We start from the raw sequence: 71,930 nt of genomic DNA, 5'->3' as shown, positions 1-71,930 counted from the left end.
GCAATCATAATTTCTGGTTGGGAGAGAGCCAACCTGAAAAGGACAAAGAATGGGGGGAAACCAGTAAAACAAGTGAAAACATCCCAAGTTTATCTATGCCACAGGCGAATATTTAAGAGAGTAGGCAGAAGTATTGCATACCTTCAAAACCATGCACCAATATCAACAACTTAATCCAGTAGATGCCCTAGGGAGTGCGAAGGAGTCACACTGTCTATTTTTAAAAGGAGTGATACACTACTCAGGAAAAATTAAGAATCCTAACTGTATTTATTTTCTACATCCCTAAAGCGCAACCTACCCCTGGGAAGCTTGGTGCTCTACAATTTCTTTTACTTGTCTCCTGATAATGAATTATGCTCATTTGATGAGACAGCAAACAATTCTTTGCTGTCAGCCATAACAAAACTGGCCATAGCTTATATACTGAGTATTGAACTCACATGGCAAACCTTTCTGTTCACAAGTAATCTACAGGATAAACAAGCACACAGAACAAACTGTAAATTAAAAAAAAAAAGTCAAATTCTCACTGCTTGAAGTCATTCCCAAAGCAGAAAAAGTATGAAATATGCAATAAAGTCACTGCAAAATGGATCACATGCTCATATATTTACTTATGTTTTGCTGCATTTATGAAATGATATATTAATCTAGTTTTTAGAAGTCAAATAGGTAAATGGTGAGGAACTGCAATATGGTACGTACAATAAATCATTAGAAAATGAGCCAGCCCTCAACAATTTCTGCTTACTCTGTATCTCAAAACCTAAACTTCTTCTGCCATTGCAAATAAATGTACTTCATAAACGTAACATAGACATGTCATTGTTTCATGTCCCAGAAGATGGCAGCATTCCCACAGTATCTCATGGCTTTGGAGAAGCTGTTTCCTCTTAARAAAGGTTTTTTTGTTTCGATTTTTTTAAAGCTAACTTTCTATATTTTACCATTAAAGAAAATTTCATTACCATTACTTTGCTCTAACATACAGTTTGTACCTGGAAATTATTAATGCCTACTCACACTTTTTTATTATTTTAAATGAAATTAAAATGAAATGAAAAAAATTGTTATTAAAATTCCTTATTAATGGCCTTCTAAAAGGACATGTTTGTTGCTATAGATTTACTACCTGACACTAGTGAGATATTAAAATCTGTTCTGTCTCAGACTGGAGACCAGAAATTTGTGCTGCCAGTTCAAGCTTAAGCTAAGACAGTTTTAAGACAATGATAGTTAAAGCTAGTTTAATTGCAGCCCAGAGCAATGAAGCTACTAAACCCTTTGAGCAAATGCATTTGTGTCTTCAGCCATGTAATATGGAGGAAAACTTTTCTATTTTCTTGTTTGTGTTGCTAATTCTCCATTTTATTAGAAATTTTATATTCGACATTTTCTTAGTTCTCAGAAAATAAAATCATAACACAGTAAAGACTTTAGTTTCTCTTTTTGAAAAAAAATCATACCACAGTTGCAGAGAAAATTGAAGATATGAATCTTTAGGACTCAAAAACTGGGTGACAACTGAAAGATCATATCTGTAGGCAGCAGCATGATATTTTGGAGTGAGCCGATTTGGCTAGAGGTTTAGCATGATCATAAGTCCTGCACAAGAGAGAACACCAACACGGATGAACTCTTTCCAGCAGACCCTGCCTGCTATACTTACATTTTTTAGTTTACTTTAGAAGTTTCTCATTTGCATATATATTACTAAGTTCAAAATATCATATCTGATCTGTCAAAACCTCAACTACAGCTCTCTGGATGTGTTTTACTCAGAACATGCTCTGTCTTTTTGTGTGCATCTTCTCAGTACTTTACTCAAGAAGGGCCTGAGTTTGATTGGGACTTTTGACTTCCACTTGATTAAAAGTAATACATTATTTTAATAACATCCTAACTATTTCTGAAGGTCAGATTCTCCCTGAGTGTCCTTCAGAGTCTATGGGTCCTCCTTTTTTAATCTATGAGCCAGCAATTCATTGCATTGTAATTAACCTATTTTTTCCCCTACTAGCTATGTGAATTGTATAGTACATTAGACATATTTTGAGGACAAGAGATGAACTGTAAAGCAGCATTTGTGAAATTGCCATGTTGAAATCCTAACAAATTCTTCCTTGACTGCTTCTCCTCCTCCTTCTCTATTCTCTGAACTCAGTCTATCTTCTGTCATGATGACTTAAGACTACTTTAAGGATAAGTAAAGAACAATTTAAAAAACAATAATTTCTCTTGACCTTATTTCAGACAGGTGAAAGAAAAATATATTCTGAATAATTCCAAATCCTTCTTCTGCACTTCAGCTTCCAGGAGTTGAATACATTTTCATTACCTTTGGAAAAATGACTGAAAGGCCCAGTTTCCCCCCCAGATCCCCTTGAATGTCTACAACAACACTGAACCACAGTGAGGAGGGTACAGAGCATTAGGGACTTGTGCAAAATCATTAGAGGCCTGGTATGCACCCCTTTCGAGAACCCAGTTTCATTGATTTAAAAGCTTCATGCCCATTAACAATGGGGAGAGAATGGCCTGGTAGAAGAGGAGTTTGTGCCCTGCGCCTATAACAATCTGCAAGTAGCTACACTGTTCACCAGTTTTAAAGTAAGCCCAAGCTTAAGCAGCTCAGGGTCTGAAGATGACTGATTTAACTGGGAGTTGAAACCACCTAAAATGCAACTGAATTTGGCCCTGTATCTCTAGCATGAAAGCAGCTGCTGCATGTATAAGATGGCAGGTTAGATCGCAGTAAGATCAGTTCCTCCTATTACAAAACTGCTTAAGAAATGAAGAAGCATAGCATGATTGCAGCATGGGAAAAGAAATTAAGTGTTCAACAACATATAGAGAAGGATTAACAAGGGCTCCATAGTAACACAACACGAATGATATACTCATTTTCTTATAGTGCTGTCCTACAGCAGAAGAGAGCGCTGAAGTTCAGATTCACACCTATGAGGCCATTTTAAGGCAGAGCAAAGTTAAGTTMCAACAGAGCTGAAAGCAGGTAGGAACAAATGGAGTCAACTGCAATATCCACAAATGCAGAGTTAGAGCGTTAAGCCCTCGTTCCCAGAGGGGAACACACATACACAGCCATACTTTGGTCACAGTCTGGAAGCAAATAAGTGAACACTAACACTTTTATACAAAGACCCACTGGCAGCCAGTTACTAGTGGCATCCCTCAGGGGTTAATACCACCACCAGTACTGCAAACACCTTTATTAAGAACCTGAACAACAGGATGGAGTGCACTCTCAGCACAGTTACGGACACCAAATTACAGGCAGCAGTTGATATGCAGGAGAGCAAGACTGCCATATACAGGGACCTAGGCAGGCTGGAGAACTGGGTTAACAGAAGCCTCATGAGAAACCTCAAAAACTAACACAATATCCTGCACCTGGGATGGAATAATCCCATGCAGCATTACAGGCTGGGGGCAGCTAGCTGGAAAGCAATTTCACAGAAAAGGTCCTGGCTGACAGCAAGTTGAATATGAGCCAGCAGCGTGCCCTTGCAGCAAAGACCAACTGCTCCCTGGGCTGCATTGGCAAGAGTGCAGCCAGCATTTTGAGCAAAGTGATTCTTTCCCTCTGTTTGGCATTTGAGACCACATCTGGGGCCCTGCATCCAGTTCAGGCTCCTCTGGCCAAGACAGACGTTGACATACTGGAATGAGTCCAGTAGGTAGGTGCATCTAATTTAAGACTTTAAAAGACTTCAGAAGACTTTAAGACTTTAGAAAGACTTCAGTTTTATCTGTGTAGCAGATAAACGAAGCAAGTGTAAATGAAGCAAGGAAGTGTAGCAGAGCTCACTCAAATCCTGTGGGATTTAACAGTCAATACCTACCTTTGAATCAAGTTCTCTAACAAGGGAAGAATTCTGTTACAGCTATTTTTAACCATCCTGTAACACTGTAACACAAGCAGCTGCTTGCAACCCATAGTCAAAGCCTGTATCACTGTTTGAAGAGTAATTCAATGGCACAATCATAACTAAAAGTGTTTGCAGTACACACTTGGGAAGAAATTACAGATATTTACAGTGATGGATATTTTAAAATACTTCAGTACATATCAAATCAAATTTCCCAAGTTTGCCTACAACAAGCCAGTGTTGTGTTTTGTAAATGTGGCAGTTTTGTTAAATGATTCCGCCTGTACTGCCTTGACACATGAAGCTGATGGAGTGCCATAGACTTTCTGAAACTCCCATGGGTGAAATAATCTTTTCAGTCATATCTTAATGCTGTTTGGTCTCTTAAGCAATACGCTTAAGTATTCCTTTTCTCCAGCTCTTCCATGGAGGTTAACAAAAGCCTAAGAGAACCATGAATATCTAGTAAAGAAAACATTTTCTCAGATTTGGAGTGAAAGATCATGCACCTTGTTTAAACCAATTTTTTCTTCTTGAAAGAGGAATAGTTCAGATTAATACTCAATATATAGAGAAGAAATTACGCTTTTTTTTATCATGAAAACAAGAAGAGAATTTTCATACTATATGCAACCTGTAACTAATTATGACAACCAGAGCCCTAATATTTCATCAGTGCTTTCGTCAAGGAAAGTACAAGCTCTGSCTATAAAATCTGGTATGTCATGAAATGCTTAGGTAATACACATAACTCATAGCATTCTGATATTCAGTCCAGACTGACAACAGAAACTGATGAAGCCCAAGACGGTATATGAATTTAGTGTTAGACTGGAGCTACAACTCCTAATTTTATATTCTTACATTAATTCTAGGATCACATCTAGGATCTCTTCTAAAAATCTGTTCCTTCATTTCATTAGGAGCTTTGAACACATCTTGAAATGCTCTGGATACAAACTCTAGACTGARGACTCCCAGTGCATTGCAAAAATTACCTGTAAGAAGCGGAAAAAAACTAAAAAAGTGAAGACAAAGGTGGAAATAGACAACATACGTACTCAAAAATTCAGTCCTTACTGACAACAAGCTATGGAGAAGGCAGATAGCAATGGTTGCCATTCTTAGCGTGTAAAAACTCATTCTCACAGTGTTGTATTCTTGTAAGCCAAATATTTTGGAGGAATGGACTTAGAATTTGACTTGTTAAGGATTTTTTGTTTATTTAAGGAAGGTTTTGGTCAAGATAAGTGCAAAGAAAGGTTTGAAAAATGTGTGCCAAATAAAGGTTAAAAAAACACACACACACACGGCGCAACCTCTGCCATCTTCTGACACCTCAGAATTTTTAGGCAACTTGTTATATTGGGGGTCTGATTAGCAATTCTGAAAGCTTGAACTTAACAACACTGAATGAAGCAATCTGAATTCATGTCTTSGACTGAAACCAGGACTTTGGATTTCAATCTGATGACATTTATTTTAGTTTTATTTGAACCTGTTTCATTTACAGAACTTGAAATGAGTTAGAACAACTGATCAAAATCTAACAAGTTTTAATGTACTTGTTTTCAGCTTCTTCCTTCATTTCACAACTTGCCAAAATACCCCCTATTGATCCTTTCAGAGCATGACTCTTATAATCTATACTAGATATGAGGCATGCTAAAAATCAGTGTTACTTCCTCCCTAGCACTCTATTCTTTCCCTTAAAAAAACTGGTATCAGTGATAAATGACAAAATTTATTGCCCTTAAAATACATTTATACATACAATAATGCTACAGACAAAAAGTTGCCTTTCCCCTTTCACTTTTAACAATCTGTATTTAATTTAGAGGTGAAAAAGCCCAATTATAAAAAGAATCCCATCTTGCCTTGAATGCTCTCTTTGACCTTGCACAGTAGCCTTCATAAAGCAGTTAATTATCATAACGTGCTAATAAGAGTTGAACTCACACTTATTTTCAGGTATAAGCATGTGTAGCTTTTTTTTTTTTTTTTTTACAATTCATATATACTGGAGTTAACAAATAGAATATGTGTTTTTCATAAACAAGAAATTGTCAAGGGAATGATTCTTTCATACTTCACCTCACATCCCATATGAAATACATATTTACAGCAATGAAAGAAAAATTACGTTGGAAACTATGTCAGATGTAGAAATCAGATTGAATTAAGTAAGTGACAAATCTAAACTGATTGAAGGTTTGTGCTTGACAGCTACACTAAACCACACATTTGCCCACTTGATGCCTAGGTGTTTGTACTGGAAGAAATTTTTTATTATGGAAAATATATGGAAGTGGATCTGAAACTCATTGACACGTCCTTCAAAACCATTCCCATTTTCCTTTTCTGAAATCAGTTTTCACAGTACATGCTAAATTGCTGCAAATAGATATTTCTCTCAGCCACTTCACTTTTGGCTTTGCTTTTATTCTGTTCAAGAAAATAAGGCAAGGCTGACTCATATCATCTATACTCTCCCAAGCAAAGAATTTGTTCTCCATATTTGGCTACCTAATTAAAGCAACAAAACAGGTTTAAAGGCGAGGAAAAAGGACAGTTATCTGGGGCTTCAGAGGAGGAGAGTTATCAAATAGCAGCTAGGTCACAGGAAAGGATATTTAATAACTTTGATTCAGCCTTTCTTCTTTTGCCAGCTTAATACCACCTGTGGCTTTAGATTTTCTTAGTACTGCGGATGTGATGCAAGGCAAGCACAGTATAGGACTGGATCTGATAATCATAACCTTGCAAGTTAATTATTTTGTGACACTGATATCAAGGAAGATTGATGTCTTCACAAATTCAAGAGGTTATACTAGCTGTATAATATATGCCCAAAGCAAAAGATGCAAGTATTAAGAGTCAGCTGATAGTTGGAATTTGTCAAAGCAAGAAACAAAATCCTCCTAAATAATACATTATATGCTCCTAAATAGTACATCATAAAGTGCCCCAAAATGCAAATCTTTTGCCATAAGGTGTAGTTGTGAAAGTAATGCAAGCAAGTTCACTGCACAGGATCTCAGACTTGAATTGTCATCTCATTCTAATTCTAATCTGACAGTATGACTTTTCATAAACCATTTCACAGTGTTTGACTCATCATAAATTACTTCATTTCTGTATCTCCCACTTTGTCTACATTATCCACATAGGTTGTAATTTTCTTTTTTCCTTTTTTTTTAAGTGAAAGAACCAATTAGAAAGATGTGCTTTTTCTGTAAATATTTATAGAGAGACAGGTAGCTGATGAAGCGTTCACCACTGACAGGAATTAACTACTTGATGATGATGGACAACAGGTAGGATGGAATGAGAGCAGATCCTAGAGAAGACCTGAAAGGGATGATAAGCAGCTTATTTGATGTGATGCCTTTGATTTGATGAGACTGCTTACAAGCTTCTAAATCACCATACACTTGTGTGAATTATGGAAATGACACTCCACTCATGTGAAATCAGTTATTGAGCAGTGTTGATCAATAGGTAAGTGATGGTAGCTAGATTCTCTAGGAGTCTTGCATCCATTAAGGCTAACAGCAGTCCTTTTTGCTCATCATCAGCTCCACTCCTTCTGAGTATTTTTTTAGCTTGTAAATTATGCAAATGAGAATTCTCAGCATGTAACTTGAATTCTTAGAAATATTCATTTTTATTACCTCTCTCATTTTCATTAATTTTTTTCATTATTTTCTATTAAGCAATAAATCCTCTCATTTTACCTGCATTTACAACTATGGAAACAGATTTTTCAGTAATTTCTCTGGATTTGGGGTTTTCAACTGTAGAATGCTAATATTCTCCCATGAACTGATCCAAATTAAGTCTTTAAAGAGACTGCTTTTAAAGTATAAAATACTGCAAGCTCTTGGTGCAACAGATTTAAAACAAGTCTGACAAATAAACAGTTTTTTGTTTAAATGAATGTACCCCTATGAACATAGGTTTGTTGATGAAGCTGGGACAAAGAAGGACCTTCTAATGCCTTATTCCACAGCCCACAAACTTTGGCAGAAGTAAACCAAGGCAATCCCACAGTCCAGAGTGCTGGTCAGCAGGCTGACTAAACCTGTATGGGATATTTCCTTGCTGCTGATGCCATAGGTGCACGCTAAAGTAACTGAAACCTGACTCCTTTCAAGTAAGATTGAAATACTATAGAATATGATGGGTACACTAATGGTTATAGGCACATTCTCCCAAGGGAATGCAAAGATGTGTTAAAGAGGGGACCCCAGATTTCCGTCCTGTGTCTCGTATTCTTCAGCATCTTCACCGATGACTTGGATAACAAAACAGAGGTCACTAATACAGTTGGAAAGAAAAACCAACCTCAAAAAAAAAAAAAAAAAAAAAAAAAAAAAGAGAATTGGAATTGAAAGCAATCCTGACTAACTTGAGCTGAAATAAAATTAAATGCAGTCAACAAAATTACAAAGAACTATCCTTAGATAGGATAAATAAATTAAAATGTGTGTAAACTGTGTGTTGTATGTAAAAAAAACCATACTAAGGTTGCAACCTTAAGTTACAAGCCTAAAGTATGAAGAATTACCATTAAGTCTGATGATTTTGTATTTCCATCTATTTCATTTCTATCTGTCTAGTCACTTGCATTCTTTCATACACTGCAACAGCAATAAGGTGGTAATACTTTATTAAGGATCCGGACATATTAACTTAGCTTTCAGGATGTAAAGCTAATCACTGTCTTCCGAGACATTTAGGGTGCAGGTTCTTAAGGCAGCTCTGCCTGGGGCCTGACTTGGTTGTCTCCTCAGTACAACAGTGCCAGCTTTTTGAGGAACAGCATTTACAGGCACATCCAGGTGCATGACAGATGCAGGTATCTACATGTAAACATACATAGTACACTACCATTGTTTATTTAAAGTAGCTTTTAGTCAAAAGTAAATAGGACGTATTCCAAATAAGTGAAAAAGACATCAAGTGATTATAATTGCTATGACAACTGAGCAACCCTTTGTATGTTAGCTACTGTTGCAGGAATATTCTAAAGCTTCAAAAACAATCTGTTAAACCCTACTTTTAGTCCTATTGACTTTGAAGCTTGAGAATTCCTGGAGCTGTACCTGGAAGTGTACTCAGTTGTCATATCGAGTGTTACTCAGTTGTCACTGTCTGGATATCCACAGATGTCTTTCCTTAGACATACATCTTGCAACCGATACTCAGGGAGGCATCTCAATATTGGGAACAGTGAACTTTGATAGTCGTCGGTGCATACCAAGAGCCAAATTGGTGTGAGAACAAAAGCTCTAGATGCCAGTCAAGAYTGAGAGTTATCAAGGGCTATCAGTAGGGATTTGTGTAGAGAGTTACCCATCACTGTCAATACTCATTGATATCAATCCCTATGAATAGGTATGGAAATGGATAGGAATCACTGCTTGTTGAGATCAAGAGGTATCAGTCTTTATCGACAGGGCTGGATATCTATCAATGTCATTCCCTATACAGAGGTCTGGAATATGACCCTCATCAAGGCCTCTCGATAGTAAGAATGGTCAATGTTGACAGCTGTTGGTGCCTACAGAGGGCAAAACTTGTCCAAGAGGAAAAGCTATAGATGCCAGTCGAGATCAAGAGCTATCAATCACTATGGACAGGTAAGAAAATAGAGAGGCATCGATCGGGATTGATGTCAATAGTGGTCAATGCCTACTGAGAGCAAACTCGGCCCGCAAGCAAAAGCTGAGGTGCTTGTGGAGATCAAGATTGATGCCTATCGATAGGGCTGGATATCTATTGATGTTGTTGCTAGCAATACAGCTGGTAATTGATTCTCAGCCAGGCCTCTCCATATTGTGACTGGTCAACTTTGATAGGTGTCAGTGCGTACTGAGAGCAGAATCAGGGTGAGAATGAATGCTTTTAGATGCCAATAGAGATCAAGAGTTCTTGATGGTCTGAGAGGAAAAGCTATAGCTTTCTGTGCAGATCGAGAGGTATAGATGCCTATCAATAGGTATAGAAGCCTATCAATAGGTATAGAAATGGAGAGGCATCGACAGAGATGCCAAGGTGGCAATAAGGACATTCAAGCAAGGAAAGAGTAGGGTGTGACATAAGGAGAATTGATAAACCACGATGTTATAGCCCCTATCAATAGGTATAGAAATGGAGAGGCATCGACAGAGATGCCAAGGTGGCAATAAGGACATTCAAGCAAGGAAAGAGTAGGGTGTGACATAAGGAGAATTGATAAACCACGATGTTATAGCCACATCAGGTATAATAAAGCCAGAGGTTCAACCCCGACGTCCTTTTTCGGTTCTCATGTTTCTGGCAAAAGGAGAGTACTTATGTAACGAGGAAATTTTTCCAAAACTGAGCAGGATTCTTAGCATATGTTTCAAGACTTGCAAGGACTATAGAAGAATGACCCAGATGTACACCCTCTATCCTGTAACTACAGCAGTTATAACCATAACTACTATTGTTTCTATCAATAGAAATGGTAACACAGCCTCATGTTTGGGATGGAAGTATATATTCCAAGACTCTTATTTTGATTCTGTTTCTGATTTTAAGCTTTAAGAGATCGCAGCTGAATACCTAAATCATACAAAACAACAAACTGGCATTAGAGAAGTGCATACCAGGGGCCCAACTTTTGCATGAAGCTTTCCTGCTCTGGGTCAGTGATATCTTTTCAGGTGCAAAATAGATGTGTAAATGAAAGGCAAATGACACATATAACTACAGAGTCCCATTTGGATGCACTGTGCATGACTGCCCTCAGCAAGTTTAGGTTCCTCTGAAAAGATGGTCACTAAATATTGCTTATAGCACTGCCTCGAAGCCACGTCTCCCTCCTCAGCAAGTGGACTATGTCCATAGGCTCTCCCTAAAGTGCTGGGTGTGTCCTAGAAAATCTCTGCCTCTGCCACCCACTGCTCTTACTGCCACAGCCAGACAGGATGGCAACAAATTCAAAGGTGGAAGGCTCTTGCTTTCAAAACAGGGTCCTCTTTTCTTCTGGTTGCTGCTACTGCTGCTGCTGCAGAAAGGGGTCAACAACCAAGGACATGGAGAGAATGATCCCCACTCCATACTGGACCGACGTTAACACCCTAGGCCGTAGCATGAGATGCAGCAGACTTTGGGTACGCCTTCTGGATACAGAGTCTGATGACCGCCTGCTCCTCAAAACACAGTGCTTCAACTCTTGTCCTGAAGCTCATTGGTGCCTCTAGGGTTATAGAAGCAATGTGGCTTTTTTTTTTTTTTCCATTTGAGTCTTTCTGGAACTGAATATAGCCTTGGCCTTTTCTTCTTCCTCAACTCCATAGCTGTACATCACCCTGTCTCTCTTCAGCCAGAGTCCTGACTGCATTAGAAAGAAGGGACCCTAGCACACAGCCCTTCTCCATGATGGTGGACTGATTTCAGTGCTATTGCAAGTGGCTACAGACAGAGGCTATGCATCTGAGAACACCATATCAGCTGCACTCACAAAAGCACTACGTTGCAGGCAGACATATCCATGAGGACAACTGGTGGCTTGGGTCTCTTGGCAGAGCAGTGCTAGTGCTTTTTGGCTCATCAGAACACATCCTGCTTCCCAGGGCAAAGCAGAAGGCTCATGGGCTGCATGGCCAGACTGACAATACATTCAGCACAGATGAACTGCACATGCATTGGAGGTCCAGCGCAAGCATGGGCTCATTGTGAGTGAGCTGAACAGGATCAAGGTACTCTACAACGGCATTTGGATAACAAGCATTGTAACTGCTAGTTTTGTTACTGACAGCTTCCTTTACCCAGGTCAGATTCAGCTTTCTGCATCATTTTGTCAGCTAGAAAAACAAAGGCTATGTTTTCCTACCTTTCTTCTCTGCCCTGTCTGTCTGCACTGCAAGTTCTCCTTGGCAGTAATCTTCCTTAACTGCATGGCTCTCATGTCATCTCATACCAAAGTCTCACTCTGACACTACCATTAGTCACCTGCAGCCACTTTTCAACTACCAGTCGAGGAGAATCACTGATATGAGGCCTGGCTGTGCTGGAGACAAGCATTATTAGTATTTAGGTAGTCAAACTTGCATTGTAGTTAGTTGTAGGTTGCTGGAAGAATGTGGCTTATGAAGCTAGTGAAGTTTCTAAAACATTCCTTGTGACCCTAAAGCAATTGCAGTAACACTGGGGGGAAGGAGAAAAATGGGGCACTAATTGAGCAGAAGTTCATAAATCTAAGACCTGTATAGCAAGTTAACTTTACAAGACTGGTTTATAATTTGCCATATGTTAGGAGTCACTTTCTCCTTCATAGGCTGTAGAGAAGGCACATTACTGGGTTGTGTTACTGAAACACCGTGAGCAACACCTGACTGCTCCTGACTGGCAGAGTTCATTAAGAGCTGGTCCTGTGAATGAAAGTATTCAGCAATCACATCAGATTATGCACACAAAAAGGGCTACTGAAAGCAAGTCAATCTTGGCAGAGGGCAGAACAGAAGGGAAAGAACATTTCTTCAAGTCTATAGTGCAATACATGCAGAAAATATGAATTGCATCCCAAAGCCTAGCAATGACCACAGAACATTTTACARAAGCGCTATAAAAATCCAGTCACAGTCCTGGCCTTTTATTGAGTTGTGGCAAAGGTGCACATTCTGCCAACACCAATGAGCTTTGCCAGAGCAAAATTCAGCAAAACTGTGGAAGCGCAGACCTCAAGCCTGCACAGCTGCAAACCCTTTCCATCCTCCTACCCCTGTGTTGTTGCAATGATCCCATGCATTAGCCAAACCACTGTGCGCATTCCCCAATTTCCAGGAAAAGCATGGTGGAGCCCACTGCATCCTTGCCCAGGCCACATTGCCATATCACCACCACGACTCCAGAGGGGATGCACTGGTTTGGGCAGGCTGAGGCGTTTTATCGTCAGGCCCCGCAAAGCTCCACGGTCCAGCACGGCGATCCCCCGCCCCCAGAGCCGTCATTCCCGGCCGAGCTCCTCGCGGCGGAGCGACAGAGCGACGGCTCCCCCCACCACCGCCCCTCGCGCCCGCGAGAGAGGCTGCCGGACTGCACCCGCGGCCCTTGGAGCCTGAGTAACGGCCGCTGCGCCGCGCCCCAGGGGCGCCCCTGACTGAAACGCGCCTCGGCCACGCCCCCGACCTCGGCCACGCAGCCACGCCCCCTGTCACGCGGCCTCGGCCCGCGGCGCGCCCGGCCTCTGACGTCCCTGACGTGCGCGAGGTGCGGCGCCGGAAGCGGAAGCCGAAGAGGTGCCTGTGGTGGTTGGGGGCGGAAGCGCCTCGCGGAGGTGGCGGTTTCGGTTCTGCGGCCGGCGGCGGGGGGAGGGAAGGGCAGAGGAGGGGAGCTCCGACCGGCGGCAGCTGCGGTCCCCCCGCGCTCCGCCATGGCGGGCGCCACCGGCAACCTCCAGGTAGAGCGGCGCGGGCCCGGCGGGGAGGGGCGAGGCAGCGGGGGTGGCCGGGGGGCGCCGGCGCGCCTGGCGGGCGAGAGGGGTCTGGCGGCGGTCGGGGCCGGAGCCGGGGCAGGGAGGCTACGGCCACCTCTGACGGGGCTGGAGCGGGCGAGCCGCGAGACGGCGCAGCCGCGGCGCCGCGTCGGAGCGACGCTGGTTCGGGCTCCGAGGCCGCGGCGGCCCCTGCCAAGCGCGGGCCTGTGCTGGGGCTCCCGGCGAAGGGACGCGGTCCCGCCGGGCTGGCGGTGCTGAGGGCGGTGGATCGTATCCGCCAACGACACTCGGGGCAGCGGGACCCGGTGTCCCGTGGTAAGCGTTGTTGTGTCTTGTGGTCTGAAAGTGCAGCTTGGTATAGGTTTGTCTGGGAGTACTGGCTGCAGGAAGTCCTTGTATGCTCTGGTTTTGCATTCCTTGCGTTAACCCTCAGTTGTGCCGGTATAATTGGTTCTGCGGCTGCTTGGCAAAACAGGTCCAGAAATCGTCCGTGTTAAAAAGTTATTTTCTTTTCAGCTGTTTTGAACCACGATCTGCAAGCTTGCAGCCAGGCAATGCTTGTACTGGCATAGCTGAGGTAGCTATCGCAGGGTCTCAAATAAGCAAGAGGAGAATGAAAGCTGTTTAGGCTGTTGTTGCTTATGAAGGTTGGTGTTCATCAGACTGTAGTCTGATACATGCATTTTGTGCCTCGTGGGTACTTAGAGCTGGCCATCTATGGCCTGGTTTATACAACTTTCTAGTAAATTATTTCCTTTTTGATAGCAGAGCTTTTAATCACAGTTACAAGCTAAGGTGCCTGCTGATGCACTAAAGCTGAGAATCTAATACTCAAATAATAGTTTCCTCTGTATTTATAAAGAGGAGTATAAAAAAACAGTCAATACATGGTATAGATATTTTTCTATTTGAAAGGAGCAAAGTTACAAGATGCCCTGTTTTCAGAGAGTTATGTTTTGCAGGTGGTCTTTACCATTCATTCTTTGGATATAGTGTCACATGTATAGCCATCACTGCCCTAATCCTAGCTCTCCAATACCATTGTTTTTGTTGCCCTGGATTCAGGGCTTATTGAACTGCCTGTGCAGTAATTTAAGTCACTAAAATAGCAGAAAACAACTTCTTTCTGGGCTAGTTTTCTACTGCACTGCTGAGTTTAAATGGTTCGTGAAGGGATCTGACAGAGCCAGCACAAGGTGAGCAGCAAGGAGGGGACTGGAACTGCCCATTTAGAAGTGGTAAACTGTTATGCCAGCTTATGGCTTCTCCTAAAAGGAAAGACTAAATTCTCTTTCAAGGGAACAGATGCTTGCAGTGTTTCCAACACTTGTCACACAAGAACTGCAGCGTCTGCTTTGCTGGGGTCACTGTTTTTAAATAAATTACTCTTAATCTCAGATAGGTCTGATGAAAAGACCTTTGCTTCCAAGCCAGCAAGTCCGAACTGTACCATGAGAGATATTGCCGTTTCTTCTGTGATGGCTACTGCTTATCAGCTTTGTTTTGCCTGAGACATATGAGAATATCTGCATACCAGCAAGAATTTGTATGCAGGAAGGCCTAATGAAAACCTGTTGAAGCTTTTAGCCWTGCTCCCTGTCATTACAAATCATGGTGAACATACTAGAAATGTTTAGCAAGACAAAATTAACTGAATGTGGGAGAATATCAGAGGGGCTATATGTGATTTAGGTATTGTTGGTGAACTCTGGCTAACCAACTAGCTTTCTTAAACTTACTGTGAGCTAGTCATTCAAACTGTCATTTTTAATTGTCCTGAAGTGATATAAGCAGTCCAAGCAGCAAAATGTAATCAAGGGTAGCAAGCACTGAAGAACGAAGGAGTAACAGTCATATCATCAGATTCACAGGCCAGCATATACAGTCTGATGGCTCAAATCATGGCCGGTTTTATCTGAAATTAGTTCAAGAAGCAAATTGAAAATTCCATCCCAGAATTCTCCTCCATAGACCTTTTTCTTGATGCTTAAGTTCCTTGTTGATATTCGTGTGCTTTCTGCCTGGTGGGTTTTTTTCCCCTTTCCCTGGAATGGTGACTAGAACTTGTTACTTGGATGTCAGGAAGCTGAATCCCTGAGAAGCTAAACAGATAATCAGTCTTTGAAGCTGTCTCCCTGCATAGTGTTGGAAGACTGATAGAACTAGTTTCAGTGCTCTGTAATCATGTACTTCCTGTATTGACTCTGCCCTCAATAGGATTTAGTGATCTCATCACTCGCAGTTGAAACTGTCTAGGTCTGTGATGAAAAAACGTGCATTTATTGCAAACTCTTTTGGAAATCTGTTGTAGGAGGAAGGAAAACTACATGGACAAACTAGCAGTAGTTACAATTTACCATGCATAAATACTTGTTCTTGTCATTTACTGCTTTTCTTGTATACTAGTAAATGTTAGCAGTTTTGCTAATTGCTGTTCATAAAAGAATGGAGAAATAGTGTCCTGTACAAAGCACCATCTAAGACTGGCAATCAAATGCCTTTAACTTTTTGGGGCTTGGGTTCAAGAGCAGAAAAGCTAGCCATCAAAACCAGTCAGAGCAACAGCTTAAAATGTCTCTTTGATCCTTCAATGTTGTCGTTCAGTAGTTAATGTCATTTTAATCATCCGCTTGAATCATCTGYTTGCATTACAGAAAGCAATAGACCTTGCTAGCAAGGCAGCACAAGAAGATAAAGCAGGAAACTATGAGGAAGCATTCCGCTTGTACCAACATGCTGTGCAGTATTTTCTTCATGTTGTCAGATGTAAGTGTAATGTTGTAAATGATTACATAGACTTTTTAAAATCAAATTGCATAGAATGATCTCTTGTGTTGACATCAGTATTTAAATTCTGACTTTCATCATCAACTGACCCTTGCTAGGTGTAGTTTGACTGGTGTTGTGTTTTATGCTGCTTTTTCTTTCACTGTATTGTATGCTTGCTCCATTCTTGTAAGAAGTTGAATTTTTTTTTTTTTTACTTGTTTGGAGGGCTATTTGGGACCGGGGGCTGGGGGGTTTTGCTGTCTATACACTGGACTTGTGTAGGAATGTCTTAGGCTGGTTACTGTACATGAGGAATTGTGACAAAGAGTACAGGGATTCATGTACTTCTGTTGTGCAGAAAACCATGTGGTAGACAAAAAGTCTTTGTAGTACCCATGGATAGTTTTTTGCTCATTAGCTTATGCCACTTGCCTTTCAAAAGTCTTTCTGCTGGCATTTTTTGCTACTTAATGTCATAGTCAAAGCACTTATTAACACCTTGGCCAACAAAATATATGAGGTTGATTTGTATGTTCTCATTTTTATTCAGTTTCCATATTCTCATAATTATTTTCATGCTCTTTTCACATTTCTGTGTGCCTTTGTCCTCATGTTCAATGTTTGTATGAAAGGAGCAGCCTTTTTAATGTAGCTAAACTCCTAGGTTGCTAGCCTGACTTAAGAGCTCTTACAGATCTTAGTGACTTAAAAAGCTCTCTTCCTCATAGCCATTTACAATAATTTGTGTTTATCAGTTTCTATCCATTTATAGCACATAGACTACCAGAACATGAATTTCTGTGATTTTAACAATGTTGGTATACTTTTGGAAACTAACACATAAACCTACCACATTAAATTTTGATCACTGGTTCAAAATATTGTAATAGTGGCTAACAGAACAGTTGAGCCAGACCTAAGTTTTTTCAGATGTTTATGGCTTTTTTTTTTTCTTTATGGTATGAACATCCTTTAAAATAAGTGGGCTTAGTATGTTTCTAAATAAAAATTGCTCAGCACAAGCAGCTTCTTGATAAGCTAGGTTAGAAAAGGAGTTGTTCAGACATTGTACAGTAGTTTGAGAGGCTGACAGAAAAAGCCTTCATTCAGCACCACTGTCCTTAATCCTTGTCAGTCAAGTTTTAAGCCAAAGCAGCGTTCAGGGTTGTACTTGATTTTTGTTAGGTGGTTTCTGCCTTCCTGTTACTATGGTATAGGGGAAAAACAAATAGTTGAACTGTTTGGTTATCTAGTCCCTGAGAGAGAGATATTGATAAGACACAAAGATGACAGAATTAAGTCTTGTTTTCTGATTAACATGCATGTGTTTCATTGTTAACAAAGTGTTATTTCTCTTCAAATTTTTAGATGAAGCACAGGGTGATAAAGCAAAACAGAGTATTAGAACGAAATGTACAGAATACCTGGACAGAGCAGAAAAGCTGAAAGAATATCTGAAAAAGAGAGAAAAAACTGCACCAAAACCAGTTAAAGAGTCTGGTCCTGCTGATGGAAAAGGGTATGTTTTTGGAGAAGGTAAAGCAAAATACTTTGTGAACTCAGCTTATCCTAAAGTTCATCTTTTCAAAGATCATTTGAACTGTAGTGTTTTTGAAATGTTTCAGATGACTACTAATGCTGAAGTGCAGTGGGCTAATAAAAGAAAAATAACATGCATTAGTAGCACAAGCTTTTCTTTGCTTGTTTACTCAGATGTTTGAACATTTGCATAGCATATTCACTGAAGAGTGAAAGCTGTTGCAGATTAACTCATGCTTATCAAACTTAACAACAGGCCCAGTGACACTTATTCTTCTATATGTGAATACTGACCAACTAGAAAATCAATTAAGACTGATGATTACTCTGGTCCAGATTTGATCTGTCTCACATTTGATTAGAGAAGCAAAGCTCCATCTTAGGGTGAAGTTCCACAAGATGGGCTGAATGACTCTAAGGCCTCGCTGCAGTCTTATCTCTCCTGCTGCTTTCCTTTTATTAGATCTGTTTATCATTTTGTGGATTGGAAAGCTGAATCAGACAATCTGAACAAGTAGAGATGCTTTTGCACTTGCTGCTGTCTTAATGGAGGTAGGAGGGAGGAAGGACTGCACGACAGTATCTGCTGGTGGGATTGCCACTTCTAGCAGTCATGAACAGCTAGATCTGCCCTGTTGTCTCCTGAAACAACTTCTGTTTTCTGTCTCCTTCAATGTCTACTCATCTCATCCATCAGTTTTCTCTTTTTGAGAGCTGCACTGTGTTCTGACAATTTTGGGAGGAATGGGTAATATCACTCAGGCTACCTGTATTTCCATGACCTCTATTCCAATTGTTCGTCAAGCAGTCTTGTCTTCCTTCTGTAACTTCCAGTTTTCTTTCCTCTGACGGGGGGCGGGGGGTAGAGTTTCATAGTACTAGGTACAGTTGACCAAGTCCATTTGGAATTCCAGGTAAAGCATAAATGCCCACATTTAAGAATAAACTGTTTTGGTGCCTCCATGGTGCTCAATAAAAGGGCTTGTATTTCCTATCGATTGGCTCAAAGCACATATGAGAAGTGTACTGAGGAAGGGCTAGGTCACATAAGAGGAAGTTGAAATGGGGAAGAGGGAGAATTAAAAAGAATTAGGAGGGAGAAATAGTGATACTGTGATGTAAACTTGCAGAGTTGTGAAATAYGTTTATTGGAAAAAAGGTTTCTATCATTCCTCAGAGTGGTGTTTCTGCTTGTTACGTTTTGATTTTTAGTCTGACAGCTGTCTCATTTGTACTTCAACAATTTATTTCTTGTGTCCAAATCAGGAATGACAGTGATGGGGAAGGAGAGTCAGAGGATCCTGAAAAAAAGAAGCTACAGAATCAACTTCAAGGTAGCTTTGAAGCTTCTCTTTCTTTAAATAGAGGCAACTTGATCAAGTGACTTGCTAAATTTGGCCATCTGAATGTTATAGATTGGCTTTATCGTTGTCTTTATTTTGAGTGGCTTAACTACTATACATTTTACACATACAGAAGCATAATCTTTATGGAAATACAGGTTTGTGTGCTGTGAAATTGTGGGAAATATTTTGAACTTTATCTGCTGTCCCCTGTGCTTCATGTTTATTTATCAAGAAAGTATTTCCCAAAGGGAAAGGTTGCGAGATCCCAGGTAGCTGTTGGCTAAACTGTATCAATATTTTTACTCTTAGGTGCATTATAAATTGCATAGAGGCTAAGGTAACAGCATCTTACAAGTACTTAGTCTATGCAGGGCCATTTTCACAAAAAAGCTTGCCCTCAAAATCAGAAGTGGAGTAGATGGGTTCTTACCTTTTTATAGTAACAGGTGGCATTTCCTCACATATCAAGGATGATGTTATCTCAATTGATTAATATAATTCTTTGGCTTTTTGAGCTCAAGTGCTGAATATAGTCGGTGATGCAACATAGAGCAGCTAGCAGTAGTTTTGTACACAGTAAAGGAGAAATTTCACTTGATTTTTATTACTCTTTAATGGTGAAGAATTGTTTAGAGCTTCCCTGCCAGAAAGAAGGTGGTTATGGATCCAAAGAAATTTTCATGGTTCTCCCCCTGTTTTTCAGTGTAAAAAAGGACGAATGCCTTTACCAGATCTCTCTGCCTGTGTAATTTCAGAAGCTGTTATATTGCGTTTGGAAACTTTGCCATGCTTTTTCAACTTCTCTGCATACACAGTTGTATGGGACAAAGTTTCCTATATTTCAAAATGACAGAAAATTGATGAGGACTTTGAGAATTCATTGGACTCTTAGCCCCGTCTTTGACTATAAACAGTTTGTTTCATCCAATGAGAATCTGACCTTCAGTTCTTACTTTGAGAAATAGTTTCTTGCACCACCACTTATTTGAGACTATCTATAAATGGCAAGATTCTTTCTTACATGTTTTACTGCTTTGAAAATCTGAGGCATGAGTTCCTTGGTACCTTTAAATCTAACACAGGAGTCTGTTGCTCAAGATAATATAGGCTCTGGGCAGCCGTCAAATTACTCATCTTCCTTTTGCTTGCCACAACAGCCACAGAAATTTCCTGTAGTTAATTTTACTGCCTTTTTACTCCTAGCTGACCRTGCCTTTTGGAACTTTCCCAATTTTATGGATATTTTTCAAGATTTTAATTATAATAGTAATTTGACTTACTGTGGGAGAAATGGCCAGTAACAATCAGACTGGCTGATAGTAGTGGGTCTGTTTTCCTGTACTCTCATTTATAATTTTAGAGGCCTCTTGCGCTCTGTTGCTTAACCTTCCAGCTATTCACTTCCACCTTCAAAACTAGGGAGCTGACGATGTCCAGTTCCAGTTGCGTCCTGGCATAGGTAGTCTCTTACAGTGCAGTAATTTCAGTTACCACAATATGTCTGGTACAGATAACTTCCTGTGATATTTCAGCTTTAAAATAATCTTTTTCCTATCTGAGCTGTTACCTGTTCTGATGATTATTTTAGTGATGGACCCAATCATTCTATTTACTGTCTTTATGAAAAACTGTGTTGTAATCAACCTAGCAGAAGGGTTTAATGCACTGAAAGTGGACAGTGGAATTAATTCCAATATATAGATTATAAGCTAACACAGCTTGCAAATACCTTTCCCTATAATGTTTTTTAACAACTTCCACGTTATGATGTTGCTCTTGGGCCCTAAATAAGATCTGTTAACAGRAGTTGTTGCTTTCAATCTGATGAAAAAGGAACGAAGCAAAAAAAATCTCAAAGGAGATATGCTTATGAATTATTTTTTTTTAAAGGGTATTTGCTTTATTTGTTAGCTGGTGGTAACAGTAAATGTTCAATCTTAAATGTGTTTTGGGGAGGGGARAAAAAAAAAAAAGGCTGTAGACAAATTACTTCTCAGTTCTCCAAAGGCATGAGGTGAACGTGGCAGTGAAATAGCTGGTAAAAGCTGATCGTAAAATTATAGCATACCCCTTGAGGAAAAATAGGACAACTGAAACTTTCAGTGTGTTAGAGTACTTAAAGATAAGCATTGGGTTGGATGGCATTTGTTCGGATGAGAAAATTTGTCTTATGTTTGAGTTTTGCCTTGGCTTGCATTTCAAGCTCTAATCTTCAGTTACTAGCTCAGATCCAAGTTGTGCCACTTAAAACTAGTCAAGGCAAAACAATTTTTTGGCATATCAGACTAATCAACCTAAAGTCTGAAGGGAAGGCTAAATTAAAACTCAGTTGGCTAAAATCATAAAATCAAGCTAAATATGTTGATTGAGAGAGATGAGTTAGTGATAAACTTTGACTGGAAGAACATGGCTAGAGAAAGATGATGTTTTTTCTGCAGCCGAGCAAGCTCAGTATCACCCTTCTGAAGCTTTTCATTGCTAGCTCTCAAAATGCTTTACCAGGGGACATTCATATTATTTCTATTGCACTTCTGGAGATATCTAACAAGTTGCTTCATCTGCTATAGAGTCGCCACTACAAGAAGAGGGATTAGTGATGAAGTTTTATGAATACCGGACTACTGTGACTGTGTTGCTTCCCTTGTTTAAAATGAAATTCTGAATTTTTCAGAAAGTATAATGATGGAATTCAGTGAGCAGATGGTGCATGGATACCTATTAGAGAAGCTACTCATCTGTGACTACTAAATTCATTCTTGCTGCCCAGTTATGGGCTGTTTGACCATAGCAGGACTTCTACTAACTCTTAAGCATTGTGATTATCCATGTTTTATTGTGATTAAACATACAAAGGGACATATTTCTGTAGAAGTAACTTCCATTTGACTAGCAGTATTCAGTGTTTAAATCTCCTTAGAAATTACATGTTTTTATTTAGTATGAACATGGGCATAGGTTTTTTCTTTTTTTTCTTTTTTTTTTTTTTTCCCCCTGAATGGGAGTTCTTTAAGCTCTGAAAGGATGTGTGTGTCACTATTTGTTCAATCTTATGTTATAGGTGCAGTTGTTATGGAGAGACCAAATGTAAAATGGAGTGATGTTGCTGGCCTTGAAGATGCCAAAGAAGCGCTTAAAGAAGCAGTGATATTGCCCATTAAATTTCCTCATCTGTTTACAGGTCAGAAGTACAATTTTTATTTCAAATCCTAAATGCTAATGTCAAAGTTAGGACTGTCACTGGGGTCTGAGAAGAGTTGTTTGCTGATGGATCAGAAACTCAAACTGGGCTCTTGCTAAAATGGTTATCATCCATCTGACAGAAGTTTCGGAGGTAGATATGGAAAATCTCTGAGTAAATTAGAGAGGCATCATTAGAAAAGTAGGCTCTATCTTGCTACCGTGTTCTGATGGCTGCTGGTTTCTCTCTTCCAGGAAAGAGAACACCTTGGAGAGGGATTCTTCTGTTTGGACCACCGGGAACAGGAAAGTCTTATTTAGCAAAAGCTGTGGCAACAGAAGCAAACAATTCTACCTTCTTCTCAGTATCTTCCTCTGACCTAGTCTCAAAGTGGTTAGGAGAGAGTGAAAAGTAAGTCTGAGTTGCCAGAGGTCCAAGAAAACATTTGCAAGAAGTTAGTATTAAAGAGGTAGATAAGATGTTCTTGAGAAACTAGAGTTTGACATAAAGGTCATGTGTCTGTGAAAACGCACTTGAGATGTTTCTGTGCAGTGCACTGCAGTGTCGTATAAAGATACCCTCATGTGCTGCATTTTGTGCTGCTGCAGCTGGATGGCTCTTCAGTGCTCTGGAGGGTTTTTACAGATAGCTCAGAAAGGTATCAGAAGCAATATGGTGCCCTTCCTTCTTTTGAACCAAGCTGTGATTCCCACCATGTCACTCTGAAGTGTTGCCATGCTCTGTTTTTCTATTCCCTCCCACCCCCATGTTAAACCTGACTCTGCCGTAGCAGCTGTACAGTTAAAATAAGACATCCTTTATCTGTCCCCTTTTTGTGAGATGTCTTATTTGTTATCCTGTTTTGAAACAAAATATGGAAGACTTGAGAGACCTGCAAACATATATTGGAGGGGAGGGGTAGCCATGAAAGAAAATGTTAATTGTTTGTTTGTTAGTACATGGTGTGTGAACAAGGCCAGAAAGTCTGAAGTGACAAATCTGTTGCAATCTAGAAGTGCAGGTCTTTGCCTGTCCAGTCTTCCCCTGAAGACTTTATGAACTAAGAAGCCCCCTGAGCTTGTTGCACAAAAAGATGTTCATCTGATGGTTAAAATGCTCCTCAAAACCATATTCTAGTAGTTCCAAGTGTGTCCCAGCTGAGCAACGCTCTTTCATGTTAATAGGATGAGGAAAATAGGCTATTTGATCAAAGAGTTTTAATTGGATTTTTTGTTTCTAAAAAGCTGGAAAGCTTAAGCTACTCTTCTTTTGCTGCAAAGGGAATACAGAACTACAGTGCAAAGAGACATTTTTGCTATTTGACTTCAACAGCAGGCTGAGTATTAACTAATGTTATTAATGTCGGTGATACAAAGAATTTCCCAGCATGTTCCAATTTATTTTCTTTTTAAACTCATTAAATATGTTGATAAGATTCAGCTAGGCATTTTTAGACAAACCAGCTATAAGTACTTTCTTGTCATATAAAAAGTACTTAATGAAGTTGTGTAAGAATAAATTTTCATATTATTTCTTCTGAAAATCTCTGGAATTAAGCCGTTAAAAATCTTAAGAGAAAGCTATGTTCTTCTTGGTTGTGTTGAGTGGTGGTTTTGCACAATTCAGCCTGCCTTTGTAGGAAAGTAAATTTAAACAGCGTTTTTGCAATGCTTAGTACACTCTATTTAAGATGCTTCACCTTCCTTTATACTGTGTGATCTCACCTGTAATGATGCAGAGCTCTTGGAGCTGGAAGAGTATTGTATCTTTGAGAAGCTTTGTTCACATTAATTCTTTTTTTATTATTATTTTCTCTAAGGGAAGTGACTATATCATAATCCTAAGTTTTGCTTGTGTTTTAAGATAACTAAAGCTATTTTTTTTGTTTGTTTTTCAAAGATTAGTGAAAAATTTGTTTCAGCTTGCCAGAGAAAACAAACCTTCTATTATCTTCATTGACGAGATAGATTCCCTATGTGGGTCAAGAAGTGAAAATGAAAGTGAGGCTGCTAGACGGATTAAAACAGAGTTTCTAGTCCAGATGCAAGGTAAACTTACTGGTTATCAGGATCAGTCAAAGGAATGATATGTATTTTAAGCATAGCTTGCATGAGATCTGCCATTTCACCACATAAAATTTTGAAGATGTTTTAAAACACTGTCTGGTTATCTTCGAAACAATTAAATGTTTTCTGCTTGGATGTAGGGGTTGGTGTTGACAATGAAGGAATCTTGGTCTTGGGAGCAACAAACATACCCTGGGTTTTGGATTCTGCTATCAGGAGGAGGTATGATGCTTTTATTATTATTATTATTATTTTGTATGAAATACTCAGTTGTGGTGAGGGTTCAGTCCAAGACTATTTGAAATAGTAATCCAGCTTGTGTATGCAGACATGGCTAATGTTCTCGGGCTCAGTTCCATGAGATGGACTGAGCCAATCTAATAGTCCCTTGCCACTTGAGAGGTGAATTTTTCCTTCTCATGTTGGTCCTGTAGTTTATTTGATCTCTTGGTTAGTTGATTCTGCTTGAGCAAGCAAAAAGCTGTTGTTTCCTTGCTGATTGGTTTTCTAATGGAAGCAAGGGACAAGATACAAAGTATGCACCTAGGAAGGGCAAGAGGGGGCAGAGTTATCCTCAGCAGCAGCAAACTGAATAACTTGAATAGCCTGAGGTATTTCATGACATTACACCTTGAAGTTATGCAGAAGAACCATGTTTTTCTACTGGTGATCTATCAGTGTGTATTTTGACTGCTTTTCTATAAAGGGCTTCTGTAGCTTTGTTTGACGAGTTGGACCTTCCTTTCAGCTGCTGAGCAGCAGAGCACAAATACAACTATGTGATAAATATGATTGTATTGTGATGAGGACACAACTTGGATCATGGTCATTTTTATAGGCATAGCAGTTGCTCAAGAAACTTTTTTTTTTTTTTGTATGGATGTGATTAACTGTTTTGCTTATATACCTAATTCTAGCCAGCTGTACTTTGAGCAGGGGATTAGACCAGATGACCTGCAGGAGTCCCTTCCAACCTGTATGACGTTATAGTTCTATGTGAGATAAATTTAGTGGTGAATTTGTATTACTTAAAATTTTAAGTAGCTCTCTAGCTCTTGTTCCTAGAACTTCAAGGGGTAATTTTTAGTAATGCAGTAATGGAATTAATTTCTGTATGGTTTTGGCCCACTTCATCATGTATATCAAGTTAATTGCATTCTACAAAATTTGGAGTTGCTCTTATTTTGTTGGTGGGAGGTAATCCTCACTGTGAGAACAGATACTGCTTCAAAAGAAGAACTGCAGTTATCCAAGTTTTCTACTGACAGCCATGTTGAGTATGACTTCAGATTTGCTTCGGACTTTAGCTGTTCTCTTAATTTAGTTGGAAACTATAGAAAGTGGTTGTGTCAGCTGGTTATCAGGCAATTCTGTCCTCAAGTGTGAAAACTGTTTCAGTATACTTCAACACTAAAGGGATTTTTCCCCTCAAAATTTTCTATTAAAACAAAAGACTCTGTAGGAGAGGATCTAGAAAAACTTCAGTCTGAAGGGAAAATATCATGAAAAGGAAATCATTATATTCTGCATGTTAACTTATGCTAGCTGCAGAATTATTTGAGAACAGGTAGTTGAATATTTGCCTTAGATTTTTAAAGGTTTATAATACTGAAACTGCTTCTTTCTAATATTGTTAGGAACAAACTATATACTGATTTGCGTAAACTTTTTTTGTGCACCTGCATAAGCCTGTGTCTGTGGAATTTTTTTTAAACAGGTTTGAGAAGCGTATTTATATTCCTTTACCTGAAGACCATGCCAGGGCTGCAATGTTTAGACTTCACCTTGGGTCAACTCCAAATCTCCTAACAGAATCAGATTATCGAGAGCTTGGAAAGAGAACCAATGGCTATTCTGGTGCAGATATAAACATCATTGTACGTGATGCACTGATGCAGCCTGTTAGAAAAGTGCAATCAGCGACTCATTTTAAGAAAGTAAGTAGGGATCAAAGATTTTTTCTAGTTATTTCAGCTCCAGAAACTTAAATTGAAAATTTCTGTGAATCAACTTGTTTTGGGGTAGCACTGTATGTTTTTAAATGTGTGGGCACTGTCCTGTTTATCTACCAAGGGAGTATTTGGGTATCTTTCTTTTTTTTTTTTTTTTTTCCTTAGGTCCTGCTGTAAATCTGATGCAGCTAGTTCCTTGGTATTCATGCTGTGTAATCTGAGCTCTGATGACTTTCTTCATGTCTTTAGCTAGTATTAAAAGCATATAAAATCTGACTTAAAATGTTATGTTAAAGTTGTGCTCTCTTCTGTGCCAAGTTAGGTGGTTCTTCATATTTTTTTAGGTTATTTAAATAAATTTGTTCTTCATCCATATGGGAACAGGTGGATTATGATTATGCACATTCTGCTTATGTAGCCTATTTTTTTCAAACAAAAATAAAGGTTCTCATCATTCTGATAAAAACACTGAATCACTTAATGTTACTTGTGATGATAGTGAAGCTACAAGGTATCTGTTCAAAGTCTATGTGTCATTGGGCAGCATGCAACATCTTACTGATGCTGCTATAATGTAAAGACTAGTTTGCACTTATCTAGCTGCACTTTAAAGAGATTGTTGAAACTATATTGTGTGGCTTATTTTGCAGTCACCTCTGTATACAGTATACTGACTTAAGAAATTTTTCTTCTAAATTTTTGGATCTCCAAAGCTTTATATGACTAAAGCAGCTAGAGTTCCTTAGGACAAACAAATTTAAATCCGTTTCATCTGCTTTTTTCCCCCAAGAATTTTAACATATGTTCTTGTGTTCAATCAAATTAATATGAAACATCTTTATGCAGAAGATTACTCTCTAAACTGTTTTGCTTTTGAGTGCAAAAAGTGTTATCTTAATGTTATCAGTGGTTGTAAACAGAACTCAGAATACCTACAAGATGTGTATCAGTTAAATACTGTACAGGAAAAATAGCATCACTTTTTTTTCAGAGTAGACCCAAACTAAAAGAATTGTTTTCATTTTTACTGCAAATTTTGGTTTTATAGATATTCATGTATTTCAGGTGAAGATAGGTCAAGATACTCTGCACAGAGTTTTTTCCTTCTATACAGGGAAGCTTTCATTTGATGTTGGGCCTTAAAGAGTGGGTTTCAGGATTTCTTCTTCAAGGGGGGAAGTATTTCAGATCCTGAGCTATGAAGAGATGAATACCATATAACTTCTGTTGGCAGCTGTCTTGGTTGTAAGCTCTCTGAGTTATAAGTTTTCTACCAGTAACTCAGTCTGACATAAAAAAGTAAAGATTGTCCACCTGCCACTCTTTAAAGTAATATTCTAAATCAAATCATAAAATAACTTGCCATATGAGAATTAATTTGTTTAATTTTTTTTTTGTTGGGCCTTAATTAAACAGCCACAGTTGCTTTGACTTACAGCTAGACTTTTTTTTTTTTTTTTTTTTTTTTTTTTTAAACATAGTTTTCATCCAAGGAACACATTCAGCTTAACACTGGAAGGTAAAGGAACAGTTAAATCCAGTATGGTCCTGAATATAGGAGGACTATGTATGTTTCCAGAGTTTGCTTTGAGGAAGCTTTATCAACTTTGTACTTGTTAAAATAAACTTGCAGCCTGTAATTATGGTGGAAAAAATATTATAATGAGTTTTTGAGGAGCTTTTCCCTGTTTAAAAACAAAAGGATTTTTTGAAAGACAAGTTTGACAAGTCTCTTTGTGGGGCCAATCAGCAGTAACATTGCAATATAAACGGTATTTCTTAAATAAGTATTTGTTTTGGTATAGCTGTGATTTTCTAAATGCTACCATCCTTTATGCAGTGATGTGTGAAGTAGTTATCCATTGTTGACTTTAAATGACATTTTTGCCCAAAGAGTTGTTATATTTTAGCCTTTCATTCAAATTTGCAAGAATTTAACGCATGTCTCAGACTACCCCAGAACAATGAAATAACTTTAGTTGTCACAGTTTGCATGGCAGCTGAAAGGCAGCTTACATCTTGTCCCCTTTTGCCAAAAATACAAACAAATAAAAAAAGCAGAAAAAAATGTAGTACTTTGAGGGCACTGCCAAAAGCCAAGTTTATTCCACTTGTGTTGTTAGTGTTTTAATTTCCTATTTTTATATGTAAAATCTTGGTTTTATTAATGACTTGCATCATGACGGACAACTTGCCCCAGTTACACAGAGCTTTGCTCAGTTATGAATTCCATGTACTTACTTGCAGTAAGTATTACGATGTTGATACAGGTTTGTCAAAGTATATTTTCAATGTTATAATTATGCTCTTCAGTATTGTGCTTTAAAAACTGTTGGAGTAGCAAATCCAGTTCCCTGCCATTATAAATGGTCACTTAATAGATTGTCTTTTGATCTTTGCCTAACTTCTGAGTTCCTATGGATGTGGGTCCTTCAGGTAAGGATGAAGGAAAATAGAACTGTGGGTCCCAGCTGTGCGTTGTCGAAAGGCAGGAGGAGCCTAGTCCATCTCCTTTGGGTCTGTCCGTGGCAGCCGAGGGTGAAAGGATAGTTTCTYTTCTTCCGCTAGATGGCCCTATTTTCTATTAAGTGTTGCTGAGATGGTGTCAGAAAAGGTGCTTAGAACTTTTCAGTGCAGTAAGTAAATGCCACCTCTGGCTTTCTGACTTGAGCAGCACTGTAGTGTAATTACTGAGAAATTTTTAGAAGCTGTTAGCCAGTGTGGAATGTGCTTCCAAAGTGAGCAGGGACTAGGTAGGATGATCTTCTCCAACAAGATTTTGTGGCACGTTAGCTTTCTACAGAAAGTCATACCTTAAGAGGAAGCAGCTCATTGGTTTTAACCTGATGTTAATTTAAGTATCTGGCTACAACTGCATGTCTTCCAAGTGACTGATGCCAATACAGCTGTACAATTTCTCTTTCAAAGGACAAGATTTTTTTGATGGGTGTAGCATCTGTATAAAGTGAAAGAATGTTTTTTGCTCTAAAGATGATATTCAGCTTCTAGTTGTGTCTGGAAAAATTTTAACTCCTATAAACTGTTTCCCTTATTTCTAGGTAAAAGGACCATCACTGTCTAATCCAAATACCATGGTAGATTTGTTCACCCCTTGCTCTCCAGGGGATCCTGAAGCCATAGAAATGACATGGATGGAGGTCCCAGGTGATAAATTACTGGAGCCTCAGGTTTCCATGGTAGGTATTTTTTGTGAAGTTCTTTCTTCTTTTGCAGAACTCTAAAAAGACTGTGAGGTGACTTTTTTTTTCCCAAACAAATACACCAGGCATTTGGATGAGCTGTTTGGTTTCAGAAATGCTGAACTTACCAGATAAGATTCAAATCCCAACATACAGCATGGCAGTACAGCATGCCTATAAAGAAGCCAGATCTCTACCTCATACCCTGATAAGCATTTCTTTTGTTGTTATTGTCTGCTGGTATGCAGCTGCCATTCTCTCAATCATGGGTAGCATCTGGCTCCTCCACTGTTCTTTCACTTGTCTTTATTTACTTAAAAACTTCAGAATCCCTGTGCTATGCTATCTTCCCATCATACTATAGCCTGAACACAGATATTGGGAAATGGAAAACTACATTCAGTGTAAATTGGGAATGTTGTAGGTAAATATTGCCCATGAAGTAAATGCAAGCATAACCAATAACATATAAAAAGCTGGTGGTTTTAATGGTAGTTCTTGTTAAATTTAATCACAGGTGATATAGCTAGCTTTCATATCTCTGTCAGCTGTTCTCTTTGTGAGTGCTAAAATACCTTTAGTCTATGGAACAAAATATGGTCTGTATCATTTAAGACAAATTGAAATTTTAGTTTAGTATGAAAAATGTGGCTGGACACTTGTGCTGTATTTTTTCCCAAGAGCAACAAAARAAAATTCTGAAATTAAGTTTGTTGCTTGATGGAAGGAACTGATATCAAATTTGTGCYGCTGCCAGTTCTTGTGCGGAAATGTTCCTGTGATGAATGAAAGCAGTGTATTTCATGAGGATCACAAACCTCTAAAACACTAGGCTCTGCTTTGTAATACAACTGTTGTTGTGCTTAAGGAAAGAATTATCTATGGTTATTTGCACACTAAGAAAGCACAAAGGGATGTATGCAAGTGCAGGCCTGCCCTAATATTTCTGCCTGCATGGTGTAAGTGGATTTTTAATCTGTCTCTTTTGGAAATAAACAACAATTTCTTGAGGAAAACTAATGATATCGAGGCTCTGATGTGCTACAGCTACATAGGGGGTTGTTTCAGTGTCTAAAATCAGGTCTTGTCAGGTCAGATCAGGCTTTAATTCTTTCTAAGCAGAAAATCTGTAGTCTGGCCATAAGAATCTCAGGTCTACAGAACTATAATGTTAATTGTTGTCTTTGTCCATGGTTTTATAATAATATGATGTGTAAAACATCTACTCTTTTCAGTTAACCCTTGGCTAGGACTTGATTAGGGTTTTCTTACCCTTTTGTATTAGTAGGGTTTTTTAACTGCTGTTTTTGACTTCATAGACCTGCAATTTTCCTGAACTTCTGCATTTTCTAGGATCCAAAGTATTTATAGTGGGAATTGGCTGAAATGAAGATGCAGAAGCTACCGGTCATGAACAGCGAAATTTTGTTAGAGATAAATTATAAAATACTGGTCTGTATTGTTGGACTATGACATGTACAGAGGAACATCTGATTATTTTCCCCTTTAAACTACCATAGTTGAAGTTGGGATGAAAACAGTAACTGACGGGGGGGGGGGGGGGTGTGTGGAGAAAAGGAAGTTCATTTCTTTCTGGTAAGCAGTGATGAATAAAAGTTTTAGAATAGATGAGTGGCTGAAACCTAAACCTGAGACTTGTGGTTTCATTTTTAGAAAACCCACTGTTACCATCTGTCTTCACGGGTTTAAAATGTGGCCTGTATGCAGAAATGTTTTGGCTTACTTAGTTTTGTGTGAATAGTAGTTCTCATGGTCATCTTGCTTTAATAGGCTTTTTAATGTGACTTTATATGGGCAATAAGATTGTTAAATGTGATACTATTATTGTTTCTGAAAACAGTTGTTTTCTTTTTCTCTAACAGGATGATATGCTCAGGTCACTAGCTAGCACAAAACCAACAGTTAATGAACAGGACCTGGAAAAGTTAAAGAAGTTTACAGAAGACTTTGGTCAGGAAGGTTAAACCAAAGATACGTGTGAAGCACTAGAACTTTTTTGTTTTGTTTTGTTTTCTTAAGTATTCTTGTCTTTATTGATGGCACTTCAAATAAATGCCAATAAAATCAYTCCTTTCTTACTTTGCAGAAGGAATAGAAGATCTCTTTGCAAAGACCCTTGAGCTTTTGTATTGTATTGTTTTCCTCAGATGTCTATTAAATGTCTTCTATTGAAAAATAATGCTAAAAGTATAATTTTAGGGTGAGACAGCAAAGTGATGTGGTAACTTGTATTAAATATTAGCAAACTTTAAATGATTAGTTCAATTTTACTAAATGTTCAGTTTTAGGTATTATATTAGACCTGGCTACAAGTGAGTTTTGAACTCCCAGTAGGCTCAAAAAACCCTTTTTTGGGGGGTGGAAGAGAACCTATTTGTCAGGTGTTTTCAATATCAGTCAATCAGCCTGCATATTAATTGCTCTCATTTCACTTAGAAAAATGCAACAAATTTGCTAATAAAGCATATTGCAAGTGTGGGTTCACTATTAACATAAGAAAGAAAACACTGTGAGGATAAGATTATATGGGCCAGTACTTTGTTTAAATACTGATGGACCTGGTACTTGGCTTTTTCTGCTATGCTGTGTTAAAATTTTGCCTTAAACAGCACGCTTTTGTTTTAACTCTTTACCAGCTGATGCACACGTGTCACTATGCAATTTAGCAAAGGTTTGTTAAATGCAAGTATCTTGGAAGGTTTTTTGCCTTTTTTTTTTTTTTTTTTAAATCTGGATATACTTTCTGCAGGAGTTTAACTAAAGTTAGAAAAAAGCGTGAATAATATCCTGTAAGATTCTATATGTCAAGGCCTGCAAGGTATAGGTGTCTTTGGACTAAGGGAGGTATTTGGGGAAAGAGCGTACTTTCATACCTGAAAAAAGGACAACAGATGATCTAGCAGCAGACTTTCCAGTGATAGATTAACTCGGAACCCTACTGATATCTATCGGATATAGACTACATCAATTTAGTGCTTAAATTTTGAGAAAAGGCTGGCACTTTAGTACAAAAGCAGCACTTCATTGATCTTTCTGAAGAAGTATAGATTGAGATGTGCCTGAATGTAACTTGCAACACTACAGTGTCAGCACTGAGTTTGTGCCTTTTAAGTTTGCACTGGCTGTAGATACGAAACATCATAAGGATACCTAGAACGCTGTATGTTCCCTTAGCATTGTACAACTCTATCCTGCATATGCTTTGTTTAACTTGCATTAAAAAAATTTGCACATTTTGTGTGTATATAACCTGTACATACACACATTTATGATCATCTTTTGATGGGTTTTGGTTTCCTTTATGTACAAATTTTGTGTACTTTATAAATCATAGGACTGGTGAAATTTGCTGTACTTAAATGAAGTAAAATGTTATAGTACAACCTCAGCAACGTTCTTTGTGTATTTCTTCAATATTCTTTTCAAGAATTTACCACTTGATTTTTAGATTTTGGATTTCTATGTATAACAGCTACACAGAATATCTAGTTAAAAATTCTCTTTAATGTGCAAGGTGCTGAGCTTTCTCTTACTAACATGATGAAACGTCCTTTCCAAAATCATTCAGTAATGCACACCTTCACCTTTGTCTTATGTTGGAACATGCATAAATCTGAATCAGTGGACTGCAAGTTTTTTTTGTGGACCTCTAAGGAAAAAAAATTTTCCAGTGTAGATGCAGGCAACTGTAATGGTAAATGTAATCTTAGTTGCAACAGAATTGCTGCTTCTTAATTGGCCTTTTGTGAAAGGTTCACCCTTCAGAAGTTAACCACAGACTGGCAGGGTTCTCACTTRGAGATTTGAAGCTAGTGTCCAAAGTACTTGTCTTGACCTTTTTAAAACAAGTGTCTTTACTTAAAATTGTCAGGATTTTTTTTTTTTTTTTTTGGTAGGCTCATTTGCCCTATAGGTTTCCATAAACTTAACTGTGTAATCCATTAGTCTTTAATGTGGAAGTATGTTGTATGTTTTAAGTTTATATCTTGCTTGCTCCATTTTGGGATGACATCTGTAACAGAAGCATTAATGTTCAATATTTAAAGTTGCTTTTAGAAATAGACTGAAAAAAATTGCTGCTTGGAATTGCAGCTACAAGGATCATTTTGTTTTGCTGTTTTTGTAAATTRGGAAGAAAATTATATGTATCATAGAGCTTCCTAACTAGGTTAAGCTGGAATAGATGATAGCTAAATGGGGGGAAAAATCAGTTTTTAATTTTCAATGTTAATCTAAAATACTCTAATTTACAAAATTTAACTCAGAATTCTTAGTTAGTGAAAGGTTATATTTGCTTTACATAATCACTTCTATAAATACTGGAGAAGTTAGTTGTATATTTTTCATAAGATCTGATGTATAACTTGTCTTTGGCTACTTAGCTTACAAAACTTTTTTTTTTTTTTACTAACTTCTGGTGTTTCTGATAGCTCTGACAGTAATATGAAAAATTGTCATTTTCTTTTCTTTCTGTGGGTAGAATAGTTCTTAAATCAGTTATATGTGTGCTTGTTTTGTTCTTCACAAATGTCAAATTGACATTAAATTTTGTATTTCCTGCCACTTGTGGTATACATTTCAATACATGTACTCATAGGGTTAGAAAAACACAGTAAATTAACTTATTGTATTTTTCCCCACATTGTCTGACTGACCTTACATTATTAGTGTCTTGGGGTTTTTTCTCTTACTTAGTTATCAGGTTTTTTTGTCCTTCTCTAGCACACTGAAACCTTACCAATGTCCTTTAAGTTTAAAAAAATAATAATTTTATATATATATATATATATATATATATCTCACATCACTACTGGTCTTAGTTGCTTTGATTGCTTTTGTTTTGATCAGTGGAGTATAATATGTGTAGTTTATGTAAATATTCTTGAATCTGCTTTTGTTCATGCTCCTGTCTGATAGGTGACCAATCACAGCCCTTGTTGTCAACTGAAGCAAAGACGTAGCGGCATAGTCTCTGTTCAGCCATTGTCTGATCTACTTTTTGTTTATTAGTCTTCCACCTAATGAGAATATAGTTTTCCCCTCCCTGCCTGCCATGTGATTTCTAAGGATTATCTTGACAGGAAACTTGCTAATAATCCTGAATTTGTTGAAATATGCAAGAACATCTTTATTTTGCTTCTTGCTCTTTCCTTTGTCCAGAATGGCAAGCTCATTTCATGATTGACTTTGCATGTTTTTTGTCTTAACCAGATTCATCCTAGTAATCACAGCTGACTTACAGAGCCATTCCCATAACTTACACAAACTATTGTAAGAACTTGATGGACTGTTTGTTTCCTGCTGTGCTGCTTTTCCAACAGATACTTGATTCTTGTTATCAGAACATTGGGGTTTTTTTGTTTTTTTGTTTTTCGATGAGGTAGTCTATATTGTAGCTTTTGTAGCATAGCTTCTGTGCTTTCTCATTCAGTTTCTCTTACTTACGTCCTTTTTCAACAATATTTTATTCCGTGATTTTATTCCACAGTCCCCTGTCGTCATAATTAGCTGTGTAAAAACTGTAATTGTTCCAATGCATCCTGTGTAATAGCAGCCCAGGTATTAGATAATTTTGTCCTGTTATTTGTCTGTTGGTCCCTGTGAGCTAATTACAATTCTTCCTCTCCCTCCCTCCCTATACATACGTGCGCACGCCCTTCTGATAGTAGCTTTTTGATTGGGTCACTGTTTTGTGGCGCTTTCTGTTTACTCACCTATGTGTTCTTTAACCCATCTAAAAGGCTGAGCTCTGGGATACTTGCTGCCTTCATCAGAGCAACCCCACCACATCAGCTCAATGTTGAGGAAGGCTGGAGTCCATCTGTCAGTACCACCTGTGCCCGGTGCCTGCCACGTGTACAATCTGCTACATTCTTGTGCAGAAATACCTAACATTTTTAGACTAATTTCTGCAGCGTTCTCAACCATTAGTCATGAAAACAAAACGTGTTATGCTACCTGCGTCATAGCAGGGGCTAACTTCTCTTCCAAGAGTCCAAAAAGGCTTTGGTTGTGTTTTGAGAAGTCTTCAGGAAATAAATTGCTGACACTTGAACATAGGCCCAATGTTGATAATGAAGCCAGGGTTTTCTTTCCTGCTTGGTGACCTATTATCAGGCACCATGCCATGAATTGGCAAGACTTGCTTTTGCTTGCCCTCCCTCCTCCTCTGCTGCCTCAGCTAATTTAAATCTGAGCTATTCAAGGCAGAGACTTTACCAGTTCAGTGTCACATGTATTCTGTAAATTACAAACAGTAATTTCCTCTGACTCATACTGTTGTAGGTAGGTGACTGTCTACAGGTAATGGTTACAAAAATCTAGGCTGCAGTAGTAGCCTTCTACTAATGTTCTGTCAATGTGTCTGCAAGAACAGTAGTAATAGTCTGCTAAGCAAGGGACTGAGAAAGTCACTATAAATATCACCATTTCATACAGGAAATATAAATAGCAAATGAAGACTGTTATTTAGGGCTGTGACTTGGGCTCCAGAAGAGTGAGGTGAACAGTTTGCCTAATAGAATGCTAGCAAAAAATGAAAATTCAAACTATATAAATTCAAGTTATCATTTTTCCTTCCTCTCTCCCCACTAGGAGGCTGGAGCATAGGCTGTAGCCTGGGGATTCCTACCTGTCCAAACCTTTTCTTAGGTGAGATCATAAACATTACAAAATCTGGAAAAACTGGCTGGCCACAGTTTTCAAATGTGGCTTTTGACAGGCATTTTAAAGTTCCTCATAAGCTTATCTGGACTGAGGTTGCTTGAAGTTGTGATGTTCTAATGAATTAAAACCATGAATTGCTCCATACACAACAGATAAACAATTAGTGCTTTTTTCCCCTTTACAGCTACTGTTGTTTTGGTGTCTTTGTTCTCTGTCTCTCTAATTCAGAAATGATTTGTCGTCTTTATCTGCCTTAACATCACACATCCATACTGTCAGTATGGAAACAAGCAGGTGGTTTACCTGCCTGACAGCAAAACTTGTGTAATTGCAGAAGAGTACTGGAGCCACAGGGCCCACTGACAGCACTCACTGAAGCTAATTTATAGGGCCTTAATTTTCTTCCTGTCTTGTATCTTTAATGCACCTTTACCAGCTTCAGAAGGATGGAGAAGGGATGCTTGATAGGTCTGATTCCTTTTATAAATTTATAAATCCTATTTCAAAGCAGCAAGGGGGTTTCTTTATGTTTCTGTATTTCCCCAACTTTTCTATCAAAGCAAGCTTATGTGCAGAAGAGCAAAATATGGCAGAGTCTCTCTGATTTCTCTTTTTTCCTTTCACAGCTGCAAGGCATTTTTRTACATGCTGTCTTTTCATGGATTTACAGCAGGGCAGCAATAATCTCTGCTGTTGGAGGAGGGAGACAAACTTGGAGAAGTGCAAGCAACTCCTGTGTACTTGATAGCAATGCAGCAGGGAAAACAGCTGAAAGTGGAGGTTCCTTTGTTTTCAGCTAGCTGTTTTGTACCAATTTCTTGGGTTGAAGGAGGAGATCTGAGTACAAGAGATCTTCTAAATTTCCATTGCATAAGAGCATCTTCTCTGCAGTGCATGCCAAAAGTAACGTATCAGGGACTGATAATGAAGGCACATGTTGTGTAATTGTATCCAAGAAATAAACACCAGTCTCTTGCCAGCGCTCTACATATTGCATGTATTACCTGGAACTGGAAATAGACTTAGTTCATGTTAAAAGATTGAGCAAACAAAGTTCTCTGAATTGCTTTGAAAGAGAACCTGTCATGAACTTGAAGGAAGTAATTTCAGTGCTGTCAGTATTTTTAAGAGTGCAGCTGCAAAGCAAAGAAAAATGGGAGAGTATGAAGTTTTACCACGCAGTGATATGGGGTAGGCCAAGCAGCACTAGAAAGGTATAACAGATGCAAAGAAAATCTCAGGAGCAATACAGTAGTTTTACAAACACAGAAACTACTTATGATTATCACCTAGAAAAGGTAAGTTTATGAGAAACCAGAGGGCTGCTGAGACTACAAATCATTAACTTGATCTTTTGTAATAAGATTAAGTCATATGAATATGCACATGATAGAAACTGAATGACTTAGGGTAGTGTAACTGGTAGCTTAATCTTGAAGCAAACTCAAGAAAGTTTAGGACCTGTCAGTCTTTAAAGAAGATTATCCTGAGGCACATGTTTCCAAAGCCATGATGTAAAGCACAAAATTCTGCCCACCTTGGAAAAACAGTAGCAGCAGTTTTGATGGGAGCAGTTTCACAACAAAATTGCTGAGTGGAAGTCAGGTAAAATGAAAGAAATAGGCTGTAAATTGCTGGAAGTAAAATTACAGAAGCATTCCCTATCAGGCTAAAAAGTGAAAGTATTCCTGTAATATATATCCARTAAGTTAATAATGACAAAAATAGGTGAAACACCATCTCTAAGTAAAGGCCATCTATGATACAAATATCAATCATTTCTGAAGCCATATGATAACTCCAGTGGTAATCCCTGAATGTCTTAGTTCAAAACATATAGGAAAAGTTCCCTTCCCTGGCTGTAGACCTAGAATTACTATCTGAAAACCTAAAAGCATATAGTGACTCTAAGGATCTAATTTCTCCATAGATGAAATTCTGCATTAAGGCTCTCTTGTCCCAGTATTACAGCATGAGCTTAGAGATGGTAAGCACAAGTCACAGCAGCTGTGGATTTTCTAGATAGGTAGGGAGCAATGACAGGTGAAACCATGGTAATTTTTCACACTACTATTTGGGGGGGGGGGGCAGGGGGAGGCATTAAGGTACCCATATACCTAGCAATATTGTTAAACAAGGGATTAGTGGTGTTTCTTAGGTCTGCGAGTCTCTTCCCCCTCCTCTCACGATCCAGTTTCCTAGCTAATCTGATTTCATCCAAAGAGGATGTACATGCCATCCCCCAGTAAGTGTGGCATCGGCATCTCCTCTTCCATCCCCAAAAGCATGAGATTCCCTGCTGAAGCACAGCTTCCTCCCTCCTTCTGAGGACAGCAGATGCCTTATGCACTCAGCAGTTCTGCTCTTCCCCAAGACGCTAGGGAAAGGGGGCAGCTGCCACCAGTCAGGCAGCTAGGAGATAGGATAGGACTTATGCCATCTGATTTTACTGGCAAAGGAGGAAAGGTTCTGCTGCAGCTCTGAGAAGTGGAGGGCTGTAGGGGGAACGTATGGCAAACCAGAAGAAAACTGAAGGGTGTCACATGTTGAAGTACTGTTATTGTAAGAAAGGCTCTACAGCCCAATTTTAGGATGAAGACCTTCAAAATAAAAGGAATAAGCTTTCTGTATTAAAGATCATGTCTTCTATTAAAAAAAWTTTTTTTTATTAGGAATTAAAGCATACTTTTAACCAGCATTCAAGGCAGAATAAGCAGTGGAGAAAATCATACTTACTGCACCTTAGAGGTAGGGAGATTCAGATTTTGGTGGAACCACATTTCCAAATTCACAAGTGTATCACTTCTGTTTCTCTAATGCATTTTCCTATACATGTTCAATTTCTTTGGCCCTGTAGTAGGTTCCCAGAGGCTGGAAACAATATGGTTAGATAGGTAGCAGGGCAATGAATGTGGTATACAGCATTTCATGGCTTTTRGGTTAGGCAAATGAACCCTTCATGTCTCTGTGGTCTGCATCTGCTCAAAATAAGAGAAATGTTGTTAAGGATAGTGCCACGTATGTTATCTTGTAATATGAGCTTCCATTGTAATGCTCTGCTTAAATATATATTCTTGAGGAGAMAAGAAAGATTTAGTATGGGTGCTCTAACATCAAGAGAGAAAAAGCATGTCACTGTGCAAAAACCCTGCACTAATTTCTTACAGATGTCTAGTAGTTTGGGCATTGATCCCTTCAATGTAAGGGAAATGAATAGCCTGTTCCCTCCTTCCCATTTCTGCTTGTTTTCAGCAGTCCTTGATTCTGTGCATTTTCCATGCTACCTGATGGGAGGGAAGCCACTCAGCCTTCCACTGCAACCCATGAGCCACAGCATGCCTGGAAATATTTAGGATAGTGTCTTCTTATGCCCTAGTGTGAACAGCAAACTGTTCCAGTGTGAGGTCTGAAACAAGCAGGTGTGCCAAATGAAAAGAAACACAGATACTAAATGAAATTCCAGATGATCTTTGTCCCAATTTTAATGTATGCTATTTAAATTAGATGGTAAAGATTTCCTCTTACTTACTGAATTGTCATTCCTTTTATTTCAACAAATCTATGTGTGTTTTTATATGAAATATCAGTACAGTTATCTTTGCACTATAAAATTAATGTCAATGAACTATCACAGGTAATGGTCCACCACTTATGAGTGGTTTATTTTAGATGTTGTTTTAAATTTGTTTTCTAACAACTATAGCAAATATATTAACAGTTAAATAAGCTTGAAGAATAGTGTGAAGGCCAAGCAAAAATCTGATTAATTACAGTGCTTTCAGCAGACTTCTTGTTTCCAACTTGTTCATCCCAACACATTTGCAGAAGCCGTCAGAAACTAGACCCGTGACTGGGCTATGTGTACACACCAGCTGCTTTTTTACCACTGGATCAACCAGCTAGTACCTCCTCTGTTCCAAGCAGGCAGCCTCGGTTCGACCCCAGCTCGGGCTGCCTATAACCTCCACCTGCCCTCGTGCTGCCAGCCTCGGGGAGTGATTCTGGGAAAGCCTGAGGGCATCACAGCACAGGCATCTGGGATAGCCCGAGGGAGTGTGGGACTGGTCCCCGTTGCAAGCAAGCGCTTCCTGGGCATTATGCTGAGTATGGGAGCTCTGGAAACCTCCTTCTAGGATTACCCACATGATCACCTCTGACAACTCTCCAGCAGACTGAGCAGGGAGACAAGATGTTTTGACCTCAATAGTATTTTGTCCTTGATAGCGCCCTGGGAGCCATTTCACACTGCGATGCAGGGACAGCTCTAGTGGTTTGTGGGCTCTGCCTGACACAGTGACCAATACAGAAGCTATTTTCCATCTACAGAGGGTTTTTCTGTTTGGGGAAGCAAAGCAAAACAGATAACAGGGTGTGAAATATATTTCAGTTACTCTACTTTAGTCACCACTATATATGTATATAGAGAGAGAGTCGTGACTATATATATATATATATATATATATATATAGTCACCACCATACCATCATTTCTATCCTCTCTCCTGAGTATCCTCTACTGACAATGCTTAGGGACAAACTATATGTTAGATGGACCCCTCTCTGATCCAGTACAGCAGTTTGTATGTTCTTACGGTCAGTTATTCTTCCCCAGGAGACAAGGGATCAAGAAAGTTAGTTGACAGGAACCACTCATCCATGCTGCCCTTCTTCTAAAGCCTGGAGCTTTGCAGGAATCCCGGAGTTTGTAACACAGCTCTAATCTCTTGTGACCATTAATGCTCATTTCTTGCTAGGTCTATTGTATGCCATACCTGTACATGCTACAAAAAAGGGAGATGGTTGGAGCTAATTTGGAAGGATAGAAGGAAAAAGGTGTTCTGTTTGGCCAGGCAAGTTACAGTTTTGCCATTTGTTTTTCTAAATGCAATAGGATTGACCAGATGGAAATCACATCAAGAAGTTTTCAGTTCTATCACAATGTAGCCTATAGACCCTAGTGCACACCCCACCTCGTTTCAGATGACACCCAGCAAATCCAGCAGGGGAATAGCGAGGCACAACAGCAGGGTTTCTAGCGACTGCAAGGTTGCTACCTGCTCTCATAAAAATTTTCCTCTTCTCTTGATGGCATCTAAAGCAGACCATATTTCTTGTACATGTACCTGATACACTTTGGGAGCCTTCATCTTCTGAGAAGAAGACCCAAAGGGCACTTCTGAGGTCAGCCACTTGGGTTGTAGTGTTACCAATTAACAGCTTTGTTTCTATGTCTAAATCATTATTTTGATTCTTTAGTCGGCACATCTTTTGCTCATACTGAATACCCACAACACTTTTATTGCAAAAGTCTGTTGAAAGATTTAAATTAACAAAACTAAGGAAGTATAAAACCACAGCTGCAACAGCTCCTGTAGTCTGGTTGCTTTCATTTACTTGTATTGCATTCAGTTTCTTTCTTTAAACACATCACTGTTGTATTGAAGTTTCTTCTAAAGATTAATTAGCAAAGCAATTAGTTCGCTGTATCCATTCTTTTTTCCTCCCCATCCCCAGGGTATACACATACATTTGACAGTTTTCTTTTTAAAATTATATACTTTGTGATGCTACTTATGAAGGCCTGGTTAATGAAATATTTCTTTATGCACAACTGAAGTTTGGACTGGAGATCATTGATGTTTATGTTAGTGCTCAATTTCCAGTTCCACGGTCATTGAGAAAATTGTTCTGTAGTAAACAATTTCCTCTTGCCAGGAAGATTGGCATGCCGGAAAGATAGGCCTTGGTTAATGAGGTCACATGAGACGAATCCAAACCAGATAGCTCAGGGAGGGCAACCTTCAGCTTCTCCTGGCTTACCGTAAAACTTGGGAGGGACATACCTATTGCTAGGGAGATCATTTGGTGAATTATATGCACTTCATAAAGTCTTCACCTATGAAGATATTTTTCAAACAAAAATACATAACACTTCAATAATCCAGAGGGAAAAAAAAAGTAAAAAGAGTAGACATTGTCCAAGCTGGCCTCTCAGCCTAAAGGAGAAAGCAGTAGAGATTTCTCTACAAAATCTACTGTGAGGGAAGGCCACATTAGTCTAGAAAGGCTTCTAAAATGTGGTTAGCAGGATAAAAACATAACTGTGACTGCTCAGGATCATGTCATGTGTTCAAGACTTTTAAAGGCCCCCCACCAATATGCTTAGCCTTCATTTTACTAGAAATTTAGTGTGGATGATTTGTTTCACCCATGTCCTCACCTTACCTTGATGCTGAGAGCAATATTATATTGTGAAAGACGGATTTGTGCTTTATCTCCATACCACTGACATCTGAACTTTTAAAGTCACACCATCTTCTGTGGTGGAAGTCTATAAATAGCCTATACTCGTTATCTTAACAATCTCCTGTTCTATCTTAAATTAATCAAATACTGTTGTTGGCAAGATAACGCACATAGACTGTCCTATTTATGAAGAAGGAACCAAACATATTTCKTCACTGCTTTTTCAAGCCCACATCTTATTTTGACTTGGAATTAAATGGAATGGAATTAAACAATGGAATTAAAATATTGTCTTTCTTAGATGGCTTGGTAATCAACTCTTTCCCTTCCATTGTTGTCACTGTGGCAGCTATCATCTTATTAAGCACAATTTCTTCCTCGCATTTCCTCATACCTCCACCTCTGCAGCATTGTACTCAAAATGACACCAAAGACATTCCAGGCCAATCTCATCTCAGAACTGATTTCTGGTTTCCCCTTTTTTACTGCATCAAATTCAGGCTCCCTTGAAATCTTCTTAATCCCTGCCTACATCTCTGTTCCCATTTCCGCCTACTCACTACTTCCAATCTCCTCTCCAATAATATTCTCACACCCTTCCACACGCCCTCTTGCCTAGTGATTTTTTTTTTCTGGTGTGATTGCAATCTCTGGGGCTGCAACTTTGCTCTGTGTACTGTGTGAAGACAGTGCAGAATACTTAATAGCAAAAATAGTTTGAGGGGGATTCTTTTCGGTTACAAATTAATAATTACACCCTAAGTCCAAAACAGTCAGAAATGTAGACAATATCTAAGTCAAATATATGGGATTATGTTATTTGGACAGCCCTGGAAGGGTTCTCTATTTGTTTTAATCTTTGTTCTGCTATTATGCCCTAAAGCTGAAAAAACACGCTTTTATCTTTTTTCATATGAATAACATGCAAAACCTGTAGGTTCACCCAGTAGGGAACAGCATGCTGAAAAGAGTTAGTTAGATTTTCAGACCAGCGGAGCGGCGTTAACTCCAGCCGCAGTCAGCAGAAGCCAGTGGGGCTCAACCGCTCTGAAAACCGGCTCTCGCCGAATTCACATCCGCTTTTATTGGAGGCAAAGATGTAAAACCGGCTTTGAAACGTCCCATAACAAAAATCACCTCATCATCCTCCACAAAACATTGATGTTATGTCCCGGCTGCTGTACTAGTTATGCTTTCCCATACCGTTCCCCTTTTTCCCCTGAGCGCCCGCAGCAGGAGCAGCTTGGCACATCTCCGCCACCTGAGTCACCGCGGCCGGTAATCGCCGGCAGAGCGTTAAAAACGTTGGCGCACAAATAGGCACCTGATATTCACGGTATCTTGACTTCCTCGCGTGCTTACAAAAATAAATAAAAATAAATGCTCGGGGCTGCCATGCTTTGTCGACATCACGTTACTTTATTTTAATCCCAAACTGGCATTTACCACAAACGCCAAAAAGCAGCAGCCACCTCCCGCGACTCCTCTCCCCCGCCCCTGCTTTCGGCGGGAAGCCACCGCCCGCCGGCACATGACGGCCCCGTCCCACCCCGTCCCGCCGCGCGGGGGGCGGCAGGCGCAGGACTCCCGCCCCTCCCTTAGGGGGCGGTCGCCCGCTGGCCGCCTGGGCGGGAGGGGCTCTCTCTTCCCCGCCGCCCCTTGCCTCCGACGATGACCCCGAAAACACCCTCAGGCTCCAATCTGCGAGCCCCGTCCCGCCCCCCGGCCAATCCGAGAGTGCCTTCCACCCTCGCTGGCCAATCCCTGCGCCCCGACCCGCGCCCGCCTCGGCAACCAATGAGGGCGCGGAGTGGCGGCCGGGCTCCCTTCTCCTCTCCTCCGCTCCGCGAGCCCCGCGGTGGCGCCTGCCCCCTCCCGCCAGGAGCTGCGGCGCAGGCTGGCACTGGCGGCTGCCGCGGCGGGCTGCGCTCGGCGCCCCCCTCCCGCAGCGGCCTGACGGGCTTTGCCGCTGCTCGCCGCCCCCTTCCCGCGAGCCCGGCTCGAGCCATGCTGCTCCTGGCGGTCGCCTTCATCGTGGCCTTCGTCCTCCTGCTTTACATGGTGTCGCCGCTCATCAGCCCCAAGCCCCTCAAGCTGCCCGGCGCTCACGTCGTGGTGAGTGAGGCACCCGCCGGGGCGGGGGCGCACTGCCGCCGCTTGGGGGAGGCGAGCGAGGAGGGGGCGCCCCCTTTCCCCCCCCCCCAGTTACCCTCCCCTCCCCGCCCGGGTGAGGGAGGGCTCCGCTGGCGGGCGGCGCCTCGCGGCCTGCGCGCCCTCCTGCCCGCGGCGCCAGGCGGCGGCGGCCGTTTTGTCCGTTGGGCCGCCCCCCCCCCCCACCTCCGCGCGCGGGGGGCGGGGGAGGGCGGTGCTAGTGCTGGGGGCCGGGCTGCCGGCGCCGCCCCCGGGGGGCCCCGGTGCCGGCTCCCCGTTGCGGCTACCGCGGCTGCGGTGAAGTAGCGCCTTCCCGCAACCTTGCGCGAAGCGGCGCGCCGCGGGGGGTTGAGGGCAGGCGCCGCGCTGAGAAACTTCAGTATTCGGCGGGGGGGGGCTGGTGGCGGCAAGGAATTTTGGCAGCTCGCTGTGGCTCCCTCAGCTACCACAGTATAAGCGCCTCAATTCCGAGTGATAAGGAAATGACCTGCATAGATGACTCGGACAACCGCTGCGTATCTCCGCTGGCTTAAGACAATCTTCTGAGTCACCAGAAATGCATGCCACCTCCAGTCTTAAGGTTGACTTTTTGGAACATTCCTTTTGTGTTCCTGACGTTGCTGGCTACCCTGTGCTTTATTTTCTCCTTGCGTCTCCCAGGATATTTAAGCAGTGTGCGCGCCTATAAACAGAAGGCAGTGTCTCTGGCTTTCTTGCTCTAAAAGACGAGTCAGACTGAGGAAATGGGAAGACTAACAGACTAACACAAAGGAAGTGGTCAGATGACACTCATGTACCTTTTCATCTTTACATCGATATCCATGTCTGTAGGCAGTGTTTTGTCTGTATATAGTCGGGGTGGTAAAAGTAAGTCTTTAGAAATAAACTTTCAGAAGAATATACTGTTGAAACAATTCATGACTAGCACACCACTAAAGGTTGTTTATGGGTGTATAGCTTGGGGAGGGGAAGGAAGGAAAGTGATACCCAGGTGCTTGCAGATGGAGCAAAAAGTTGTGAGTTTGGTCACGCAGATGAGTTAAGCAGTTGAAAGAATTGGGGCCCTAAAAACAGCTCTTTTGACTTAGCTTTAGATCCCTAAGATATGCAGAGAAGCTGTAGTTTACAGTTTGTTAAAATTTGCTTTCAAGGGGTGAGTAGCATTTGCAGATGCCCTGTATTTCAGTGGGAGTCTGGGATAATCCTCAAGAAGTTAAGGCTTTTAGATAGAAGTGAATTTACAGCTACTGTAAATTAAACTTTTTTAGTTCTGGGTGATGCCTTTTCTTTTTTTCTTTAATTTATTGTTAGAGCTCCTTTTTGGAGGATGGAGCTGTCCCAGAATAATTTACACCTGTCCAAGTTGCAACAGTATTCCTAAATTGCTTTATGCAATACTGTATTACTTGGTACTGTAACTGGCTTTACAGCATCATACACAGTGTGACATATGTTAGAACTTGCATTAAGGCTTTCTAGTTATGGGTGACTCTTTCCACAGTAGTAATGCTAGTTAAGCAGGAGCTTTTAGAAATCCTTCAGTACTGAAAAAGAGCAAAGGTGAAGCAGATTTATGAGGGTCTTCTGTGATTTTTATGCAGAAATGGCAACAGTAAAAAGTTTAATGGACTTTTCTTTCATATTGAAAATGATGAAAATACTCTTGTTAGAGAATACCTCCCTTCTTTCCCCCATAACCACTACTGCTATTTGCATTAGCAGTTTAAGGTGAATTTGGCACAAGTGGAGGTCTCAAAGGAAAAGAAATATTTGTGCAATTTTTATAAAACTGAGAATCCAGCTAGAATCCAGCTAGAGAAGTAATTATATTAAAATACTGACAGAGGAAAAGGCTGCAGATATATTTCAATTTCATGACACAAGTCTGCAGGAAACTAATTTTATTAGTGCCACTGCTGACAGAGCTACTTGTTTTACTTTGGTTTTGGTTATACTCCTAAAATATTTAGGAAAGCTAATGTAATAGAGAGCAATTCTTCCCAAGTTCATTAAATCTTAGATTTGTAGGTTCCGTTAATAATAACCCTGTACACTTGGCCCATTTGGATTTCAAATTTTCTAGTGTAACACATGAGGGAAAATATTGGATAATGGTACTGTAAACTAGAAATTTTGTTTAGGGAGAATTTTCATGCTGCACGTCCAAAGTGAGTTCCTATGTCATATACTGAGAGTGTTTTCTGCTACTGACATGACAAAAAGACTTCCTGAAATTATTTAAGGACCATTGCATTATTTAAGGACTTCTTCTGAAGTCTTATGAGGTCCAGTATCTATTCATGTAATCTTCATGTATAGTTTCTTTTCAGTATATGACTGGATTCTGATAAGACTATAGCTCAACATTTAGTAAGCTTTGTCAGGCCTCAGTTAAACCCAGTCTATAAATTTACTGCTCTGGAAAATGCTACGATATTTTAATACATCTTTAATATCAGTTAGTTAAATTATGTATTAACATTTAAATGTGTTTACCTTTTTATTCCTTTTACTCTTTTCTTGTATTGAAAAGGAAAAGAACTGTAAATTGCATGTTCAGCTGGATAATTCTTCTTGTAGGGGCAAATGATTACTCACAGTAAATATAGTTTTTCAAGATATACTTCAATAAATACTTCTTATGCTTCAGACAAGATCTTATTTAGAAATTTCTTTCTGGTGACTTGTTGAAAATATAAAAATGTATCTATCCTTCTGAAGGAAGGATATTGTACAACTTCAGATACTCTTTCAGGTGTTATTATGTACTGGTTCTTTCTTTAATTTTCAATTTAAATCAGAATTTCTTCACTCTCTAACTAAGCCTTCATAAAAATTACCCCTCTACACTCCTAATTGTTATGTTAGTATATTTATATGTTTGAGTTGAAGTTAAGTAACTGGTTCTGGCAGTCTTCTGGGGATAAAAAGTTGAAGCAGAGAGTGTGTGTGTGTGTGTGGTTTTTGTTTTCCTCTCTGTCCTCTGCCAGAGTCAGTTGTGTGATGGAGATGCTCACTGTGTTATGCCAGGCATGTTTTCTGGAGGAATCAAGGTTGTAGTAGTCTCTTTTGCTTTGAAGAGAATAGGACTGCTATTTGTAGTGGAAGTCTGCAGATCTCTAAATTACTAATGGCCTAATCTTTTGGGATTTTTTTTCTCTTCTTTATCAGCTGTGTATTTTGGTGATCCCAGTGGGCACCATTAAATAAAAATGACTTCTCTGCTATCAAGTTGGCTCAAGCATCAGGTTTAGCTTATTTAAAACAAATTTCTTTTAGATGTATAATATTCTTTGCTTTATTTCCAGCATAAAATGTAAAGTCTTCTAAAATTAAGTATATAAAAGGTATTTCTGTGCACTAGAGCTGCTTCTCCTCATACTGAATTTCTCCTTGATTTTTGTGGGGGCTTTTTTGTTTTTTTCTTCTCTCCTCCCTCCTCTTCTCCAAAATCTGGAAGACTATTTTTATACATCTTTTATTTTGCCATTGGCTTTAATTTTCTCCTCAGGTAACAGGCTACATGCTAGCACACATCACCTGAGAATAAACAGTTATTTGGATAGCTGGCTGTAGTAGTCAACAGGAAAYTGAGGACAGATAGGATAAGGCAGTCATCCATGCTCCACGTGCATCATGCTCGATTGCATCAATCTAACTGCCCTTTGTGAGGGATGTTACACCTTCCCTACACACCTCTCTCCTTTTTCTTTCTGTTCCTCTACAAAGCTGCTTTGCTTGACTAAGTGGAATGTGACACCAACTTAAGGGCTTGCAGCAAAAACAGCCTTCCATAAGTTTTATGAATAATGTTTAAAACTGTCCCTGCTAAAATACCATCATTTGCCTCCTCCTGCCCTCTCCCCTTTTTCTTTTCAACATTAACCTTTCTGAAACCATGTTGCAATTTCTGCAATACAAACTGAGTTTGCAATGATCTGAATGCCCTTTATCAAAGTTTGTGGCCTAATTATGGCAGGAATATAAAGATGTTGTCTGTTTGTAACTATCTCCCCATTCAGTTTGGACATGTCTAAATACATGTATAAGGGTCATCTCTGGTCTGGAAATAGTTTGGCTGTTTCTGTGCAGAGCCGGACCTGATAACTGCTGTGGACTTGGGTCAGCTTTAAGAAGAGCCAGTCTTGGTGTCTCAGCATTGTAGCTCTGGTATTGGGAGTGGTGTGATCTGTGGTTTGGATGTATTTGAGTGGTTCAGCAAGAGGTCATTTTGAATCTACTCAGGCATACTAACCACTTGGAGCAGATTAGTTCCCCTGAAACGGAACCCTTCTGTAAATAMCTTATGTTAAAGCACTGTCTAAAAGCATGAAGCCAGTTTGCATTCAGTGCTGCTAGGTGAAAGATAATAAGCTCTGTAATTTATCTAACAGATTTCACAGGTTCAGTTAGCCTAACTTCATTATGGTGCAAAGGTAAGATTTTACAAGTGTTAGGAATGTTTCCTTGATTGTTACATTAGCATTCATGGTGAATGCTGCTGAAAGATGTGCATATTACTAACAACATCCCGCGTATTAGTAACAACGTCCCACCTAACCAGCAGAGCTCCCAGCTAATTGATACTGCCTTCTGTCACTGACATGTCTGACATGAGACCTATTCAGTGTGCTTGGGTGTGACTGAATAGAAAACTTCTTTTCCCCTTTCTGCATGACTTCAGAGTGTGAATGTTAGCATTGTCTGAAAGGTCAAAGCTGTGATGCCAGTAGCTTCACCTTCAAAGAATTTCTCAATCTCTGGTATACTCAACCTGTTTCTGATACTCAGCAATTTGTGCAGGCAACAATTGGATGTCTCTCAACTTAACGCTATGGCAAAAAATGGTATCAGAACAGTCTCCTGTGTGCATTCATTAGCTACTGTGATGGTGTACCTGCAGCCATTGAAAATCTGTAAAAGCAGCTCATGAATGCTGTGGAACTGAGGTCTGCCTGAACATATCAAATTGAGTCTTTTAATCCTTCCAGCAATGTACTGAAATCTTGCAAGCTCTTTTGGGAATAAGCTGAAAGTCTTAACTTCTCTCCATCATGAAGCATTTAATTCTGGGATTGTGCTGAAGTCCCAAATCGTTAATGCGCACCCACCTATACATGCACCCATCCACACATGCATGCACACACCCCCAAAATTGCAGACTTCATTTATTCTAAAAGCAGTTGTTCTTCATTCAGAATACTAAAGACCAGGTCTCAYGTTTCCAGAAGTGGTGATGTGTCTAAGAGTCATCCTTGGAGGTTAGTGTAGTGAAGCTAATCTTGCAGAGAGAGTCAATTAGAAGCTAATATGAATCAACTATCCCTAATAATAGAGGAAGCCTGAAGAGATTAGGCTAAACTTTGTGAATATTACTCCTATTCTTCTCACCCTGTTTGTGACTGCAGACAAACAAGTCAAAAGCTGCAGACCATGCTGTAAATATTTGTTTGCTGGGATTATTTTACTTATACTAAGCCATTTTTTGAAGGTTAGTGATAAAATACTCATGTGAAAGAAGAGCATTTGGTGACTCATGGGAGTGTACTTCTGGGATTCTGACTCTTAATATTCTTTCCTGCCTCCAGGAATGGAAAGAATGTTTTAAGGATAACGTGTCTGTGAAAACAAAACTGTTTGGCATCTGCAGGTGAGGAGACAGCATGAGGCTTTTGATAGGCGTGTGCTTAGAGAAAGGGGATCTTGGCTCTTCCACTGATTAGCTTAGTGCTTCCATTTTCTTTTACTTAAAATGAAGATGATAGTTAACTTTCTCTGAAGTTTTTTGAAAGGTTTTGATGAAGAACAAAAAAACCCGACTTCTTACAGAGGAATCTGAATCACTTTTTCCAATTATTAGGAAAGCTGTATTCCAGAATTCACTTCAGTAACTGATTTTCTTTACAATATCAGTTCTAGCCATTTTGTTGCAATATTTTTTCATTTAAATCTGAATATGCTATTAGGGGACAAGTCAAGCAATTTGGGTATATAAAGAAGGTATTTGTGTGTTTTGTTTAAGGGCTGAAGGCACACCTGACTGAGACTGCATTTAAGGGAATTTGCAACATATCATCTGAAAGGCAATATCAGACAGGCAGATGTTTTTACTTTTAGTCAAAAAGAGGTCAGGATTGTCATCTGCTTCTTGTTCTGCATGGAATTCAGGTGTCGATTTATTGAGGGAAGCAAGAAAGGTGTTAAGGTGGCTTTAACCTGTCTATTAGTGTAACTTGGCATAGCATGTACTTCTGCAACATATGGTGCAGTCCTGTAGCCATCGCTCTGTATTTGTCTCTAGACAAACTGTTATTTCCTGTTTGCATACAAGACACTTCCTCTAAACCATAATTCTGAATAAGAAAATGTAATAGAGGCTTGGGTACTGGGATCTGCACACAACTGAAATTGAGTGGTGGTGGAGACAGCCCAAGGACCAGACTAGGGAACTGATTAGAGATATACTCTAGAGAAGACCAAGTGTTAAATTAATGATTTTTTTTTAAGAAGGTACTTCTTAAAAATCCTGTTTATGCTTACATGATCTATAGTTTTTCTTTTTACAGCTAATTTCTACTTTGACCAACTGTGGAGGGACAGTATGTAATTGAGTTCTTATGGCTAACTTTAGTAATTATTTCAAACTTCTAACTACTTCTGTTTTTATATAAATAACATACAGAACTTGGTCAAAAGCATATGAGAGAGTCTGCATGGGAGTGGGTCTAAGTGTGCCTGGGATAAGAAATGAGCAAAAAATACCACTGAGGTATAACTTTGGTTTGGGGATAGAAGCAGAGGTTCATCATTATATTCAGATTTTATTTTTAGTTCATAATATGTAAACTAGCGTTGTGTGTTCAGACTTCATTGGATGAAACTTTAATCTCAGTGCATTTTTGGAATTTTCATTTCATTTGACTTTTATGATATGGGAGAAGGGATGAGAATACTAGACTAATGCTGCCATTTTTAAATAACTTTTAGGTAACTGGAGGCTCCAGTGGAATTGGAAAATGTATTGCTATTGAATGTTATAAGCAAGGTGCTTTCATAACACTGATTGCAAGAGATGAGGTAAACTTATGTGTGTTTTTACTGGCTAAAGAATGTTCACTAATCTCTATTGTTGGGCAATAATTTTTGAATTGATAACTATTTATACTTTTTTTCCCCAATGTACTTTTAAGGGATCCTAATTATTTCAAATTAATACATTGGGAGGGAGGCTACCTTTATCTTACAGAGTGTAGTCCAACATGGAATTTGTGATAAGCTTGCCTTAAAACTCTGCCAGTAATATCACTTCTTTTAATGGCATTCATTATTTTACTGTCTAGATCTGTGGCAGAGGACAAGAGCAGGAAGAGTCCTATATTCTTTAAAAATGTAAAATTTCCCTACTGTAAATAACAACTGGGGAATTAAGAACAATGCTTAAAATCCACAGAATATTCTGGGGCCAGATAATCATTTCATCATACCTTGTACAAGTCAAAAGCTACTCATCAACACAGCTTTAGAGRCAGAGGTTGCTTCCTGTGGGGTGTTTTTGTTTCTTTATTTGTTTGTTTGTTTAAAGCTAAGAGGTACTCAGTAAAATTTAGTTGGAATTACTAAGTTTTAACAATGGGATATTTGTTTGGGAAAAAAAATTAATTCTGCAGGAAATAAAAGCATTTAAATTGCACCTCCCCTCCCTCCTCAGTCTCAGCTGTGCTTGGTAGTTTACTTAAAATTGAGAACTTTCTTTGCATAACCTTGAATACAGCTACAGTTATTTTTCTGGAAAAGAGTATGACAATTGGAGCTTACTGAATTTTCATTTAACTTCTGTGGTAATTTTGTGACAGTTATTATTCTTCAGAATAGTTTATGTAATATTATATAAATATAAAATTGAAATATATTTWAAAAAAAGGTAACACCTATAGTTTTAGGTGCTCTGTGCAGTTATATGAAACAGAAGCATTAAATCTATTATAGAAATCCTTTCTGATTTTAGTAGATAAAGTAAAAAACAGATAAATGAGTTCAGATAGCTTAATGAAGCTGATGTTTTGATCACATTCATAAATCTGTAAGATGTCAATAGTGTTATATATATTTGAGGATAACCTTTTTATTTTTTTAGAGAATATTTCAACCCATTATTGAACTATTGAAGACTAATATGCTGTCATAACTGCAATGCTTTAGCTGTTCTTATATGCATTTCAGAACAAGCTGTTGCAGACAAAGAAGGAAATAGAAAAGTATTCTGTTAATGATAAGCAGGTAAGATCACTGCTACAAATAGCTRTTGTGTGTTGTGTCTGTAAGATAGTCACTACAACATATGTTCAATAATCCTGTTTATAAAACATAAGAGTGTGATAAAAATAAGTGAGGACTCAGTATAGTGTATCTGAATTCAAAAAATACCTCTCTGCCTAAAAGCAGTATTCTGAACTCTGCTACATTTGATGTCACTCAGCAAGTACAGCAGTCTGCTTTTCTCAGAGGAAAAGATTGATGTCTTCAACTGTAGGTGTAATAGACATTTTTGGATAGCTGTCATTTACTATTAGTAGATAAGCATTTGTAGTTTTCAAGATCAAGTGGAAGACACCTCCACCTTCCCCCTCTTCCCCCCCCCCCAATCTCTCACTCTTTACAAGTCATAAATACAGCTGTTGGCTTGTGAAAGAAGCTTTGATGCTTCTTTTCGAGGTTTAATTCACTACCCCATGCTTATTCTTCTCACTGACAAAGCACCCTAGCAGATAAATTTAAGTTTGTGAAGTTCTGAGACTTGTAAGTGCTAAAGGTTCAGCACATGTTGAATTCAGAGCTTTGGTGAATAAACAGTATGCTCAGCCTTAAAAGCACTGTTTTAGAGCTCTTTGAGATACTACCTTAAAGGAGGGAAGTTTGTTTTGTTAAAAAAATATAACTTCAAGATGAATTGCTAAAAAAAATTTTTTTTCCCACAATATTACTGATCAAGGAGGGAGTGGAAACAGTGAGATTGTTGTGTTCCAGAACTTTGTTACTTCCGTGATTACAGATTCTGTGTCTGTTGGCTTTAGTCAATATGTAACTTTAGTTTGGTGAAATGATAAATTTTATAGTCTGTTGAAAAGAAGCACTGAAAAAAGCCCAATGTTTGGAGGCAAGAATGTTAGTACTAGCCGATACTAAATTTTCTCAATACCACCATTTATAAGTTCCTGTCTTCACTTGCTAATAACTGTCAAATTGGCTAAAGATGGGGAGGTTTTTTTGTTTTTCCCCCGTCCATGCTGCCTTACTCAGATCAACTTTGTTTTGAAAATTTAGGCCATTTGAGGTGAGGAGAGACTATACTTTACCCATTCTTTAAAAAAAAACAAAAAAAACCCACTTCTTTTAGCTGTCCTAGTAGTTTCCCAGGCTTTCCAAGGAAGATAATCCCTTGTCAAACACTGTGTCAGGATGTTCTTGTTAAAATCTGTCTGWGCTTGACAGACTTGGATATTTTTTTATGCATGCTTACTGAGTATCAATTAAAAATCTCCGAAAGTACCTTCAACACCAAGCAAACTCCARTGTGGACTAAACAGGACTCCTTCTGCAGTAGCACCTATAGACTTCCATAGCTACTAGGACTGATAGAGGTATCCTGGGTCTTCTGTACTCATTGCTGGGTTGTAGGCAATGTCACAGGGGAGCCTGCCTGACCTAAATGCAAAGAACAGAACTGGAAAAGGCAGGGGGTCTGGAGCAGAGCTTGCACTGCAACATCAGATGAGAAATTGGGTGGTAAGGATAGCTGGATTGAGAGAAGTTGTACAAAAAGATTGCTGAATGAGTGGAGGGAAAGATGATGTCTGGCAAGGCCACAGACTGATTGCTCCATTTACCTGATGAGAAACTAGGAGGCAAAGACCCTCAGGAAAAATTACTTTTTAGATTATTATATAATGTCAAAATTCATCTCTTGGTACATTCATGGAACCAGGTTGCACAGACAACAGGTATTCTGGCACCTATGTACATTTTAGTGTTTGACTTGGCAAATGTTCTTTTAAAAAAACTTGCATGTGTTTTATTTAGAATGCTGGTGGTGCAGCCTTTATGGTTAAAGCTGTGCAATGCAACAAAATATTTGCCCTTAGTTTTTTGCAATTTCTTTAATCCATTTCCTGATACGAAATCTTCCCAGTTACTTCAGTGGGAGTTGAATTTAGCCTTTATTGTGAAAGGAACTCCATTAATATCAAAAGCAATGTGTCATTTGGAACAAAAGGTGAGGAACAGGGTTGGAGACATTAGACTGTTTCTGACAGTATATTCTATTTCCCAGGAGTGGAGCCACAATGCATGCTCTGGGAAGTGAGGGTAATGAATATATTTTAACAGAAGATAAAATGTATAGTGTTAGAAGCAAAGAGGTACATTATAAAATGTGGCAGTAGTCAATAAAAGCTGTGGTAGCTCTTGAGTATGTTGTTCATAGTATGAATGACAGATCTATGCAGTCTGGAACATTAACCAGTTGCTCTGGTACAGAACTGTAATTTTAATAGTAGAAACCTCTTCACTGATCTTGCAAAGACATCCAGATAGATATATCTGCCTTCTTCACTCAACTATTATTCTGTTCCCAAATTTCTATAAAAGATAAATATTTCCAAAATATAATAAATGCCCCAAGGGGAGATGCATGGAGACCCACCAATAACTTGCGCCACAAGTTTACTTTGATGTCCAAATTCATACAATGCTGGGAGGCAGGAATAGCCAACCTGCTGCACAGGAATGGCAAGCAGATTCTGTTTATACAGATAAGAAGTGTTGCAGCCTGACCAGAGGCAGAAATGACAAATGACTAGCTGCCACAGCAGTTAGTTACACTGTGGTAAGTTCCCGCCCCCCTCCCCCCCCCCCATACTTCATGACAAATGGTCATGAGGATACTGATGACAAACTGGTGACAACTTTATTTCACCTCAGACTGCTTCTAAGTGAATTGACCAACATAAAGGAAGGGATTGAAATCAGAACAAGGATATAGGAGGCTCTCCTCTTATTGTGATTGCTACTTCTTTCAAGTTGATGAACTGCCCTGAAGCTCTGCCAATTGTTTAGCAGAGGAGGTAGCTTGCCTGTAAATACMTGGCCAAGCTGGAGTTTGCAGTGATCTTATAAGTGATACCCCAAAGGCAGTACTTCCTTTGACCAGAAGTCAATTTGAAGGAGCTCCAAGTGAGATTCTGAGACTGTCGTACTAAAAGTGATCTGTAACTTTCAAGAAAACCAGTGCCTAACTTCTGTCTGCAACAAGACTTAGATATTACTCTTACCCATCCCCCCCCCCTTCCCTGGCCCAGTGTTCATTTTCATGTGTCTGTATCTTTCAGACTAAAACCTGTAGTCTCTGGTTCCCATATATGTGTGGCTTCACTTCTTAGATATTTGTGACATTGTGCCACCAGTCAGTTTCTCAGAGAAATTTTTTTTAACTCTATCCCTGACATGTCCCAATTAAGTAGTATGCAGCTAAAGTTAATTTGTTCTTCAAAAAAAAAAAAAGAAAAGAAAAAAGTGGGTAGTGTGCATCAGTGGTATTAAAGTTATCAGCTTTTTTTTTAACACTTGTCCTTTGTAAGTTTCAGGAAATGCCTTTTGCAGTGTTGATTCTGCAGTTTCAGAGCAAGATTCTGCAATCATGGTCTTCTGTGATTTGCAAAAGTTGTTGGTTGTTTTTTTGGTTTTTTTTCTTTCCTTAAAAATAAGGCTAGGCCACACGGGTGTTTTGACTTGTGTTTAGTACTAATGAAAGTTAAATTGGGGGATTTTGACTGCCTTACCTAGAATATTTATTACTAAACTTTAGGTAAGTAACTTAAGCCATAGTGTGTCTTAATACAGTAAATTAGAAATTATATTTTGCACATGAGTAGCTGCTTTGAGGATCATGAAGTGCTTATTCATACATTAACAAAACCTTTATCTTACTAGAATAAAGGGAGTGGGGATATTGCTTTCTTCAGTGTGGGAGGAATACTAACTGTTATGTCCAAAATTACTTTTTGGTTTGCTGGAAAAGATAAATTGTTGGGTTCTGTTTCATTTTTTTTAAAGGGTTGGAGTCCACAGTTATTTGGCTTAGTATGTTGTAAAATAATCTTTCATCTTCATTTTTTAGGTTGTGCTGTGTATTTCTGTTGATGTATCTAAGGACTACGAACTGGTGGAGAATGTTCTAAAACAGGTAAGGAAGTAACTGATTTATCTGGGTTTCTTAAGAAGCTTAACTGTGTGCAATGTATTTCTGATGGAAATAATGTCTTATAATGATACTTGTAGCTATGATTTTTGTGCTATAGGAAGATTCTCGCTAATGAATATCTTAACCTGTTTCCTGTTCCAGGCTCAAGAGAAGCTGGGGCCAGTTGACCTGCTTGTAAACTGTGCAGGAACATCAGTTACAGGAAAATTTGAGGACRTTGAAGTGAATTCTTTTGAAGTAAGTGAACATACTTTATTGTATGAATGATTTTTTTATTCAACTGTTCCAACAATTAGACCACATTCATGTGCCTTTACAGACTTTGTATGAATAGTTATACCCTTGATTTGTGATAGTTTTCTGAACTAGAACCTATCTTTAAATTTGCAAGGGTTGTAATTGTTTTTTCACATAACTATTGGTCCACTGATAAGTTAGAATAGTGAATTCTCCATTTGGTACAGGGTGAGTCCTCAAGATGGCAAAAGAGCCTGACATGTTTTTTTGTAACCTAATACACTGTGGAAGGCACTGAATTTCACAGTCTTGTKTTTTTCCCTCTGTTGAACATGTTTTTTTCATACTTTTTACCTGTTTCAGAAAAATCTGACTGTTGTCAGTGTTCAACTCTGAGGTGCCCAAAATGTTTGTAGTTTGAAGCACCTTGAGAAGTTGTTGCTGTGATGGAGTGACAGAGACACCCCCCCCCCCCAAAAAAAAAAAGTTTTAGTTACCTTATTGATTTTTTTTCCCCCCCACACACACATGGATGGTACAACCTACTGGTTGTGTTTTAGACCTTCTAGAGAATGAAATTAAAGACTTCCCTTTATCCTGTCAAAGATTAAAATCTCTAAAATGTGTAAATACATAGGTGTTTTTTTTGTTTCCTGTTTTAGAAAGCTTTTTAAACTTTCATTTCAGTATTTTCATAAATCATGCATAAATGGATTGCTTCCTGGACACCATTTAAGCCAGATTCTTCCTAAAATATGTTTCTTTTTTCCATGAAGGCCATTGTTTCACAGTATTATCAGTATCCTAAATGCTATTAAGACTTGTTTGAGTGGATTTTTTTTGGCTTGAGGTGAGATTCTTAGCTATAAACAGTTTGTGAAGCCATAGATTAGAAAGCAATTGTTCTTCTTTGCTAGCTGATGGAACTACAAACCTGGTTAAGCTTATTATTAAAGCAGCCTGAAATGTTCTTTGAGAAATGATACCAAACATCTGAAGGCTTCTGAATCTGTATAGCTCAAATACCATATTAATATCATTTGTACAGAGATTAATGRGAGTCAATTATCTGGGTAGTGTTTACCCAAGTCGTGCGGTAATTGCTACCATGAAGGAACGACGGATGGGAAGGATTGTGTTTGTATCATCTCAGGCTGGGCAATTGGGCCTATTTGGTTATACGGCTTATTCTCCAACAAAGTTTGCTCTTCGAGGACTGGCTGAAGCCCTGCAAATGGAGGTATGTGTGCAATGATATAAGCGTTTTTCCTTTTAAACAAAATATTGCTCCGGATGGGGTTGCAGAAAGTAAGCTGATTTCAGTTGCATAAGAAATAGGTTCAGTTTGTTCTTAAAACTAAAGATCACCATGTGTGCAAACTTTTCTTTTTTTAAAAACTAAAAGGACTTAGATTTTAAGTCTCCTGAGTGAAAAGTCTATCTCAAAGTTCTATTATGAGAGCAGAATGGTATTTGAAGGCTCCATGAATGTATGAGCAGGCACTACTAAAGTCAGTGATTCCTAAGCTGTTTGAGGCCATGGTAAATGCTTTGTGAAGCTTATGAAACAGTAAACTTTTCAAACTTAAACTTAATGATCGTCCACAAAAAAAATCGGTTGACAGTGGTTCATTTTTTTTTTTTTTTTAAAGTTTGGTAGATGTGAACTTTTTATTTTTCAATGATCTAAGCCTATGTTCAGCTCATGACCAAAGAAAAACAACCTTTTTTTTTTTTCCCCACTGTTCGATGGAGCAAGATTGGTAAGTACATCATTGTAGTAAGACAGGTAAAATTGATATGAAAGACTTCAGCTCTTGTTCTTCTGTTAAGTGCATGTATTTTGGCTGTCCAGAGTGTATTTATTAAGTGTTCTTGTTTGATTCTACACGCTTGCACAGTCGTCATTTTTACTGGTTTCTGTTCAGTGTAGTTTTACGCCTTGATCAGGATAAGAATGTGGGGTAAAGCTGCCTCTAAACTGCTCTGGGCTGCTAAATAGAACCATGTGACTGAAGGGTCTTTCTTCAGACACCTTGAATATAAAGCTGGTGACAGGTATTTTTTGTGAAGATTGAATTCTTCAAAATTAAAAATAGGGAGTTCATGGGCCTATGGTGGTGTGGCATTTCTGTAAGTATTTTCCTATAGAATGTTTTGTAATATAAGTAAAAAATGTTTAGGGCTTTATAACACTTTGATTTATCTTAACTCTTTGAATACCTTCATTAAAAGCTTGTTTACTTGCACTGCAGTACAAATTTGTATTGTAGTTTTTCTGTAGTAGTTCCATGAGTGGTGCACTTCTATGACAAATATGTACAAATACATAACTAAATGCAATCCTTACCTGGAGACTTTCCCTTTTCTCACATTTTTTACTGACTTTTTTGTTTACTGAGATTTTGACCACTTCCAAGTTTATTTCATGGGTTCAAAAGCCTAGTGACTTCAGTATACCTCTTAAAGATACCAGACTTGAGTTTTATATTTTTGTCATTTTTTTTCATATTTGTCCAGCAGTGAAAATATATTGGCACAAGCAACAACAAAAATGCATGCTAATCAGCCTCAGTGAAACCCTTGTTGGCCTTGACTTTATGAAAGTTGGGTTCTGGTGTTCAGCAATGGTTTGGTTTTTGTTTAAAACTGAAATCTCTAAAATTATAGAGCTAAACTCTTTTTATATTCCTCCTAAATGTCTTAAAAAGCATTTGAAATTATCAAATAATTTATGTCAAATACAAAGCTTTTACAGAGATTTTATTAAACAAAAAAACACAGCTGGCTCTGTAATTCTTTGCTGTTTTGCTTCCTCATTAGACGTAACTCCAGTCTTTCAAGTGCTGAATGTAAGGGTGACTTAAAGCTACAAGCAGTTAAACTCATGCTTGCTATATTTCATCAATACAAGGGAAATTAACAAACTTATGTTGACAATGCTTACAGGTCCCTTATTGAGATAACGTTTACTTCTGTAAAAATACAGGTAAAACCATATAATATCTACATAACAGTGGCCTATCCTCCAGATACTGACACACCTGGCTTTGCAGAAGAAAGTAAAACAAAGGTAAATTAACTCTTAAATGATACTGTAATGTTTCTAGAGCTTTGCTTCATAGTAAGCAATGCATTTCAGATTTCATTCATTTCTGTACTACTTCTGAAGTTAGTGCACATCAAGATTTTAAGAAATACTTGAATTGTATCAACTTGACTATTCAGAATTAAATAGCTTGTGAGATAATTTTGTGTAGTTTATTGTTCTGGCTTTAAATGGAATAATTGCTTACCTTTACTTGAAATGCATTGTAAAGTCTCTGTACGCTGTCTAAATATTGCTATGGAATAGTAAACTTTAAAAACACTACAATTTGTTTTGGTATAAAAGCTTAATAAGCCAAAATTATCCTTGTCTTACCTCTTAATAAAATACTGTTGTTTTGATAGTTGTGACAGATCAAAATGAACCTCAGTTCCTTCAGCAAACTGCAAACCAACCCTTCTGTGTAAATATACCCAATGACAATGGCGAGTATTAAATTGTGTCCAGTATTAAAGTAGGATGGAAACTCTCTTGCATTGTGTTTGTAGTGCAGATGACAGTATGGCTTTTCAGAAAGGTGTGTTGGCAGTAGGCCTTTTTCTTGTGACTCGACTTAAAAATTAATGCTTTGACCTTTAAAATTTGTTTGCCTCTTATGTGACATGTCCAAACACAAAGTGTAAATCAAAAAAGGGTGGGGGAGGTGCATACTCGGGCACCCTGTTCAAAATGAAGTCTCATTTAACAAGAGAAAATGTATCTACTCTTTGCATACTGTGAGCTATAAATCTCATATCTAAGTAGATCAACCTTTTATAGATGACCTCTCTAACATTGTATGTTATAGGAAGTTCAGTTTGGGGTTCAATTCCATTTTCTTTCACCCTTTGTATAGGAACAGCAGGGACTGTATAACACAATTCTTACTTCATTTCTTTCAGATAATTATTCTATATTAAATATATCCTCCCACACACCCACATAAAGTGCCAGAATTAGATATCTGCAGATATTTGTATAGTTTGCACCTTCTTCAGGATTTATGTTCTCTTCATAATAGTCTATTTCATGGAAATAGTCACCAGCAAAATGCACTGTTAATCTAAGATTACTCTTTTTTTAAAAGAACAGATCCAATAAGATTTTGCTTATCTTTTTTTTTTGGTTTGTTTTTTTAAAAAAAAGCTTTTAAGTATAGCTTTAGGCTTTGTTTTAGCACACATGAAGTCTTCAGGTGATTTGTTCCTAGCTTGATAGTTGACTAGTGCACCTCAAATCTCTGCATTATTGTGTTGCTCTAACATTATTGTTACGTATACTCAATGCTACTTAGTTTAGAATGTCCGTTATTGTGATTTGCATCTCTTTAGGATTGACTGTTTTCTCTGTACCCATTGCTTACGTTCAGTTTAAGACCTGGAAGAGACAGGGATTTTCTGGTGGGTTCCCCCCCCCCCCATTGTTCTTCAGATAGATCTGTTCCTTAATACTAAAATTGGAGTGTGTATGTTGGGTGTGGGGGGAAAATGTCAGGTACCAGGGTACATCTTTCTCATGTTTGTTACACCTTTCTCTTCAAGATAATTGCTAGACAAACAGTGCTTTGGCTAGCTGACTAGCCCCATCACGTGTTTAATGGATGAGTTTTGCTTGCTTTGTCCTCAACATGTCATTAACTTTAGTCTGTCTCTYCTGAACACCTGCTGATTTTCATAAACCTTATAGTATAACTGCCTTTGAAATCTCTATACCTCTTTCAGATTTGGTTGATATTGGCAGGTGGGATCAAAAGTACTTAGGGGTAATGAGATGCAGTTCTGATGTCATAAGCCATATCTCTGGAGGAAAACATAAAAGGTGTTTGTGATTTCCTCTGACAAAGTCGCTGATTTTTTTTTTTTTTTTTTGCTTAAAACACAAATATTAAAAAAGAACAATTTTTCAGTTAGCTTTGTCAGTGTCAGTTTTTAAGAAAAGGATTGATCTCCTCAGAGCTGTTCATGAATGTTAAACTACTCCCATTGTTTGACTAGGCTTGAATGTTCAAGTTAAACTTTTATCAAATTTAACTGAATTAGCCATTACAACATGTTGACTTGCTCTTTTTTAATTTAGTATTTTGCTCTATCAACAGAACCATCTATCTTAATATATTAAACAGTTAAACAGGTTGCCATGCATTTAGTTCCATCATCATTTAATTTCTTAAAAAGAACATGAATGACAAACTTGCTTCTAAAATACTTTAAAACATATTTTTGCGTTTGTTCTTGTACCAGACCAGACTTTTGTTTTTGTAAAAGGTATTATGGTTGCTAAAATGACTGCCATAATTGCTTTCTGCTAATGAGGTAAAATGGCATAAATACTATAAAACACGAAGTAGTAAAATACAAAGAGGGATTGTGGTGGATGCTGGCATATGGAATTTGAGAAATAAAAAAACAAACAAAAAAAAMCCTATGTATGACTTTGTTTTGTAGGAGCTTAAAATGTTTTAGGCCTATCTTGTTCTTCCTTTCTAGCACAAATCACAAATGAACACACCTCCTCATGTGTTGAAGACATAGTTTAAACATTTTGATAGTTTATGTTGAAAATAAAATACTTGTGGGGGGAAAAAAAAAAGCTTTTTAATATTTTATTAGTAATAAACTATAAGAAAAAAATACTACTACTCAAACCAAAGTTGGCAGTTCCCTTCATGAAATTAAACTATTTATGAAGATGCTTTCACCTTTTTTTAAAAGTAGATTTTTTTTTTAGCTGGCAATATGATACCACTTGCTAACACCAATGATGGTGTCATCCATGACAAAAGATACAAAACAAAATTTGATCTCAATATTTTTTCCTGTGTTGTTTGTCAAACTTGTACTCTTTTTTCTACTAAAGCCCTTAGAGACGAAGCTAATTTCTGAAACCTCATCTGTTTGCCAAGCGGAACAAGTGGCCAGAGTTATAGTCAAAGATGCCATAGTAAGTAAATTATCTTTTTAAAGTAAGACCTTTGTAGGAGAGACTAGGATTACACATAATGCCTGTTTAAAAATATAAGAGAATGACTTAAGCTAAATACAAAATCACTTATCTTACCTGAAACAGTGTTCTTTGTTGGTTAGTTTGGAAGGGAAGTATTTTCTTTGTTCTCTTCTTGCCACCATGCCCACAAATGATTTTATACAATTTCTTGGAACTAAAAAGTGTCTGAAGTTGTGCATTAGACAAAACAAGGTGATGCAGCAGTATGATGTCATGTCTCAAAGACGAGTTAGACTTTCTTTAAAGCATTAAACTCTATTGACTTTTTAATGCCTCAAATGGCATTTGTCTAACCTCAGAGCTTCCTTAACTTTCTTATTTATCTTGAACCTGAGTTAATTTTGAAATAATTTTACAATAAATGAAGGCAATATAGCCTTTTTTGGCTTTTAGCATCTGATTTTTGAGTGATTAAAATACATAAAATCCTGCCCTTAATAGTTAAGGGAATGTTGCCTTTGAGTTTTCCTTATGATTTGTGCTATGGAAAGCTTGCATTTTTTAAGAAAATGAGAAGAAATGGGCACCAAGGACACTGTTTTGTTTGGTTATAGGCAACTCAGAATTGAAACATATGAAATCTCATTTCCTTAAAAGCCTAGAAGTTGAATCCTAAAAACTGTAATTATTTTTACACTTCCAAATACACTTCAACGTGACCTACCTCTGCAGCAGGTGTTTGTGYGCTGTATTTGTAAAAAGTATTACAAAAACTTCACAATGTCTTTTTTGGGGTGGTGAGTTTTAATATCCAGTACAGCCTCACACAGCATTCTGTGTTGGTGTTTACGGGAAACCAATCTCATCCCTCCAGCACTGGTGGCAGGTATGGTTTCCCTGCACTCAAGCCATCAGTTGAGATACTAAAAGACAAGTTAAATGTAGCTCTGTGCTGTGGGAACTCACAGTCCTTTCAGGTGTGCTTGGGGAAATAACCAAATTTCATATCCTCTGCTATGCATAGATTCATTCCAAACCCTGATTCAGGAACATCATCTTCTCCTTTCACTTCTCCATTCCATGGATCTAGTCCCACGTGTTCCAGAAAGTCTTCTCCTTGCATGAGGTCTGCTAGAAACAAATGGAAGAAGTCTGAGAGTTGGAGCTATAGAGCTGCCATTTCCTTATGATCAGTCCAAAAAAAAAAAAATTGCTTTTTTTTTTTTTTGGTGTCTTCCTCTCCTTTTTCTCCTGCCAGCTGAATTGCTTAGCAAGCTATGTGTGTTTTGCGGTTTTGAGGAGAGCAAATTAAAATCATTGGCATAGATGAAAGCATACCTAGCATTTCAAATAACCAAAAGAGGAAAAAAAAAACCCTCCTCCTGTATTGGCAAACTAATCCTAAACAAAAGGCAAGCAGCATTTTATTCTTCAGTTACAGTAGTAATGAGTGCTCTGACAGGATATAATCCATCTCTGCACTTTGTTCTCCCTGTTTGTAAATATATTTTTCTCCACCTGTAAGCATGTTTCAAGAAGGAATTTAGTCTTTTCTCTATCTCAAAGAAATCTGCAGTAGTTTAGCACACTTCTCTAAAGAGAAGTCCATTTTTTAATTGAATTTCTTTTGGTATCGGTGTTGCTGCATAGCACAGAATATTTTTTAATTTTCTGATTTTAATTGTATTAATATTTTTTTTTTACATATAAATATTTCTTCTTACTGACTTAAGTCAACTAAGATCAGTGAGAGTAATGTTAAAATAAGCCACATTGTGATTTGCCCCAACTGAGTAAATAACTTTTTTCTTAATTACTGTTTTTCTCCTATCCAGCAAGGGAACTTTAATAGCTCAGTTGGATCAGATGGTTACATGCTATCAATATTGACCAGTGGAATGTCACCAGTCACTTCTATTACTGAAGGTCTTCAGCAGGTAATTTTGGGAAGGCCATATAATCACAGTTTTATAATCTAAAACACTTGAAAATGTAAAATGTTATGCAACATTGATTATTTTTCCATCAAATGGTTCTTGATAGGGTGGAGATGGGTTTAGGAGACTGAACTAATATTTTCAAGCTGAAGCAGCAAGTTGGCAGGAAAGCTAAGACTAGTACCTGCTACTCAGTCCCGAACTGTTAAACAGTGGTTTGATGGTTTTCATGAGTTTGTTCTTTCTGAGGTTAAATTGCATACCTACCTGAAACTTATTTTTTATTTCATGGGTAAATAATATGCTACAATCACAGGATGTTAAATGAATTTCTCTCTGTTTCCAGGTTGTTTGCATGGGCATTTTTCGCATCATTGGCCTATTTTACCTAGGAAGTTTTGACAGCATAGTTCGTCGCTGCATGATGCAAAGGGAAAAGTCTGAAAGTGCAGATAAAACTGAATAATCTTTATTGTTAAATGCAAAGAAGAATGTTAAACAGTCCTGGACAGCCTGCTGCTGAAGTGGGACTCTCCTGAAGGCTTTAGATTGAAAGTATTTGGATATATGACAGATGAGTCCCCTCAAAAGCAAAGAATGAAAATGAAAGTACAATTCCAGMAAATGCCAAACTATGCAAAAGTGTGAGTGAGGATTAGCTTTTTTTGTGATTTTGAGTTGGAGAAAATTTTGGGAACTTCTTTTAAATGATCTGCAGAGGAGAGTTTCAGAATGGACTATGTGTGGTAATTCTGGACAAATGCTTAAGTTTTCTTACATTGGTGCTTACAGACAAAATAAGTAACATGATTTTCTGGGCTGAAGTAGATTGAAGTCCCTTCAACAAGTTGGTACTTGTTGCTAACATCTTGGGACTGTTTTTAATTTAGAATGTTAACTTTTTCTTTGGCAAATCTACAGATTCTTCTGTCCATGACGACTTTCCTTATTCTATTCAACATGCAAGTATGGAAACCTTAAGATGGCAGATATATTTGTATGATCTAAGCCTTCTCAGTCTGGGAGTAATTAAGAAGTATGCATTAATGTATACATACTTTCTAAAGGGAGATGAAGAACCCATTCCCACAGAGAAATGCTAGGAGATGTGACTGAGTCTGTAGCTCTTCTGGCCTTTGAAGTATATTGTGAACAGAAAAATCAAACCAGTATCACAAGTGTTTTATGACTTTCAACGTTTTAAGCCATTGAAATTAGTGTATAACTTTTTCAGATACTTACTATTTTCTTACCTGCCAATTTTTGTTCTGGAAAGGAAAGTAGCATTACGCTACTGTTCTGGATGTTATTTTTAAAAACTGCAAATGATGAGCCAAACTAGTTGATGATGAAATCACTTGTAATTAAAATGCTGGGCTTTTCCAGTAGCAGGAATGTAGCTTTTGGGGTAGGTAGGGAGGGGGGTGTCAGAATGGCATTCCATACTTACTTTTATCACTTCACAAAAAACTTTCAGGTGGCAGGAATTGGTTTAAATTACTCTCTTCTCTCTTAATTTTTCACTTACATTGTATGAATCAAGGCTGCTGCATAACTGTGCCGGAATACACAGAACCCAATGGTTGTTCCTAATAAATCTAAGTTTCTAACTGAAAAAGCTTGATGCATAACACTGATGTTTTGAGGGTGCACTGTATATACTGTTCATTTAACGGACCACTATAGCAAGTGCCTTGTGAGCCTTTTTTTTTTTCTCTCAAAAGCTGCAACTTTATATTTAACTCTGCTGTGTTTTTAAATGTCATATTTTCAGTCCGTATTCTGAATCCATAATTGCTGGTAAAACTTGGCACTTTCACTTCCTCAAAAGTAGAATTTACAACCAAATAGGCAAAATTGATTATTTTTATGAAGATACTCTCTACACCCATTTAAGGAGGAGTACTCAATTAAACTAAGATGAAAGACCATAGGTTATTAACTGGAAGAACTTTAAAATGTAACTTACTGAGGCTGTTTATTTTCCCTTTCTCAATTCAGTTGATCGCTTGTTTTTGTTCGCGTGGACTAAACTTGCTTCAATATCTGGTTTACAAACAATAGTTGGGTGGCTGTCACATTGGCAGTCTCATTTAATTTGGTTAGACTTGCATTAGATTGCAAATGTTGAGACATTGTGGAATTCTTCACAAAGCCTACACTTTAGGACCTGCCTCCTGGTTTTTTTAGATATGTGAAGTTGTGCATGCCTATATTAATTTTGAGAATAGCATGTATTCCTGTATTTTTAAACAACTGAGTGTTAGTGCAAAGAAATCTAGTCCRCATAAGCATTTTCTGTGCTGCTTAATGTGAATGGCATATAATGGAGCATTTATCATGCATCCATTGTCAGTGTTGCTATGTTTCTTAAAGTGACGTACCAATGCTTTTGGGACCCTATTATCCATGTTAGTTTTTATCTTTTATCAGATGTTGATGTAAATCAAATACTTTTTTGAACATCTGCAAGAGGATACCAGAATGGGTGAATCGGTTGTTTTGTAGTTTGAAAGAAATGCTAATGAAAATGACTTTACATCAACACAAGCATGAAGGTCAGGACTTAAAACCAATAAGACTTTGGTAGATACTTGAATTTTTGGATCTTCAACTTGGGCTCTTAAAGAGTTTGCATTCAAGAAACGGTAATAATAATCCAGAAAGTCATAGCGCACACACACTGTGAAAACTGGGCCTCTTAAGATATTTCATGTGGGACATCTTAAATCACCAGTCACTTTTTATGAAAGTCTTGACTGAACACTTCTCCAAATAATGATTGATATAATTCAGTACAAGTATTTTTAAAGAGGGAAGAATAATACTGGGTGGAAGTTGTGGCCCTGGTCTGGTAGAGACTTACTAAGTTGACACCTAATTTTGCACAGTGCAAGCAGCTGCATTGACTGTAAAACTGTATATTAAACCCCTCAGCAATTCTGGAAGTTTGAACCAGGCCAGTGAGGTTTTTTTGTTTTTGTGGGTGTTGTGTTTTCTTTTTTTTTTTTTTAAGAGTAAAAATAAACCTTAAGTGTTCTCATTTTTATTGTTGCAAATTACTGCAGTTCACTTTAACTGATAAACTTTGCATCTGTCTTGTTGTCAAAACAGTAATTTGTAACTACATCAACATAATACAATTTTGGCACTTTGTTTTCTTATGCCCATTCTTGATCTACCAACATGATCATTTTAAGGTCCAATATTAAGTGAAGGAGATGCCTTGTAGTCTTGTGGAAAAATGATTAACAGCCTGCAAATTTTGCCAGTCTAAATGTAGTAAAACCCTTGCATCTAAAGATTTTAGCAGTGTATTAGATCTGTGAAGAACTTACAGGCTTTATCACTTTTTGTCAAATTGTTGGTAATTTAATCCATACCTGTGTCATATCTGTCAATGTGTTGTCCCGTCCCGTCCCCCCCCCCCCCCCCCGTCAATCTTTAAGATTCAATTTAGGCTTTGATAGTTGAACCAAATCTCTTCCATTTGATGTAGTTTCTAATGACTGTTTGCTTTAAATACAGATTTTATTGTAACTTTACATATAGTTTACTTCACCAAGGTGTTCATGTGCAATTTGAATAAATATATTATTTTACTAAGAAAAAGGATATAGGTAAATAAAGTTATTTGCTGTGAAAAACTACAGGCACTTTTAAATCTTAAAAATGTATAGCGTTTTTTGTAAAAAGAATCTTTGTGCTTATTGCTTCATCATTTTTGTGCCAGAACTGTAAACTAGGTTTCATATTTTGTATTTCTCAAAATAAATGGAGAATCAACAAAGCTTCTGACTTTGAAGTTCTTGGTGACTGTGTTGGTGGAAAGAGCAAAGCATAAGTTCATCTGCAGGTCTTGGGTGTTTTTAAATCCAGGACTAGTTCAGCATGATCCTCTTAACTTCTTAGTTGAGGGGAGGCACCATTTTGGCAACTTAGAGTTTCACAGCAGATGATGAAGGATGTAAAGAACTTCAGTGAATATTGTCCCCAAAGACCCAGTGTTATCAAACCATAGTGAAAGTGGTATTAAATTGGYAAAATCTGCCTTTATTGTAGCAGGAGATGCCAGTATGCAACTAGTGTTTGTCTCTCTGAGTGATGGTGAACTCTGATGAGCAAGGAGATGCTCATTCTTCCTGGTTGAAAGCAATAGAAATAATAGTTATGATAGCTGTCTTTCTGTACCATCACTAAACATGCRGCTATATATAAAATTAGTGCATTAGGTAACTGCTCTGTGGCACGACTGCTTGAGTGGATAGCTCCAAGGTAATAGTAAGGGAGAAGTGACCTGAAAACAGTTACTTAGTAAATTTAGAATCAAAAAGTTCATTCTCTAGAAAGCCATTCTTATTAAATCATCAGAGACCCAAAATCAAAAATGGATTGAGGAAAATATATACTCTCTAAAATGTGTTTTGAAGTTAAGAGGGGCTGATATTAATCTTAGGATGTTGGCTAATTAGAAGTTTTGTCATGGAAGAAGGCCACATCACAACTGTAGTTTACTACTTTTATTGAAGAGCAAAATCATTGCTCTTCGGTCAAAATAGCAAGCCAAAATAGATTACTCTTCCCTCTTCTTTGTAATCGGATTTAAACTGCGAGGCTAAATTGTCTGGTTATTCCATTATATTTGTCCAGTAGGTACCAAGCACACACAAGAGTAGGTGCATGTTTGACTGCCTTTCGAAGGTGGTAGTAAAATCTTATGAAGCAACTTGCTTTCCTCTGCTACTGGGTGAAGACTCTCATGAGAGCCAGAGAACTTTAAATGGTGTGTATCTTTTGCCACACCTTCCATCCTCTYCTCTTTTTTGGAGGGAAGGGAAAGGAACAGAGACTGAGAGGCTGAGGTTTTTTTCCTTGCTTTCACTTCAGATGCACTGAATTGTGAAAAGAAAGACCACGTTATTCTTCTGTTGCTGCTTTTTAATGGGGGGTGGGAGGGCTGCTGCTAAGCTTGTAAACAGAAACTTACCCTGAAGGAAGTGGAAAGTGCAAATGCTTTTTCCAGAAATGCATATCACATTTGAGAGTAATGCATTCCAGAAAGTTAACGATCAGGAAGGCTTTATTTTGGTGAAACCTTAAACRAAGGACCATAATACCAAGCCTTCACTATGGTAGAGTGTCACCAAGGCAGTCTGAAGTTACATTTTTCTAGGTTGAAAACAAGTTTGTTTTCAACCTGGAGGGAAATCCCCATGTTAATTTTAAAACTTTCGAGTTCTAACTATGAAGTTCATTCTGTAGAAGTGCTGTTAGAGCAATGTAAATAAACACGAGGTAAAGCAAAACTTAAGACTAACACTAAATCATGCTACAGGTGCTGAGGATAAATTCCACTGAGGATAAATTTACAGCTGTAAATAAAATATACGTGTGTGTGTATATATATACACAGACATATAAAAAACCCAAATCCAACAAGAATTTGAATGCTCCAGATAACTTGTGACATAGGGAAACATCCTTTTCAAAGCTAACAGGTGATTCAAAAAGTAATTAAATCAAGTATGTTGGTCTTCAGTTCAAGGCATTTACTTGGAAATGCTTTCCTCCCTTTTACTTTGAGAAAATTTAAAGGGGGAATTAAGTTTGTGGATCAGAGATGAAAGTTCATGTTTGCCCATACTCTTGCCATTTCCTTTTCTTCCATGCTACATTTTTACTGAAACTGTTTCCTTTGTTCTTACTCTGCTGCTTATACTGGGAATTGGGTCTTTAATTCCTTTTTTCTGTAGCAGAAAGAAGAGCATATGCAGCATTGCCCAAACCACAGGAGTACATAAAATACAATAGCTTGAGAAAGGTGGTGAAACAGCTGAGGTACCATAAAGAGAAGACTCTATTGCCATGTAGTGAAGTAGTAGCAAGAGAAGGCCTTAGAGAGGAGCCTGTAGTGCCCATTAGCTCCAGCTGGATGCAGTCATTTTGCCTCCTCCAGTAAGAACTGTGGGGCCTTTGTATCCTAACAAGAGGTGGGCATGTTTAAGGGATGAGTGCAATAAAAGGGGTCTGAAAGTCAGGAATTGTTTGCTATGTTGGACCCTAAGGATATGATCTAAGTGTCTCGTGCTGCTGCCTTTCCTGACAAGCACAAATAAGGCCCTGTGGAATAAACCATAACTGTAGGTTAGGTGTGCCTTAAGCTTTTTACAGTAGCATTCTGTGTCATGCAAGTGCTTCCAGACAGAGAGTATCCTCTCTACACCTGTAGTGTCTGCAACACTTTCGGAATGAAAGGCAATCTCGTGGTTCGGGAATGCACTCTGAAGAAGTGTTTGTATGTTCAGGTTAACCTGCCACAGTTGTGGTCAAAAATGAGGAAAATAGGCATCCAAATGTCGTGGATGCTTGTTTTCTTCATACGTTTTACATGCAGAAAACCTTCCTTTAAAAGCATTTCATACCATAGACCCCACCTGCTGCTTAGAGAGCAATGTTAGGCAACACTTTCAGCAAAATAGATGAGACTTAACAATGAATGGGTTTGTGCAATTGACAGCAGAGGGTTGTATGCTTACATGCAAGTTTGTAAAACAGAGTGTTGCTTTCAATGCATTTCTTGCAGCACAGCAAAGATACTGTAGGTCCATGGGTATCATTGTGTCATCAAGAGAAACAAATGTGCAAGATCATGCAATCAATGGCTACTTTAAAGTCAGGGCAATGTTAGAACGATTGAACAGAAAGCTCTTGTGGGCACAAAGGCATGCATAGCAAATACATGAATACAGCTGGCATAGAAAGGAGAGGCACTGAATGCGTTTAGCAGAAGAAAAGCAGATGAAGCACGGCTGTGGGTGGAACAGAAATTTGCATTACTGGGCTTATCACCAACAGACATTTATAGTGCCAATGGCAGTATGAGGAGCAGCCTGGCCATCTTCATATACACAAGTTCCCTGTCTGTGGGCACAATCTTAGTAGGCTCTTTCAAGAAAAATAGTATTTAAAATGTG

The 71,930-nt window shown here is 38.5% G+C and overlaps 2 protein-coding genes across 6 annotated transcripts; both read left to right on the top strand.

Annotated features, from left to right (window-relative positions):
* Positions 1-13,167: 13,167 nt before the first annotated feature.
* On the top strand, positions 13,168-32,821 carry VPS4B (vacuolar protein sorting 4 homolog B). 2 transcript variants are annotated; one of them, XM_026079772.1, is made up of 11 exons: positions 13,169-13,326; positions 16,017-16,128; positions 17,500-17,650; positions 18,937-19,004; positions 22,075-22,194; positions 22,449-22,605; positions 24,094-24,242; positions 24,401-24,482; positions 25,978-26,197; positions 29,272-29,409; positions 31,296-32,821. In XM_026079772.1, exons 1-11 carry the CDS (start codon positions 13,300-13,302, stop codon positions 31,395-31,397), a joined length of 1,326 nt encoding a protein of 441 aa, XP_025935557.1. In that variant the 5' UTR covers positions 13,169-13,299; the 3' UTR covers positions 31,398-32,821. The 2 variants fall into 2 exon arrangements, with proteins under 2 accessions (XP_025935558.1, XP_025935557.1); XM_026079773.1 differs by lacking the exons at positions 29,272-29,409; positions 31,296-32,821 and adding an exon at positions 26,378-27,672 and having other exon boundaries at positions 13,168-13,326.
* Positions 32,822-44,220: 11,399 nt separating this feature from the next.
* KDSR (3-ketodihydrosphingosine reductase) lies at positions 44,221-68,754 on the top strand. Of its 4 annotated transcripts, none has more exons than XM_026079774.1 (10): positions 44,223-44,459; positions 51,483-51,572; positions 52,716-52,772; positions 56,668-56,733; positions 56,893-56,988; positions 58,037-58,228; positions 59,978-60,061; positions 62,933-63,016; positions 64,855-64,956; positions 65,303-68,754. In XM_026079774.1, exons 1-10 carry the CDS (start codon positions 44,352-44,354, stop codon positions 65,420-65,422), a joined length of 999 nt encoding a protein of 332 aa, XP_025935559.1. In that variant the 5' UTR covers positions 44,223-44,351; the 3' UTR covers positions 65,423-68,754. The 4 variants fall into 4 exon arrangements, with proteins under 4 accessions (XP_025935561.1, XP_025935562.1, XP_025935559.1 ...); XM_026079775.1 differs by lacking the exon at positions 44,223-44,459 and adding an exon at positions 44,762-45,075; XM_026079776.1 differs by lacking the exon at positions 59,978-60,061 and having other exon boundaries at positions 44,221-44,459.
* Positions 68,755-71,930: the final 3,176 nt, after the last annotated feature.

Source organism: Apteryx rowi, unplaced genomic scaffold (genome assembly GCF_003343035.1).
Source record: "Apteryx rowi isolate R43461 unplaced genomic scaffold, aptRow1 scaffold_50, whole genome shotgun sequence".
NCBI classification, from domain to species: domain Eukaryota; kingdom Metazoa; phylum Chordata; class Aves; order Apterygiformes; family Apterygidae; genus Apteryx; species Apteryx rowi.
Note: the sequence above shows the minus strand (reverse complement) of the source record. Positions and strands in the feature narration are given on the sequence as shown.

Excerpts from the sequence above, each read along its gene's own strand:
- VPS4B (XM_026079772.1), top strand. The coding sequence starts at position 13,300 with ATGGCGGGCGCCACCGGCAACCTCCAG. Across the intron at positions 22,195-22,448 it reads ATTTCCTCATCTGTTTACAG|GAAAGAGAACACCTTGGAGA; the intron begins GTCAGAAGTACA and ends TCTCTCTTCCAG. Across the intron at positions 29,410-31,295 it reads TGGAGCCTCAGGTTTCCATG|GATGATATGCTCAGGTCACT; the intron begins GTAGGTATTTTT and ends TTTCTCTAACAG.